The following is a 72089-nucleotide window of genomic DNA, read 5'->3' on the forward strand; positions in this document are numbered from 1 at the left end:
CCATTTTTTGAATAGGCTATGTTTTCTGCAATGCATGTTTTTGGCACCTTCGTCTAATAGAATTGTAATTTTGTGGGTTAGTCTTTGTGTCCTCTATTCTGTACCATTGGTCTACAAGTCTGTTTTGGTGCCAATACCATTTTTTATTACTATTGCTCTGTAGTATAGTTCAAGTTCTGCTAGACTGATGCCAACTGCTTCACTCTTCTTGCTAAGGATTTCTCTAGCTATTCTAAGTCTCTTATTTTTCCAGATAAATTTCATGATTACTTTTTCTATTTTTATGAGGAATACCATTAGGATTTTGATTGGAATTGCATTAAATCTGTATAGTGTTTTTGGTAGTATGGTTATTTTGATATTAATTCTGCCTATCCAAGAGCAAAGTAGATATTTCCATATTCTAAGGTCTTCCTTGATTTCTCTATTTAGGGTTCTGTAGTTTTCATTGTATAGATCTTTCACCTCTTTTGTTAAGTTGATTCCCAAGTATCTTTTTTTTTTGAGGTTATTGTGAATGGGGTAGTTTTCCTCATTTTCTTCTCAGAGGATTTGTCACTGATATACAGAAATGCCTTTGATATATGGGTGTGGATTTTATATCCTGCTACTTTTCTGAATTCATTTACTAATTCTAGAAATTTTCTGGTGGAGCTTTTTGCATCTTCTAGGTATAGAATCATATTATCAGCAAATAGTGCCAATTTGAGTTTTTATTTTCCTATGTGTATCCCTTTAATTTCTTTCATCTGTCTAATTGCTCTGGCCAGTATTTCAAGAACTATGTTAAATAGAAGTGGAGAAAGAAAACAACCCTGTCTTGTTCCAGTTTTTAGAGGGAATGCCTTCAATTTTCTCCATTTAGAATGATGTTGGCCTGGGGCTTAGCGTAGATAGCCTTTATGATGTCAAGATATGCTCCTGTTATCTCTAGTTTTCCTGGTGTTTTGAACATAAAGGAGGTGTATTTTTTTAATTTTTTTTCCTGCATCTCTTGAGATAATCCTATGATTTTTATTTTTAAGTCTATTGATGTGATGAATTACATTTATTGATTTTCGTACGTTGAAACAACCTTACATCCCTGGGATGAATCCCACTTGATCTTGGTGTATGATCTTTTTGATATGATTTTGTATTTGATCTGCCAGAATTTTACTGAGAATTTTTTCATCTATGTTCATTAGAGATATTGGTCTGAAGTTTTCTTTCTTTGATGTGTCTTTGCCTTGTTTTGGAATCAGGATGATATTGGCTTCATAGAATGAGTTTGGGAATGCTGTCTCTATTTACTGAAATAAATTGAAGACTATTGGTGTTACTTCTTCTTTAAAAGTCTTGTAGAATTTGGCTGTGTATCCATACAGTCCTGGGCTTTTCTTGGTTGGTAATAGAATTCTGATGGTGTCTTCCATTCATTACTTGATATTTGTCTGTTCAAATTTTGTATATCATCCTAGTTTATTCTGGGAAAATTGTATGACAAGAATTTGTCAATGCCTTCAAATCCTCTACTTTTTTAGAGTGTATGTTTTCAAACTTATTTCTAATTATCTTCTGTATTTCTGTATTATCTGTTGTGATATTACCTTTTTCATCACATATACTGATAATTTGAGTTTTCTCTCTCCTTCTCTTCATTAGCATGGCTAAAGGGTTGTCAATTTTATTTATTTTTTCAAAGAACCAAATTTTTGTTTTGTCATTTTTTTAAGTTGTTTCTTTTGCATTGATTTCATTGAATTCAGCTCTAATTTTGGTTATTTCTTGTCTTCTACTGCTTTTGGTGTTGATTTGTTCTTCTTTTTATAGGGCTTTGAGATGTAGTGTGAGTTCATTCATTTGTTGACTTTTTCTTCTTTTAAGGAATGAACTCCATGCAATGAACTTTACTCTTAGTATTGCTTTCATAGTTTCCCAGAGATTTCAATATGTTATGTCTATGTTCTCATTTACCACTAGGAATTTTTCCATTTCCTCCTTGATATCTTCTGTAACCCATTGTTCATTCAGTAGCATATTGTATAATCTCCAGGTGTTGAAGTAATTTTTACTTTTTTATTTTGAAATTGATTTTCAATTATTATCTGATAAAATATAGGGTATTGTCTCTACTCTTTTGTATTTGCTAAGAGTTGCTTTGTGGCTTTATGGTCTATTTTAGAGAAGGATGCATGTGCTGCTGAGAAGAAGGTGTATCCACTTGATGCTAGTTGAAGTATTCTCTATATGTCAGTTAAGTCAAAGTTATTAATTGTATTATTGAGATCTCTAGTTTTTTTTTAATTCAATTTTTGTTTGGAAGATCTATCCAGGTGTGAGAGTAGTGTGCTAAGTCATCCAAGATTATTGTGTTTTGGTCAATTTGACTCTTGAACTAGACAAAAGAGTGATGGACATAGCTGCTCCATTGTTGGTGGAATATATATTTATGATTGTGGGGAATATATATTTATGATTTTTATGGCTTGTTGGTATGGTTTCCCTGAGCAGTATGTAATTTTCATCTTCTTCTCTTTTGATTAACTTTGGTTTGAAGTCTACTTTATTTGATATGAGGATGGAAACCCATGCTTACTTCCACAGTCCATGTGAGTGGTATTATTTTTCCCAACCTTTCATCTTTAGTCTGTGTATATTTTTTCTATCAGATGAGTCTCCTGGAGGCAGCATATTGCTGATTTTTTAATCCAATCTGTTATCCTAAGTATTTTGATTTGTGAGTTTAAGCCATTAACATTCAGGGTATTTAATTTTTTAGCTTAGAGTCTGTGTTTAAAAATTTGCTGTTATTCTAATTGGTTTTTCCCTATTTGTAATTTGATTCTTATTTCTCATGGCTTTTAAAATTCTCTCCTTATTCTGTATGTTGGGCATTTTTATTATAATGTGCCTTGGTGTGACTCTTTTGTGATTTTGTCCACTGCAGGGTATAGTGCTTCTTTCACTCTGTGGCCTGCACGGGGATCAGTACTGTGACCACTGGACTCCTAGAGGGCTCCAAGAAGCTGATGCCCATTTGTTAGGGTTTGAATGTGGTGTCCCCTGAGAGCTAAGTTGTGAGACAATGTAAGAAGTTTCCAAGTAGACATGATTGGGTTGTAAGGGTCTTAACCAATCAGTGATTTAATCCTCTGATGAGGATTAACTGAGTGGTAACTGAAGTGGTGGGGTGTGGCTGGGGGAGGTGGGAATTAGACCATGGATTTGGTGTCTATATTTGTATGTGGAGAGTGGAGTTTCTCTCTGCCTCCCGATCACTGTGATGTGAGCTTCTTTCCCCCCGCCACACTCTCACACCATGTTTAGCCTCACCTCGGGCCCTGAGGATTGACCCTGGTCTTATATAGACTAAAATCTCTGAACTGTGAGCCCTCAAATAAACCTCTCCTCCTCTATAATTGTGTGTGGTTGAGTCCTTTAATCACAGCCAAAAAAGAAAGAAAGAAAGAAAGAAAGAAAGAAAGAAAGAAAGAAAGAAAGAAAGAAAGAAAGAAACTGACTAAAACACTATTCTTTATTATTCATAACTTTCTTTCCTGATTCCCTAATAATTCCTTTTCATAGATATAAAAAACAGAGGTGTGCTTTTTATCTTGGGTCCCTCGCCTGGGAGAACACAGATAGACATGAAGAGAAGGTGACCACCCATGTCTCCCTTTCTTCATGAAACTTAAACTTTCTCCATTAAGCTGTCTCTAGACAGTTGACTTGATTTTATTTCATAACACTTTTTATATTCTTCTACTCATGCCACAGATATTCAGAAAGGTTATACTAGAAGTGGTAATATAAATTTATAAATAAATAAAAGAGAAAACAAAGACCAGGCCACCATAAGATTGTTTTTTTTTTGTTGTTGTTGTTGTTGTTTTTGCAAGCTACATTGTTCTGAACACCCATGCCAGGTCCTGCTCTCCACATATCACGTGGGATATTTATAAGGCATGGAGGCTGCTGGCCTTGGCCCAGGTTCTGATGAACATCATGAATGAGACAGTGGTGGATGCTCTCTTATCACTCTCTGACTGTCCTTCAGTGGTCTTACCTCTGTGGCTCATCATAATCAGTGTTCCTTCCATGTGCTGGGTCCTCGGCCTCAGACAGTGTGGTCTTTACACCTACAATTATAATAGGTAAAACATACCTTAGTTACTTTTTAGAATATACATTAGTTTATCCACCAGTGGCCAAGTCAAATACTGACTTCTATTCCTGGACATTTTCCAACCTTCCATAGTCCATGGGTGTTCAAGTCAAATAACCCTGTAGACATAGTAATTAATGTTGTCTCCATTGCAGTGAAGTCCTTAACATTGCACTCTTTTACTAGCCTGTGTACACCCTGGGTCCATCCTGCTCATTTAGTTCTCCAATCTTACAGAAATTGTGGCCTAAAGAGAAGATGAACATCATTCTTGGTGGCTATAGAGAAAGGATCTTTGTACTTTGTCTATTTGTCTGTTTTAACATATTTTTTTTCTTTAAAATAGGTACAAGGTATGGTGTTAGTAGCTAAGGACAATGAAGAAAATGCCAGATCAAGAAAAGTAGACCTCATTACAACATCCCTGACAAGAACATAGGCAAAACTTCTCAACAAAATCTAGCCAAAAAATTCCACAGGACACCAAATCCAGAATAGACCATATTTATATGTATCAATCCCAGCATACAATAAGCATGTACAGAAAATCACCAACAAATCCTACAGTGGGCTAACAGAACAAAGGGAAATCATCTATCAATAGGTCGATATTGAAAATGCTGATGTACACATATAATGGAACTTAATTCATCCATTCAAGAAATAAAATAGTGATAAATGCTACAATGTGGACTTTCTTTGAAAACATCAGTCTTATTTGAATTATAAAAAATAGCACATATTTAATAATTCTAGTCATACAAAATAATCAGAACATATATATTCAAACATGGTGATTATACTTAGTGGTTTCCAAAGTAAAGATAAACAGGGACTATTGCAATGTATTAGATGGTTCATTTAAAAATTACAAATATTTGGGAACAAGAGGTAGTTGAAAGTTGTACAGTTTTGTCATGTGGTAAATAATATGGAATTGGTAACCACAAACTGTTACAAATTTAACTTCATGACACATGGATTTCATCTCAATGATAAGAAATTTTGCTGCTGAATTGCAGACAGCCTTAGATGTTTCCCACTTACAGGTTGAGGAGTGAATGAGTGTAGCCCATCACCCTCAGTGTTAACTGATCACCATAAACATCCCTAACTCACACTGAGGTTGAGGAGGGCAGAGATGAAAACACACAGTGAGCACCACCAGTTCTCTCCTCAGTGTTACAGGATTCTCAATGTGACTAAGCATAATGTCCAGCACAGAAGTTCCACTGTGCCATCCACTGTCCACGTGGGAAAATTAGCACACATTTCCTTATTGTAAGCACTACCAAGAGAACTACCAAAAGGGAAAACATCCAGCTATCCCACTTGCAGAGGAACGTGCTTGCGGCAGCCCTTCTTGAAATAATTGGCATTAAAAATATGATAACTCTTCCTCAAACTTATTTTTCTGAACTTCATGCTACCTGATCATGGTTTTATTTTGATTCCAAACTTTTGTTTTTATACCAAATTCTACACATGTATTTGCACTCCTTACAGGACAATGTATTTCTGAACACTCTAAAATTATTGAGGTCAAACAATAAAAAATAAAGCTTATTTCTTACTTTAAAAAATCCATATTTATAAAGTAATCACATTTTGTAGATCTGCAGGAACACTCTGAGGATCTATGCAAGTTAGGCCATGATTCATATATTTTATCACATCCAAAATCTGAAGTTTCATGAGACTAATCCATGAAAAAAATCAAGTCAAATTTGGAGAAGTGTTCAAGTTGTAGTTAAAGCAATAAGCAAAAATGACATAAATTAAGCTCATGTGATTAAACTACTTACTGGAGAATTTACTAAATTCTTCTGAAGAAACTAAAACAGTACATTGTTTAGTAGGAAAAAGAGAACAGAAATAAAGAAAATATATCTGTAGTTCTATGCCAGCTTCCAGATCTTGAACACATGTTTATTTTTCCATCTTATATTTGACACAAGTGTTTAGGGGAGGATAGCAAGGACCCCTGGAGTGCCTGGAAGACAGAATTGAAGAGTGAGAAGCTGCATGATTTTCCATATGGATTTGTCTCATGACCCATCACCTTCTAAATTTGTCAAATTGTATTTTTTTTTATAATTTCTATCATGGTAAACAAATTACCTAAAAATACCAATATATTTCTTCTTTCCAAAACGTCACCATGTGAAACAACTGTGGCCCTATTGGTGTCATCAGTGATGTTTGTTGACAGATTACTGCTGTAAAGAGATCTTACCTTTCAAGTGTACAGGGCAGTGCACTTGCATGACATCCCACCAGACTTCACTGTGTGTGCTAAGGAAGTGTAGAAAGGGCAGAGCCTGTTTGGAAGAGACTTCTTTGTAAACCAGTATTATACAGAAAGCCAGTTCATGTGAGTGGTCAGTCAACAAAGCCACCAGCTTCATTTGCATCTAAAAAAATACAAAGATAACTGATACAAGGTCCCAGATTAACAAATTTCCACAGACTGATCTCTAATGCTACACAAAATGGGGGAAAAAATTAAGATTATTCAACAGTTTCCAGAGAAAAGATTGCATTTGAACCTCCTCTAAAGACCAGTACAAAGTAAATGGCTAAAATTAAACCATTATGTCACAGTAGAAAAGGGCTATGTCAACAAGTTCCAGGATGTATTGTGAACAAGAACGTCACTCAGGCTTTAGCTTCAAGTTTGTGTCATGGAGAAATGGGGGACATGACAAGAAACAGATTGCAGGTAGACTGAGTAGGACCTCTTGAACTTCACCCACACTGTGCAATTAGCTGCACCCTACCTGGGTCTGGCCATCCACCATCTCCCTGGGAGACACACTTTTCCAGAGGAGCCCAGGAAGGCTCAGCAGGAAGGTCATTTTACTAAGAGTGAGTGTGTTTAACCTGTCAAGGTGCTGAGGAGGACCCAGTATGACAGAGCCCTAATGAGATTATGATGGAGGTGACCTGGGATTGAAGTGGTCTGAGCTGTTACAGAAGTGTTGAACTATGAGCAAAATCTTTCTTTAAGTGTATTTGTTCAGTATCTTTTTGTATAATCATGATATTGTGAAGAAAGAAATATAGGAATGGGGTTGTGATTCAGTGACAGAGTGCTTGCCTTGCACATGTGAGGCACTGGGTTCAATCTCAGCAACACATAAAAAGGAATAAACAAAATAAAAATATTGAAAATAAAAATAAATAAAGAAATTTAATACAAGATGTCAAGAAGAGTAAGGCAAATTAATTTTTAGACAGAGTAATCTTTAACTTCATGGTGCTGAACATGAAATAAAAACACAACAGGGTAAAAGTAGAAGTTTAGGAGAATGTCATCTGGAGGCTATGAGGACCTTACTCTGATCTGTTGAAGAAGAAAAGAGAGTCCCAATGGGAAAAGGAACTGGTGCCTCTCTGATGGTGTGTGACAATGAGACAGCACCACTCATGTCCTGGGGAGCAGCAGGGAGAGTAGGGGACTGCAGAGAAGCCAGGTGCAGTCAGGTCACCTCAGTTTACTGTAACACCAGAGCTGAGTGGAATGGGAAAGTTTGGTGGATAACTTTCCTCATGAGAATTTTTTTTCATGTTCATGAGAATAAATACTCCAACATTATGAATCATTTATTACATAAAACAATTTTTAAAAATTTTTATTTGAATTATCTATGTAGAAAAAAATGAGAAAATACTTTGGACAGTAACATTAATGAAATAAAATGAAGGTGACTAAAATGGAGAACAAAAGAAATGCATGGTGACCCACATGGTCATGGAGAAGAGGAGGTAGGCCACTCTAGAAGTGCTCTGCGGGGAGTCTCAGGAAGTCAGGGAGGCCTGATGGGGAGGTTAAGACAAGTTCTGCAGGTCACACTCAGTCCCTTGGCTGCAGACCTCCACACCTGCACTGGGAGGTACACTCTGCTCAGAAATGAGTAAACAAATAAGAAAACCAAGAGTGATCTTCCTCTGCAGGGAAAACTACTGAAAAGTACAAAAAAAAAAACATGTTGGACATAAATGTGTAAACTAACTGTATTATTTTTTAAATATATATTCAGTTATCGATGAACATTAATATTTTATTTATTTATTTTTTTATTTATGTACATGATAAGAATCGATCCCAGTGACTCACACATGCTATTCAAGTGCTCTACCACTGAGCTATAGACCCAGGACCAAGTATTTGTATTAATCATATTTTGGCTTTCTATCTCTTGTCTCTTTATCTTCACAGACAACCAGAATTTCCACTAAATGACCAATGCCACCATGGTTACTGAATTTCTCCCACTGGGCTCTCCTGATACCTGTAATCTGAGTTTCATTTATTTAACGGTATTCCCACTGACCAACCTGGGTACCTTGTTAGGGAAACTATTTACATCACTGTCCCCAATGCCTGTATCAACTCTCTCAGTGGCAATAGGGATATTTCAATGACTGGTTGTGCAACCCAGATCTTCTTCGTAATTTTTTGTACATGTGTTGAACTTCTGTTTCTCTCCATCTTGGCCTGGGACCGCTATGTAGCCATGTGCCAGCCCCTCCAATACCCCCTCATCATGAACCCTCAGTTTTGCGTCTGCATGACCCTGGCTTCCCTGCTCAGTGGTCTGCTGTATGCAGGTGTGCACTCAGGGAACACATTCAGGCTGTCCTTCTGCCAGTCAAATGTGGTCCACCAGTTCTTCTGTGAAATCTCCTCTCTGCTGAGGCTCTCCTGCTCTGACACTACCAGCAACATGGTCCTTCTTGTCTCTGCTGTGGCAGTTGGTGGTGGTTGCTTTACTCTTATTGCCATGTCATATTTTCACATATTTTCTGTTGTGTTGAAATTTCCCATAGAAGGTCAGGAAGGGCTGCTCCACCTGCACCCCTCATATCCTCGTGGTTTCAGTTTTCCTCAGTCCTATCATGTGCATCTACAGATGGCTTTCAGTGACCTCTGACAGTCCAAGACACTCGTCTCTGCCTTTTACACCATAGTTTCTCTCTTCTTGAATCACCTTACATGAACAATCCAGTACAAATAGGTAAAGGAAACTGTGAGAAAAGTGATGCAAAGATAGTTATTCTCAGGGAAATGATAAAGATACTTTTCAGCATTATCCTCATTTCACTGAGTGGAGTTAAATGAGGTGAAATACTTTTTTTTAATATGGGCTTCACATGTTACCCTGCCTACCCTATTATCTCCTTACTAGAATCTCAGTTATTTTATAGCATATTTTCTTTGTTATTTACCATGGATCCTTCATAAAAGCTTAATTTTATCAATCCATTTTAATATATAAATATGATCCAATATATTTTCTAAAATAATTTCTGGTGATATATATTAAAGTTTTATCAGGTACTGTCACAGAGAAAATCTTTACAAATAAAACATGAAGATAATGTACAGTTACATAATATGCTGTCAAACTGTGATACAAAATTGTGTCAATTTTTGAAAATATATGAAAATCAAATCGTTAAGGCTTTATAATAATAAAATGTAGAGAGAATCACAATGATACTTTTCTCCATTTAACATATACAGAGAAAGGAAGATACTCCTTTGACATGAAGAAAAGAGAGAGCAAAGGTTACATCCATCATGAACCCACAGCACAATCCATCCACTGTGGAAGAGCACCTTGGGCTCCTCTGGCTGTTATGGCTGGCAATCTTTTATTAAGTCTATGAGTGGTCTAGTTTGGGGGACACAAACTTGGGGCTGAGTTGCAGGTCAGCTTTCTAAGGGTTTTCCTCCAACACATGGTACTTCTGTAAAAACTATGATAATGAGTCATAACTGATCACTATGAAAAAGTGGCCAAGAATTGTCTGGCCTCACTGTATGACCTGTGTAAACTTGAAAATTTCTCTCAGTTTTTTTTTTTTTTTTTTGATTTTGTAAAGTAAACCTCTAGGAGCATTTCTGGCCATCTTTTTGGTTGTTGCTGTTGTTGTATTTATCAGGACTGAACCAAGGCTGCATCCCTAAACCTTTTTTTCTGTTTTTGTTGTGGGACAAATTATATATGCTTTGACCAGACAAACTCCATTTTACCCTGAGACTCCATTGCATACGAGAAATGCTTCTCACATGAGAAAACCCTGCATATATAATCCACTTTCTGCCAAGCACACCCTGTATGGCAACATATAAGGCTAAAAAATGTTTCAATTATTCTTTCTCAGTGTATTATTAGGAACTACATGTGTAAGTTGTTCTCATTTTAATTCCTATTTTTCTTGGGCTGCTTACTGTACTCTGACTGGGTAATTCTGACCCACTCCCCATGTTACTATGGTTTTGACTTACTGGTAGCTTGTAGTTTGGGGCTATAAAAATGTACCCTACCTTCTGCAAAAGGTTGAAGGATGCAGAGCCCACTATCTATTTGCCATTCCTACCCTCCATCTAATAAACATAATGTCCTACTTCAAGACTCACCCAGTGATTTATTTCTAATGTACCACATTGTATCACAGAAAATAGGGTCTTGCTAAGTTGCTTAGCGACTCCAGGAGTTTCTGAGGCTGGCTTCAAACCTGTGATCACTGTTCATCAGCCTCCTTATGTGTGGGATTGCAGGTGTGCCCAGTTTGTGGCAGCTCAAAATCTCACATGCGTTATTTCTCTCCAAACATTTTAGTGTCCGCATTGGCATGTGCTTGTTCATTGTTAATTATGACTGACATAGGCTCAATATCAAGTTACCTAGGAGTACTGCTATAACAAAATGAAGAAAAAATATTTACACAAAAAACAGCATATTCAATTGCAAAATCTAAACAATCAATTTTGTTCACCAATACACTAATAGGAAAATGGGGAGAAAAATAAAAATGTATTTATTACCTAGGAAAATATGAAAGCCTAATTATCAATTATTAATAAAGGCATTTCTTAAATTTTCAGACCAGGGGATATTTGCAGTAGAACCAATGAGCACCTCAGGGCTGCCTGATGCGGTAGGCTTGACTTGCTCTGACATGATCCACCACAGTTGCTGCTCCACCCAAACTATGTTCATGGCTTTTGGTTCTCACTGCTCCAATGTTTCCTGCTAGAGCAAAGGACCTTTGGAGAACCCCAGATAAATTCTGCAAACTTCATCTTTACATGCATTTCCTCTTCAATAATTCCTTAGTGAATCTAAATTTATGAGTTATTCATGAGTTGAGGTGGCCACATAAATGAAGTTTAAATTTCAGAGATAAATTTCTTTGGAAAGAAATTGAATTTCAACCACCAGTCTTATTGAGAGGTGTCCTTTGGGGTACATTTTTGGATATTTCACTTATATTTTATTTGATAGACCTTGATTCAAAGGAGATGAAGAAAGAAATACTGATATAAAGACTTCATTATAACTCACATTGTGTGTCAAATAATGAAAAGCCCTGTCAGTTGGTGTGGTATGGAACATATGCAGAATTTGGCAAAAAATTACTTTGTATATTGTCATGAGCCTAGGAATATATTTTTATAGTAATATCAATTATGTCAAAGATACATTTTGGATAGCCAGCTTTTCTGAAATATTAGGTCTCTTTAGATATCCAGTTTTCATGAAATATTAGGTTTACTCTTATAAGGAAACAATATTTAAGAGTACTTGTTAGAGCCTTTTGTGAGAATATGTCCTGCTACCTGCATAGACATTAATTCAGATACCAGACAGGGATTACCAGAGATTTTTAAAAAACACACAAAAACCTTTACAGAGAATGCCAGAATCAGGTGGGACATTCATCTCTGATTGAGATTAGTGACCTAGAGCTGGTTCAGCACATTTATTTTATAGGTTTTGTCACCAAAAGGTTATTTGTGGGAAAGTTTCAACAAAGCAGACAGGTGTGAAGCTCCCACCACAAACAAGACATTGTGGTTCTTGTTATCTTTCTGTGCACAGACTCCCCTATCCTTGGGAGATATTATCTCAGTTTCAAGGTTCAGACTGATAACTCTGAGCCTTTGCCCTGATTTTTCACAGGCCAGGTGTCACCATCACAACTGGGGATGTTTCAACTGTGTATTTGCTCAGGGGGTTCCCAATGCAGCAGCACACCACAACCATGAGGCAATCACAAACCTGATGCACATCACCATCACCCAAGGTTATCTCTCTCAGTGTCTGTGGGATGAAAGCTACAAAAGACAAAAACTTAGCCCAGTACATAGATAGAAGTATGATGAAAGTTTAGCAATCAACAAGGCAATGTAGTAACTTATTCTATAGAGACTTTTAAGATAATATTCATGACTGAGAATATTATGCCAGAACCATCAGATTTTTCCCAGCTTCATAAAGCTTTTAGGATATCTATGTTGAATGCTTTTGGAATACTATATCAACTGCAAGAATACAGTTGTTTGTATCAGTAGAGTTAAAAGCCAGATTTGATCAGAGTTTTAAAGAGATAATTTAAAAATCTGGGTCCAAAGAATGAGTGGTTATAAACAGACTGCAGGCCCTAAGGAGTGGCTAAGTATTTCATACCTCTTCAATAGGAAAGGAGCTGAGAGCATCTAATAAATTTGTAGGACCATACCTATTGCACACTCAAGGATATAGAAAGGAAAATTCCCTTGAGAAGTGTCTTGTGGCCATCCTGCTTGCACAGAGGGCACAGGAAGTTGTTTTACCATGCTAAGCATGAATACATTAAGAAACCAGCATTGTACTAATTTTGGGGACCCATCTATGTTGTAAGGTGGCATCAGACTTTAGCATCATATACATTGTGCCATCTCTGCAGGAATGTAGAGTGCTCAAATTAATGTGTCATGATGCCTTCCACCATCAATTCAAAGAAAGGCTTGGTAGCCCAAGTGAACTGTAGCATAGTGTGAGGCCCTGAAGCTCCCCAGGGTGAATAGGTGAAGCTGTGAATGTGAAGCCAAAGTTGGCACAGAATCCCAAGAAATTAATAGTTACCAATAGCATAAACTCTCTGCCAAGGAAAGGCAGAGAGAGCCCCAGCCCCTGTATTCTGCAACTGGCAAGGCCAAAGGGCAGGAATTACCCAGTCTTTTGGAAATATTGTCTTCACAGTCAAGAGTCCTAGCTGCTACATGAGGAATTTTAGATGGAGTTGTTTTCTCAGCTGGTTTTATATTTTCTCTACACCATCCATTCTTTCCACAGCCCTACTAAATCCTTTTGGAATAAGAAGGCTTATGTTCTACAGTGGATATTGATGCATGTAACTTGCTTTTGATTTTCATGGGGGCTCACAACGAAGATTTTACCTTCAATTTTAGGTAAGATTTTTGTCTCAAACTTTAAGATAAAGCTGGAATTTATTAGACTATCAGACACTTGGAGATGGACTAAATTCAGTCTGCATTGTGAAATGGACATGAGTTTTGGAGATCTGGGGTTGAAACATTATGAATGGGATGTGAAGTGTGTCAAAAAGTTCCTGAATTGAGGCAGGAATTTTTATTCTTTTATTCTTTCTTTTTTTATTTGCATTCCTGAGTGTTTTTATCAGAGATATAAAACCTTGTTTTCACACAAGAATTTTTTTGAATCAAATGGGGTATAATATTTCATTTTTCCAAGTGTACAGGTTGCAGAATCACATTGGTTATACAGACATGTATATACATTCAGCAATACTAGTGTTTATTTTATTCTGCTGCCCTTCCTATCAGGCAGGAATTTTCAAAGGTAGAATGGTTGGATTATGAGAGCTGCAACCTAATCAATCCACCTTAATTTGAATGAACTGACTGGGTCTTTGCTTTAGGCATTTTGGGACATTGCTGGAGGAGGTGGCCCATTGAGATTAATCCCTGATAGCTTTCCTCTAACTCTAACTCTAACCCTAACCCTGACCCTCTTTCCCATTCCCTATCTTTGCCTACTTGGAGCCATATTCTGAGCATCTTCCCTCTGCTGTGGTGGTCCTCAGTGTGCCCTCACCATGGGCACAAAATCATGAAATTTGATGAAAATAGAATAAACCTCTGAACACCTGAGACAATATGATTTCCCAAATCTAAGTTGGTTTTTGTTTATTGTGCATGTTTTTTTTAAACCACGTATTTTGGTCACAGCCATGCATATCTGACACAGTTATTCATCATAATCAAATAGAGTGCAGAGTGTATACCAGAGATGACCAAATGGCCAAAATGATGATAAACAATAAATCAGCCACATTATATTACCAGACTAAGGAGAAATAAGTCTACAGATGGATGTGCTGATTTAAAGGTCTGTGGAATATACATGTAATAGAATGACATTCATCCTAAGGAATGAACATATGATGCCTGTACAAGGTGGATTGATTTTGAAAAAGTTAGAGTAAGTCAAGTCAGAACGTATATTGAATGATTTTACTTATATGAAATTTTAAAAATATATAATTTCAAAGGTACAAAATATACTTAGAGTTTTCTAGTCTCTGAAAGACCGTGTGTAACAGATTAGATGGTTCATTTGAAGTAATAAAAGTATCTGGAAACAAGTTTAGTTGGATGTTCTACAACTTGGTAATGTAGTAAATATCACTACATTTATAAGCATGAACTGTCACAAAGGGTAAACTTTTTGTCATGTGAATTTCATGTCAATGATAAGAAATTTTTCTGCTGAACTGCAGATAGTGTGAGATGTTTCTGACTTACAAGTGAGAGTTGAAAACACACAGGGAGAACCATCAATTTTTTTCAGTGTTACTCACTTCTCAGTAATGACTTACTGTCATGTGTAGCAGAGCAGTTCCACTGTCCATGCTGGCACGTGGCCAGGTCCTCTCTCCTGGGCTCTGGAGGTGCTGCTGCCTGGTGGTATGCTCAGGCCTCCTGTTGACTCTGCAGGCTGATCTCTGGGCTCCTGGGGGCCCAGCTCACACTGGCCAGGCACCAGGTTCACATAAAGCAGAGGTGACTGAGCTCCCCACATCCTACATGGCACTAGGCTGACTGGACAGATTCACCCTGGCTGCAGACACCATTGATGGGAGAAGAAAGGGAAAACATGGTTCTGTTCCATGTTGACAACATGTGACACTCAGGAGTAAGTAATAAGCAGTTAGAATTTAAATGCATCTGAGCTTCACTTTTATTCTGTTCAGAAAATTACAGTGTCATCCAAAGAGTCAGCTAGAACAGGAAAAGGATTCTAAATTCTGAGAAGAACACAGAAAGCATGGAGTGTCCTTAAAACTGCACTAGTTTGGGGGGTGATTGCTACTGCTGCAATAAAAAGACAGGGACCTTGGGGAGGTCTGCACTGTGTATGCTAGTATAGTGTGTGAAAAATTTGTATGTTGATTCTGGATAGTTTAAAATTCTTTTCTTCAGATTACTATTACTTATAATATACTTGTAAAATTCACAAAATTCCAGAGAAAAATAAACACATTCACATTAACAAAACAAGAACAAAATGCAAAATATGGTATTGGATATGTAGGTAGATAGGAATGTTTTTATACAACTGATAAACATGCACATATGTCAATAACTGTGGGAAATAAGATATTTAATGTAGAATAGAATTTTCATTGGAATATTTTGAACATTAATCTCACCCCTTTCTTTTGATCTCAAATACATTTTTTCGCTTTTTCAGTTTGATACTTTTAGTTTTTTGGGTTTCAGGAATTGAACCCAGGGGTGCTTAACCACTGAGTCACATCGCAGCACCTTTGATTATTTATTCTGAGATACAGTCTTGACAAGTTGGGAGGCTAGCTTTGAATTTACCATCCTCCTCTCTCAGCCTCCTCAGCTGCTGGATTACAAGCATGTGTCACTGTGCCCAAATGTTCAATTGTATTCTTAACATTTTACTGAATATGTATTAAGTATGACTATAAGGATGTGTGTGTCTAGTAGTACCAATATAAGTATCAAGTTGTGCATCATTTTGGAAGTATATTTTGATGTTCAGATTATATGTACCTCAGCATTCCTCAATGGTTTACAAAGACACTAATCAATTTCCTAACATGGGAAATGTATTTTAGAAATAATTAATTCTTGGATCTTTCAAACCAAATAATTTTTAGCAGTTTTGAAATGATCTATTTATCATATATTTAATTATTTAAAACACTATCAAGATAATTGCAAAAAATAAAAAAACTCCTGGCTTTTCATTTCCAGAGAAACCACCTGGGCAGTTCCACTTTATGTTCCTGGAGTTGAAATATGCTAGCTTTTCCTCACACACACTGTCCTGACTCACTTCTACCAACCCTTTCTGTTATTTATACCTTCATCTTATTTGCTTTAAGAGGGAATTTTCTATAGGTATTTTTTGCCCCTTAAATGAGGATGTCATACTGAATCATACTAAAATTGTAAGGCCAGTCTATGTGATTTAAAGCCATATTTTTATTTTAAAAATCCAGGTTCAAAAAGTCACCATATCTTTAGAATCTACTGAAATTGTGTCAGGGCCTATGTCAAAATAGGTGGTGCTTTGAACATTTATCTTATTGTATTTATAAATGACTTTATATCAATTCTCCATAATTGGAAGCTTCCTAATATTGACTAGCATATGAAAAAAGCAAGTTGAATTGAGAAGAAGTTATCAAACTATAACAAAATCACACAAGGAAAAGAGGAAATGAAGTAAGTTCATATAATTCAAACTAGTTGTGGAGAATTTTCTAAGTTCTATTGGAGAAAGAAAAGCAGGAGGTGGTTTTGTGTTAAAAACTATAGTAAAGAAAGAGCACAAGGGACATATCACAGTTGATGGAGTGCTGGCCTTGCATGCACCAGACTCTGGGTTCAACACTCAGCTCCACATACACAAAAAATTAAAACATTTTTAAAAAGAAAGAAAATGTCTCTATAGTTCTATGCAACTTTTAGATTTAAACCCATGTTTATATCCCATCTGTATAAGATAGGATGTTTTGGGGTGGTCAACAAAAACTCCTGGAGATCCCAGAATCCAGGATAAAAGGTAAAAAACCTGGTAGATTTCTATAGAGAAACCTGATTAGTCTCATATCACTTTCAAAATTTTTCATGTTTATTTGACTTTTTACATATGTACCACTTTATTTTTCCTTCACAGTACTCACATTATGTTTTAAAGATGATAAATTACTTCTTTTAGTAAAACCCAGCATCTAGAGCAGATTTTGCCATGTTATGAATCATTAATAAATAATTGTGGAAAGATTACCTAATTTGAAAAGATCTTATGCTCACAAGCAAGGGTGAGTTATTTCAAAAGAAGGTATGCTGTATTTCTTATAGATGTGAAGAAAGGGCTTCACCAATTTAGGAATTACTCATTTTTAAATATGTCAAATAAAATATTAGTACATGTTAGCAGATAGATTATTATGCTACATTGCATTTTTTATTAACTATTATGCATGAAGTCATGCACTTGCTACTAAGAGAATAAAAACATTGAGCAATACATGGCCAAAAATCAAGGAATTTGCAACAGTAATTTGGGGGATAAATGCATCCTGATTTACTGAAAGGTAGAATAACATGTCGATTTCTAACATTACAGATAAACAGAAGAATAATTAGAAGCTATGAAGAGGGTTTCTAAGGAAAAGTTGCATTTGAGCTTCCTTTAAAGCTCAGTATGTAGTAATGGAAAAAGGGAATCATTATGTCACAGTAGAAAAGGGCCTCTGACAGCAAGTTGTAGGGCATGCTGTGAACAAGGGGATCACTGAGGTGTGAGATTCAGGATGTGTCAGTGAGAAATGGGGAATAGGGCTAGCAAGAGATTGCAGCTAGACTGAGTAGGGGTCCTTGAAATTAACTGTGAAATTAACACCAACCTACCTGTGTCTGGGCACACACCCTTGATGCTGGAGGACACAAATTTAAAGTAAAGGCCAGACAAACTCATGATGAAGATCGCTTTTCTAAGTGTGAGTGTGGTTAACCTGGCAAAGTGCTGAGGTGGACCCAGGTTTTCAGAGGGCTGAAGAAATGACAATTTTGGTGATTTGGGATTGAACCAGTCTGAGATGCTTCAGAAGTGCTATAAGTATGAGCAAAATCTTCCTTTTAGGGTAGACAGCCAGGATCACTTTGTTTAATCATGACATTTGGAGAAAAGAATTAAAATGGAAGTATCAACAAGAAAATGATAAATTATTGTCTAGACAAAGGAGTCTCCAACTTCATGGTTCTGAACACAGAGTAAAAACACATTAAGGCAAAAAATAAAAGTTTAAAAGAATGTCATCTGGGCTAGAATCTGGAGCTTTAAACACTTCACACTGATCTGTTGGAGAGAAAAAGAGTCCCAGTGGGAAAAGGAACATATTCCTATCTGAGATTCTGTGGCCTGCATGCAGTATCACTCCATCCTGAGGAGCAGCAGGGAGACTGGGGGATGGCAGGAGAGTCCAGGTCCAGTCCAGTCAGATCCCCTCATTTTACCACAGCACTGGACCTGCAGCCTGGTATGGAAAAGTCTGAATTCTTGAGAGGCTTTCCTCATGAGTAAAATTTTTTCATGTTCATGGAGATAAATACTCCTATATTATGAATAGTTTCCTATTTTAAAATATTTGAAAATTAATTACAATTGGAATTATTAGTAACACTTTGAATTATTTAGTGTGGAAAAATGGCAAAATAATGTTGAAATTATATTCATGGAAGAGAGTGAAGGTAACTATATTATAGATCATTTAAAAAAAAACACATTGTCACATGCTCTGCATGGAGTTTCAGTAAGTGAGGGGATGCCTGATGAGGACCTGAGGACAAGCCCTGCAGGTCACACCCAGACCCTGTGCTGCAGACCTACACACCTGAACTGGTGTGGAGGTGCACTCTGCTCAGAAATGAGTAAACATTTGAGAAAAACAAGAGTGACTTTCCTCTCCATGGAAAGCAACTGCAAAATACAAGTAAACATGGTGTATATGAATATATAAAGTAATTGCATTAACTCTGTTTTCTTTCCACTTTTATCTCTTTATCATCCCAGTCAACCTGAATTTTCAATAAATGGATAATTCCACCATGGTAACTGAATTTCTCCTCCTGGGCTCTCCTGATGGCTGGGATCTGAGTTTTCTCTATTTCACAGTATTCCCAATGACCTACTTGGGTACCTTGTTAGGGAACCTTCTCATTGTCACTGTCACCACTGCTGACCACAGCCTGCACACACCCATGTACTTCTTCCTCAGGAATCTGTCCATCTTGGATATGTGCTTCATTTCCATCACTGTCCCCAATGCGTGTGTCAACTCTCTCATTGGCAACAGGGCCATTTCAGTGGCTGGTTGTGCAACCCAGATCTTCCTGGTCATTTTTTGTGCAAGTGTTGAACTTCTGTTTCTCACCATCATGGCCTGGGACCGCTATGTGGCCATCTGCCAGCCCCTCCAGTACCCCCTCATCATGAACCCTCAATTTTGTGTCTGCATGACCCTGGCTTCATTGCTCAGTGGTCTGCTGTATGCAGGTGTGCACACAGGGAACACATTTCGGCTGTCCTTCTGCCAGTCAAATGTGGTCCATCAGTTCTTCTGTGATGTCCCCTCTCTGCTGAGGCTCTCCTGCTCTGACACCACCAGCAACAAGGTCCTTATTCTTGTCTCTGCTGTGGTCATTTGTGGTGGTTGCTTCCTCCTTATTGTCGTGTCATATTTTCGCATATTTTCTGCTGTGCTGAAATTTCCCACCAGAGCCCCAGGGAAGGCCTTCTCCACCTGCACCCCTCACATCCTTGTGGTGTCCGTCTTCCTCAGTTCCATCACAGGTGTGTACTTGAGGTCCTCAGCAACCTCTGACACATTCGAGGACATGGTTCTCTCTGCCTTTTACACCATGGTTCCTCCCTTCCTGAATCCTCTCCTGTACAGTCTCAGGAACAAACAGGTAAAGGAAGCTGTGAGGAGAGTAATGAGAAGACAATTGTTCTCAGGGAAATGATAAAGATGCTTTTCAGTACTATTCTTATTTCACTGTTTGAGGTTCTTAATTAGAGATCATGCTCTTCATAGCTGGGCTTCAGAAATCATACTGCTTACTCTAATGTCACCTTATTGGGTCCTAGGTACTTCAACTTGTAAAATAATTTTTGTTTTATTTTTTTGCCATCATTTATATTTATTCTTCATAAAATGTGTAATGTTAGCAAATGCATCTTTAATTAATGAGTATAATTCAAGTTGTGTGCTATAATCATTTGAGATTATATCTGTTTATGATTCACCAAATTCTTTGTAGTTCTTCTATCAAGTAAAGTCACAGATGCAAACCTTACAAATCAATCATGAGAACAACTTGATATCATTTGATCATATTTTGTGATCTTATTTAGTGATGTGTGAAATAAATCTGGAAGGTCTCTGGTACACAATTGTGCCAATTTAAATACATTGGAAATACACAAAAATCAAATCCTAAAGAAGTTATAACCAAAAGTGTAGAGTGAATCATAGTAACATTTCTCTCCTTCTGGAACATAGAAAAATAGGATAGTCCTTGTCCATGAAGTAAACAGAGGGCCATGGTTACCAACCCCTGTGTCCTGACAGTCAAATCCATCCCCTGGGGAAGCCACATTGCCTTCCTAGGCCATGTTGGCTGCCAGTCTTTTTATGTCCATGATTGACCCAGAGATGGGGACCAAAACCTGGGGCTAAGTTGCAAGTGAGCATTCAGATGGTTGTCTCCCTCATGTAACTTAATGTAATATTTAAGACATCTGTCATGTCTTATAAAAATGAAATAACAGACAATAATAATCTGACCTAAGAGTCTCCCCTATGTCAACTGTAAGTATGTAATGTAAGCCCGTATCTGCACCTGTCCTTTAATGCCTTTTGCAGGCTTTCATCCTCTCACACAGGTTATCTATTTTCATATTTCGGTGGCCTAACTGGTATGTGTTTTGCTACTTATTATTTGCAACTCACATATTATCACTGTCAATGTATCTAGAAATTTTAATATAACAAAATAAGAAAAATAAAAGAGTTCATACATATTGCAGGCAATGCATCAAACTTCAAATTCTGAGAACAGTTTTTTCTTTACCAGTTCACTAATAAGAAAATAATGGACAAAATATAAATGTACATATTACCTAGGAAAACACAGAAGTCTAAATATAGGTGATTCATGAATAACAGCATCTCTTAATGTTTGCAGACAAGGGAATACTTGTAGTGGGAATCAATGAACACCCAGATAATCAGCAGGAAGCCTTGACCTGCTGTCACATGATCCAACCAAAACACAGGCTCTATCTACTGTGTCCATGAGGACTGGGTCTCACTGCTACAATATCCTTGCTACAGCAGAATGACATTCAGAACACCACAGATGAATTCTGCGACCTCCAACTTTTCATGCATTTCCTCGCCACCTATAACCATGAATCCTAATGAGTGGCATTCAAAATGTTGCATGAATTAAGGTGACAAGCAAATTAAGTTTAACTTTAATATATAAAGTTGGAAAAAAGTAAATAGCATACACCAGTCCTATTGAGAGACATCCATCTTGGTGAAAGTCATTAGATTTTTAACTTGTGTTTTAAGATGTTTTATACCCAAAAAGCTTGGTTGCAGAGGAGATGTAAATAACTAAATATTGGTACAAAGGCTATATAAAATCCCATATCTGATTTCAAACTATTCAAAGCCCTGAAGATAACTTCCTGAGGACAAAAAAAGGAGAACATCAGTTAAAAATAGATAATAGCAGCAGCTAATTATTAACATATTTCTTTCACACATAAAATAAGGCATTGTTTTAATCTATTTTCTGTGGTTATTCTCTGGGATTACAAAATTGTTCAGAATACATTAAAGAAGATGAAAATATGAAATATTATTTTGTGCTCAAATTCAGTCTAATGTTCTGAAAAGGGACCATGACATGAAATATGAATTCCAATTTCAGTATCTGCACATCATATTTCAACCTAGTTACGTTAATTTTAACAGAATAAAACATTTGTATGTACATATCTAAATCTGTATCAGAGTTTTCTCAGATATATTAAACAGCTTATACCTTATTGCTTCATTTAATACCTAGGTTAAATCTGATATTAAAATAATCAATGTTAATGAAAAGATTTTCACTTTTAAATTAATCTTTTAAAAAAATCATTTCTCTCTCATATACATGGTCTGTGAATCAAAAACAAAAACATAGCATTTCTCAGGGCAAATCCTTTAAAATTCTTTTAGTTCACTGTCAATAGCCTTGCATCACTATGCATTAAATATGGATGGACATAAATGATTCATTATCAATTTACTACTTCTTAAGAAACATGCTGTCTTACCTCACAAGTCAGCAGGTAGTCACATGTGATCATGTTATTTATTAAATTATCTGCATCAAGAGACAATATCACCTTTACAGACATGGATATAGAAGAAGTTCCTAACCATGTGATTTAGTGGAGTCTACCATTAAATGATTTAAAATAGAATGATAAGTAATGTCATTGTGACTTGGTGAAATTGGCCATGTGAAGGCTCAGACTGGAGATGAAGGAGGCACAGGTACTGAGTTTGGAGTCTTGGGTGCAAGGGGGAAGTCTCAGCAGCATGTCTTGATGAGCCAGTTCCTAGGAGTAGACTGACAACTGATGAGCTCACAATGGGCCTCAACTTACTGGATCTAATGAGTTTCCTTAGAAAATGCTCAAGTTACTCTGGTTTTTTGATTCTGATTTTTTTCTTTCTTTCTTTAAATATGTATTTATTTATTTATTTATTTATTTTAATTGTAGTTGCACTCAACACCTTTATTTATATGTGGCCCTGTGGATCGAAACCAGGGCCTCCGCTCATGCTAGATGAGCACTCTTCCACTGAGCCCCAGCCCCAGACCTTTGATTCTGCTTTCTCAGTAAGAACTTACAGGACCCCATGGATTGTTAATGCATCTGGTGATGCAAAGCTGGAGTGTAGAATATACCCAGGGATGGAAGGGACCAATTAGATGTGCCCCAGTATTGGCTGAATCATCTGTGCAGATCGATAATTACATCAAGATCAATTCAAAGTTTTAGATGTTCTTCTAATTTTTGTAATTTTATGGATGCAAACATAGTTGTTCAACATTTTAAAGATCAGAGATTCACACCAAAAGCATAGAAGTAGAATCAGAGTCTGTGGTGCATCTCTACCTGGTCCAGCAGCCAATCATGCTTGCTTCAAAGACAGAAAAGTTCCTTTCTAATGTACCAACAAAAAATGGATTTCCTATGAGGAAAATTGCTTCTACTTTGATTTCAAGATACTGGTTCCAATGCAATGGCACAAAAGGCCACAGACTTCTGTAGGACATAAGATTCTCATTAAGACAGGATGTTCTTCAATCTTAGGAATCCTGTGTCATGTCCAGATTTCCTCTGTCAAACTAACATGTGTCCAGCTGAGTCTACTCATCAGGGTGAATATTTTATGGTGTTTGGGTCATCAGTAGCACTTTTCCCCAATTTAGCAAGCCTTATTTAAACTTGGAATTGTATAGGATCTAGGATAAAAGGTGGGGTGCAGAAATTCCTTTCAGAAATCAAATTGTTGATTTTTAAACTGGAAGTGAGCTTTTCTCCACCCTTAGTCACATCTCTTATGATAACAGTGGAAAATGCAGACAGTATCAGTCCTGGATGTTTTAAGAGTTGATGTGAATGTAAGAAGCAATCCCTGCAAACAACCCTGTCTGGCCTAGGAGCAGGAAGCAACATCTTCTCAGTGGCTGGGACCACATACCAGTCCCTGTGGATATGCAAATAATTTATTTTTGGTAAAATACCTCTTTGGAATTGTCTATTAGCACAGTGTGGGCCTCACTTCTCCGCACTGGTGTATAACTAGGTGGAGAGACCTCAAGAAGAAAGATCAGCAAACTGAACTAAAGATAAGCAGTAAACTCCAACTAATGAGGTTACTGTGAGTTTCCCAGATGGAAGATTTGAATTTTGTACACTGACATCCACAGTCCTTCCCTAAGCTCCATTTTTGTGAAAATCTGGAGAAATGTTTCTATCCTGTGACTCACGCTGGCTTCATGAAAAAAGGTTTGAGTTGTGAGAAAATGCTGGGAAGTTATAAATTAAAGAGACAAGACTCTAATTACCTTTAAAACCAGCTCCAGGATGGCTCCTCCCAGCTCCAGCCTCAAGCCATCGAACGTGGTAATGAGGTTTACTGAAGAGGCTAGTGAGAGAGAGAACATGCCAGGTAGTGGATTTTTATTGGGGAACAAGAAATTCTAGGGAAAATTCTATCGAATTAAGATTAAAGGGGGAAGCATCCTAAAATCAGGGGTGATGATTGGGTCTTCAGGGCAGTTGCCAGACATGCCTCTGCATGGACTAGCCCTCAGACCTGGAGAAGGGTGGGGAAAGCTCTGACACAGCTATGTCTAAGTGCCCCTCACCCAGCCAGAGAGCTAACTCAAATCAAGTGCAAGGATAGCCTCCCACAATGCCAAAGTCTACAAAAGGCCCACATCTTATTTCAGCAGTCACACTCCATTCTGGCTTTTACTTACTGGGCCTCATGGATTTTTGGTCCCTTCCACTTGGGGTATTTTCATCTAAAATGCTATCTCATGTTTGAATGGAGTCAGTTAGGAAAATAAATAAATCACCACCAAATCTTAGTAACAAGGTGTCTTGGTGGTACTCAAAGAGAAATATGGACAAGCACAACATTGGCTTGACAGTTTTAGGCAGATCCTGAGTCAAATCAAATCACATGTGTCTTTTTCATGGAAAAAGTAGGAACATTAAGAACAAGATGACAAGAATGACAAGAAAGAAGAGCTCTAGTTGGTAAAAACACTGTAATGCATCCAGAGTCTTAAACAGGAGGGCAGCAAAGCAAAGAACTCAGACACGAGAAAGAGCACTCAGCCAAGGAACTGTGATGGGCAACTTCAGCTGGACAGGGGCTGCCTGGTGTCCCAGGAACCTGAGAAGGTTTCCCTCTGCATGACAGTGAACACTGGCTCTGCAATGTCCTTTACAGAGTCCAGATTTAATTCTCCTCCTTGGCAGCCTGTAGTCATTTCCAGGATGACTGCTTAGTTTTAAGTCTGAAGGAGGAGTCCACAGGGCACACTGTCAGGATCTCACTGACAGGCTAGCTAACCACAGTTGATGAAGGCTCTTTTCAAATGGATGCAAAGTCCATGTTTCTCTGCAGCCTCTTCTAAAACTGTATAGTGTCTTACCTGTGGGGAGCATTTGTCATTGGCAACAGGTTTAAAACCATCATATCTGAGCTCCTTAATGTCTAATAGCCATTCACTCTAAGAGCCATTCACTCTCTTCTTTTTGGTGCTAACTATGAGCAAGCAAAATAAATAAATAAATAAATAAGTGTCATCTTGAACAGTGATGTGGGAGACTCCCTGGGAGGATCCCCTGATCCACTTTCCATGTCACTTCAGGAAACACATGGCCAAGCTCACAGTCACAGCAGAAGTACCATCCACCTTGTGTCTTCATATACCTGGGTGGCAGCCTCACAGGGAAGCTGTGTCAATGAACCCACCTTCACTCACAGGCTGCACCCAACAAACTCTGACCTCAGAAACACTGCCTTGTGTTAGGTTGGTTCCTGCTGTCCTTGTGTCAGTATCCACCCATCAGTACCAACTCACAAGTATCCATGGAACCATAAAACCCCAGAGTCCCAGCTTTCCAGCACATTCCTCAACTGAGCGAGGGTGAAAACCATAACTCCCAGTGATTTATTAGAAAAAGCCATTGAAGTCCTGCTAAAGCTGCACAGGAACTGTTAAGTGTTGGTAGCCATCTGGGAAAGATCTACAGTCTTCTACCAGAGTGACTGTGAACCAAGAAAAATAAAATAATGAGAACTTTTTGGGCTCTCTGACATGGGCAGTTGATTTTCCCCAGTATGATTTAGTACAGGCTACTGGAAGCACACTTCTTTCACCAGGTAAGTCCAAAAACACACCCTCAGTGTCCTAATCAGGTACATATCCACATTTTAGCCTTACATCATGATTTTTAGCAGAGACTTTGACAACCTGCACCATCTCCAGGAGTAACAATGGGTCGATTGTGCAATACTGATTGGACAAACCAAGCAAGAAGCAGAAACTGCTCTTGGCTGGCTTGCAATAATTTGTGTGTCAGAAAATGGATAATAACAATAAAAGCTCAGGGGTCTCACATGTCAAGAAAACAGCTGAAATATCGTGGTCTGGGTCATGAGATTTGCCCTCTTATGTGAAGTATGAGTCATTCTATCTTGTCTCTTCTACAACTGAAAAGAGTCACGCTGGATAGAGAACTTCTCTGAATTTTCAAGACATCCTACTAGTTGCATGGGTGTGCTACTTCAGCCCATTGACCAGGTGGCCATGAAGCCTCTGACTCTCAGTGGGAAAGAGAAGAAGAGATGGCTCTGTGGCAAGTCCAACCTGGCATGCAAACTTCTCAGTCACTTGAGCCCTAGGCTCCAGCAGAGCCAGACATGTCTGAAGTGACAGTGGCTTCCAGTGACATGCTCAGAGCATTTGGTAGGTCCCTATAGGTTATGCACAATTCAGACACTTTAGATTTTGTAGCAGATTTTTGCCATATTCTGTGAATACATTTCTTTATTTTAATAGGTATATATTAATTAATTTAAAATAGAGCTTTGTAGAGATAAAAAGCACTACAGGAAACCAGCATGAAGAAATGCATGCTGAGCAGCAAAGGAGGAGTCCTGGAATGAGAAAAGGCATCTTAAGTTCATGCATCTGCCACAGGCCAGGGGAGAAGAACTACAACCTCTGTTCAGACCAGTAATGTGCAAATCGAAGGTATCTGTGGGAAGTTATGAAACAGGCATGAAAGCATCTTCTTGAAACTTCTACTCAGCAAGGAAGACTTCAGGACAAGCAGGTGAGATAGCGCAAGAGCATGCATCCAACAGAATAGGAAGAAGAGAAATTGTCATTGTCATTGTCTGTTACATAGAATTCACATGTGCATGTGCAAGGATACACACAGAAATAATAATTGCAAAATTGATAGCATATTTGAAATAAAATTTTATTTTATTTACTCTGGATTGGGGTGGTGTGATATCTTTTAACCACTATTGTCAGTCACATGTATCCCTGGTGCAGAAAGAAAAATATAGATGAAGACCTTCATCATCTTTAGATCTGCATCATAAGTAAACATAATGTTTGCATTGCTTAAGTTTAGGAAGATAAATTTAATATACAGCATCTGCTTTTTATCTCCAATATTTTACAAGGAGAAATTTTTCAAAATTATAGTTGTATACAAGAGTAACTCTATTGATCAATATAGACTTTAGATATTTTAAAGAATATGAAAAAAGAATTATAGTTGAAGAAAATATGCTTTCTCCTTACTAATCATTTCCTCTCTAGTGTCAACTTCTGGTGCCACTCATTGGCATCATCAGTTTTGCCCATTCTGGCCAGCAGCTGGCCTCATGATGCGTGGTCCAAGACATCTCCTTTCTATCTTCTTTCCCTAAAAATCTGAAAAATTTCCTCTAAATAATCTATAATAAATTACATTTATAACACATTGCATAATGCTCATTCATTTTGAAGCAATCCATTTCATGACACCAATATGAAACTTTGATTTTGCATGCAGCTCAACACTGATTTTGATATAGACTATCATGTTAATTTGAAGTCTACTCATGAAAAGTCAGATGAAAAAATAGACACTTGATCTTTTGATTTGTTATACTAACATCTTTCCCCATGTTGCAAAAATTTCTCTTAAATGACTGGAATTTCATTTGCTTTTTGGAAATCATTTTTAATATTAATGCATGCTATAATTTAACTACCTATACAATGTCTAGCATATAAAGATTGAAGTGAATATGTTAATCTAAGAAAATTAAATAGATAAATGCTTTTAACTTCAAATTTAATTTTGACTCATTTTGATTTTTATTTTTTAGTTGAGATGTAGTGTCTGTATGTGTTAGACAGAACACCATGTTAATGTGATACCCCTGTCAAATGTGTGATGATCAAAGCTGAGCAACCTCCTTAGACCTTGGCCTTCCTGTGTGCTGGGCATGTCATCCTCCTCTTCTCCAGTCCTTCTGAGACCTCACCCCACCTGCTCTCTCCAGTACCTTCCAACTGCCCTACAGCAGGGCCAGTGCCCAGTTCCCTCCTCTCCCTGGCTGGGTGGCCACCCTGACACTTCTTTATGTCCTCACTTCCCCTGCCCTCCATGTCTTTAATGACACCATCCCATTATCTTCTTCCTTCAGACCTGCTTTTCATCTTTCACAAATGAGTGAGAGTATGCAGAGCAGGAATAAAATAACAGCCAACTTAGAGATTGTGAAAAAGAGAAATTTTTAGATGATTATATCCCTAAAATTTATGTTTTGCAGAAACCAAAAAGATTTAAAAACTATAGGATAGTTTGAGGGATGTCTCCCATAGCTAAGCTTTCCTAGAAATTTTGTTGAAACTGAGCTGTGTTGTCATATGAAAGCAAGTGGGGACTGCAAGGAGAGCAGGATTTGAAAATCATCTGTTTGTGAATTAAGTTTTATTAAAAGGGTTTGGAAGAAACACATTGTATTAAGTTTTTGTTAAGGTCAGGGGAAGGTGTTTGCTGCCTGAGCCTGTCCTATAGCACACATCTGGGAAATGGCATGGAGACACATATGACCTGAAAACAAATGGCTTCAATAAAGCAAAGTTAATCAGGAAATGGTTAATGATCATTGTGGAATAGGAGATAAAAGGAAGTACCTTTCTCCTATAGGGATAGTGTAAACACTCTGGGTTTGCATTGATTGTCAGGCAGAAGAACATGCACACTTGCTAGTGTTACAGTAGTGAAAATAATGTCTTCATATATTTCTACATTAATCAGTCATAACTTTTGTGCTTAACTTGAATGTGCTAACACATAGATATTTTTCATCTTTAGATAGCCATTAGTTTTAATTCTCTTTTTGTTACTAGATTCAAATTTTAAGCAATTAAGGAATTATATCTGTCAATTAATTCATTGTGGTGTTTATTTTGTTAAGCAGACCATGTTAACATCACATAATACACATTCTGCATCACTGTCATTTTATAAATAATGATGAGCATGTGTATCCTGAATTCAAATGATTTATAATTTATTTGCCTAGAAAATTTGAAAAAAAGCAGGAGACCTATCCCGGAATATTCTCAAACTTGCATCAACCAAGGTCTTGCAACCCACTGACAAGCATGGGTAGCTGCTCCTTTCCATGGCAAAGCGCACACCCTGACGGTGAACAGAAGAGGGCGCAATCACTTGGCATTGGCCTCGACATTCTTTTTTTTTTTTTTTCTTTTAAAGTACTATTCTTTTTATTTGTTTTTGTTTGTTTGGTTTTAGTTTTATTGATTTTATTTTTTTAAGTACAAATACAAAATTTTGAATGCATTACGTTTCTTATTACACTTATAGAGTACAATTTTTCATATCTTTGTATACAGAGTATGTTCATGCCAATTCAGGCCTTTATACATGTACCTTTTTTTTTGGCATTACAATTCTTAATACACATATATACCACAGTTTTTCAGATCTCTGTTTATGTATAAAGTATTTTGCCACCCAAATCGAGTCTTCATATTTGAACCTTGGTTAATGATGTCCATCACATTGCACCACCCTTGCTAATCCCCTGTCCCATCCCTTTCCCTCCGACCCCTCTTCAATATCTAGAGTTTATCTATTCCTCCCATGCTCTCCCTCCCTACCCACTATGAGTCAGCCTCCTTATATCACATAAAATACGTATAATGTTTAAATAAACGTCAATATATTTATTTTCTTGAATACTTATTTATGCTAAAAAACATTCAAAATCCTTGCTTTTATCTTTGTAAAATGTATACAGTATGTTATTTATCAATATTTACTCTATTGTGCAATTGCCCATCAGAACTTCTTATGCCAAACTGTAATTTAGTATTAAATTATCAATATTTCCTAGCCCTCCCAATACTCTCCCTAATCCCTAGTAACCACCATTCTACTCTCAATTTCTATGTGGTCAACTTTTTTAGTTGACACATATAAGTGAGATCTTGTGGTACTTGTCTTACTAAGCTTGGATTATTTCACTTAACAAAGTTAATTATGTCAAAATTAATTTAATATTATATATAAGTAAAATGATTAAAACTATTATTGAATCTATAGTTTAATTCAGGTTGTTGCAAATAACAGGACTTCGTTCATTTTTGCAGATAAAAAACATCCTGTTGTGAATATGTACAACATATTTTTTAATCACATGTCACTTGGTAGACACTTAGTTTATTTCTATTTCTTGGCCATGGTGAATAGTGCTGCAATAAACAGGATGTGCCAATGTTTCTTTGACACACTGATTTCATTTGGGGTATACATCCAGTAGTAGAATTGCTACAGTATTGTAGTTCTATTTTCAATTTTTTGAGGAAACACCATACTGTTTTCCATAATGTATACCCTAATTTATATTCTTACCCACAGTTTATCTTACTCATGATAAAACCCCCTTTATTGGAGTGAGATGGTATCTCACTGTGGTTTTAAATTGCATTTCTTTGATAGTCATATTCAGCATGTTTTTATATACTTGTTGATCTTTTGTATGTCTTTTTTTGAGAAATATCTATTAACTTTTTACCATTTTTATTCAGAATATTATTTATTTATTTATTTGCAGTTATTATTTGAACTCTTTGTATTTGCTGGAATTTAACTATCTGTCATGCATACAGTTTGCAGATATTGACTCCCATTCAACAGGATGTCCCTTTACTCGGTTAATTATTTATTTTTGGTATACAGAAGACCTTTATTTTGTCATAATCCTATTTGTCTACTTTTGCCTTCATTTTCTAGGCTTTAGGGAGTTTATTTTTAAAAAAAATCCTTGCCCATTTCAAAGTCCTGGAGCATTTCCACTCTGTTTTCTTCTAGCAGTTTTAATCTTTTGGGCTTTGATCCATTTGAGTTAATTATTATAACTGGTGAGATATGGAGTACAATTTTCATTCTTCTGTCTATCTACCCAATTTTCCCAGTATTATTTGTTATTTATTTTCAATAAATTTATTTTTCAGACTCTTTTTTCTTCATTTCATTTTTTTCTTTTGTGTTGTTAAGGATCAAATCAAGGGTCTTTCACCTCCTAAGCAAGAACTCTGCAATTTGCCTATGAAATTCTGAGCAAAAAGAATAAAGCAAGAGGATTTATATTATATTACCTGATTTTGAAACATACTACAAGACTATAATGACCCAAATATTATGGTACTGGAATAAAAGCAGACATGTGAACAAGTGAAATAGAATAGAGAGCCAAGAAATAAATCCCTGTATTTTCAATCAACAAATTTTTAAAAAGACAACAAGAACTTGGTGGAGGGAAAAAAATTGTCTTCAATAAATGGTATGGAGAAAATGGGATATCCATAAATAGAAGAAGAGACCACAGTTCTCATCATATACAAAAGTCAATTCAAACTAGATCAATTATTTAAATATAAAATCCAAAATGATGAAACTTTTAGAAGAACACAGAGGGGGATAACTTCAGGACATTGGTCCAGGTGAAGATAGTTTGGGGTATAACCCTAAAAGCACAGGCAATAAATTGACAAATGCAATTACATCAAACTGAAATGCTTCTGTTCACTGATAATCAAGATTTAAGAGAAAACATACAGGTTAGGAAAAAATATTTGCAAACTCTTCATCCAATGATATTAATATTCAGAATATATAGTTTAAAAACTCAACAATTATGACAACAATCCCTCAAAAATATACACATTTAATTTAAAAATTGGAAAATAATCTGAAAATATATTATTCAAAGAAGATATACAAATAACCAATAGGTACATAAAATAAACTCAAGATCACTTATAACCAGAGAAATGTAAATCATAAGATAGTGTCATCCCACCTGTGAGAATGACTACTATAAAAAATAGGCAACATATACCTTATATACAGAGATTTGATAAATCGAGGTATAAAGGTGTATTAAGAATTGCAATGCAAAAAATTATGAATGTAATGCACTCCTCTATTGTGATGTATGTAAGAAATAATAAAAAAATTAAAAAATTAAAATATGCAAATTCTGGCAAAGACTAAGAGAATGGGAAATTCTTATATATTTTTTATGATATTGCAGTTTGAATTGTCAGTGTTTGCCAAAGGTCATATGCTAAAGTCTTTGTTCCCAGTCCATTGAACTATAATGTGATGGTAGGACCTTTAAGAGTAGGGCTCAAGTAGAATATAGGTATGTTATCAGAGTGCCATTGAAGGGGTCTCTTCTCTCTCTCTCTATCTCTCTCTCTCTCTCTCTCTCTCTCTCTCTCTCTCTCTCTCTCTCCTTCCCAGCTACCATGAGGTGAGCAGTTCTCTCTGTCAAATCCTCCTGAGCTGCCATAATCCCAGTTTTTCTTGGTGATGGAAAGCTGAAAAATGCAGTTAGGTACATAAATTTAACCAGGAACTGAACCCAAGGACACTTAATCACTGAGCCACATCCCCAGACCTTTTAATCTCTTATTTTGACACAGGGTCTCGATAAATTACCTATGGCCTCACTAAATTGCTGAAGCTAGCTTAGAATTTGCAATCCTCCTACTTCAGCTTCCCAAACCGCTGGGATTATAGGCACGTTTTACTGCACCTGGCTTCATTTAAAGTTTAAACTAAAAAACTGGGATTTTCTCACCTCCACTCCATCCTAAAAATCCATATCTTCAGGACTGTTATAGACGGCAGCAATAGGAGAATTGACGTTTTGTCATCTATATATATCATATGCTAGAACTTGTGAGATGAAAGATAATTCTTTCAGGGGTTTCTCTTGATGTCACATCTAGGCCAGGCCTCTCCAATAGGAATATAATGTAAGCCATGGTTGAAATTTCAAATTTGTAGGAGACACACTAAGTCTTTGAAATCCTGTGTGCATTTTGTACATACAGCATATCTCAATTCGGACTAGCCACATTTCAAATATGCTTGTGTTTGAAATATTGTGCAACACAGTTCTAGGCTACAGCCACTGTTCTAGATATGTGCTGGTGCAATGATTCATGATGATCTCTGAAACTCCCATCCAACATTGAAGAAAATGGGCTAGTCATAGTGTTTTCAGATTGGGGACCATCAAAGTCCAAGCTATATATAAATCACCCACATTTCCAGATCGGGAAAACAGATACTAGTATAGCTATTCAGATTTGAAATAATCATTGTAGGGAATCTTTCAGGACTCCAACTATCTGAGTTATATTTTTAGAGAAGAAAAATCGTTATGAGAAGTCCAATGTTTTCCTCTTTTAGTTTCTGAGGGATCCCTGAGTCTGTATACTTATAGCCTACACAGCACAGAGAAGATACTATGATCCCCCAGACTATTATCAGAGGGTACTACATGCATCTCTTCTAGTATTAAACCCCCACGTTTAAAGGTTAATGTTCATCTCTAGCCTAGATAGAAAACCCAAGCCCAAGGGAGAGGCGGCATAGTTCATTGTAACCTATTTAGACTCTTCTCCTGTTTCGGAGATCAGAGGTTTTCATGTAGGGAAATGGAGGGGACAAAGATGGGAAACAGGTGGATCACTAACTTGATTTAATCAAACTTTCCTCTATTCTTCCTTTCCATACTTGTGGATCAATGCTTCTATGGTTAAAGCCCAAGATGTAAGAAATTTCTTCTCCACATTTCTCTGATTCCTCCCTTTGGTCATTGCCAGTATCACATCTAATGCACAAAAGGTATGGAATTAAGGCCCTGGGTGCCTTCACTCCTATTTGGTTTCTGGGGTTTCTCAATAAGCTTCAGGGGCCTGTTTCTGGGCCCTCTGTCCCAAACCTTCTAAGCCCCTCACCCAGGAGTCTGTGGCACAGTGTTCACTCTCATCACAGGCTTAACTCTTCCACCAAGAATGGCGATAACCACTAAGACACAATGAGGCTTAATGGTAAACTGCTGGTAATTCACTGGAGGTAGGGAGGGAGCTACTGATGGGAGTGGAAATTTTGAAGGACATTACAAGGTTGTTACGGGTCAAGTACTGTGACAGCAGATGAGAGGTTTGAAGTGTGAGATACCTTTGGGGAATCCATTTCTTTGAGAGGAAGAATGAGAAAGCAGTGTTTGGCAGAGAGAACCCCCAAATTGCTGTACAGATTTGACAAGTCTTGAGGAGTCAAATAGAGAACTCTGAAGGAAATATTGCTTGTTAGAGTTGCCCTGTATGGGCCAAAATGGTCAGTTCATTATATTTCTACTTCCCTGCATGCAAACTGATCCAGGGAGGGCATAGCCCTGCATGAAGCAGTTCTGCACAGCCAAGGCAGATCATGAGGGAGATGGTGTTGGAGATGGTGTTGGAGCTGACTGCCAAACACACTCCCTGCAAGTGGGCAGCAGACCCTTCCTTGAAGAGTGCTATTTATGGTGCTTCTCCTTGCTTACAGAGAGTTCTGGCCCCATTTCAAGCAATACTTGGCACCTATGTTTCCAATTGGGTGGACAAAGTACCAAGTTAGAGAATTCTGGGCCTGTGGGTCAGATAAGTAATATGAAAAGACTCTCTTTGTTGTTCGGGATCCCAGCTATTGGGACTGTTTTTTGAGAAGGGAAATAAACAAAAACAGGGCACAATGATGGAGTGCCTGACTGTGACCCTGGGCTTCAAAGCATGGCTCTTATTATGAACAAGACGGGAGAACCAGGGAAGGTAGAATTTAAGAGAAGGGACCCACACAAAACTCAGTCAAGCAGAATCACACAGAGAGGGAGGCAATGAACAGGTAAGAGACTCAGTACTGGAGATGAGCCCATAGAAGAGAAGTTCACGAGAGACGGAATTTAAGGAAGCCACACTATTGTGAGCAACAATGCTAAGGTAGGCCAATGATTCTTCCTGAGGTGTCAAGGATGTTCAGTTGAGTACTGCTTTCCATTACTTCAATATCAATAAATATGGTTTTCACTACTGTTTCATCCACTATTTCATAAAGACTTTTGCTTTTACAAATCTTTAATTAGTAGGCATGTTAGTTTTCATTAGGTAAACATGTTTCAAAAATATTTTCACACTTTGCGAGTGTTTCAATGACACAGAAATACTGTAAAATTAATGCTTTAGGGGAAAGGTGCGGATCCTGTTGCTTTACCTTAAAATAATGCCCCAAACCCTGACTTAATTTTCTAAGAGTAAAACTGGTTGTCCATTAAAAACTACAACCTATATAATATATAATATTTACAAAATATATAATAATTACAATATAATATAATTATAATTAATTACTAATAATAGTAATATAATACTTATAAGTATACTACTATACTAATATAATACTAAGTACTAATTAGTATAATAAGTAGTAGTACTTATAGTAGTACTTATTACTTATAGTATTATTATTATTATACTACTTATAGTATTATATACTACTATTAATATACTTATAAGTATTATAGTATAATAGTAGTAATTATTATTATTGTAATATACAATTATTAATATATTTTATAGTAATTTAAAAAAATCTATAAATTAAAGCAATATCAGTAGAGTAGAGGAAAGGGAACAGGGAGAGGGAGGAATGGAGGGAATGAGGAAGTACGGGGAACTGAGCAAATTATATTCTATGCTCATGTATTTACATCAAAATGAACCCAGGTCAATTTCAGAAGAGTGGACATCTTACCAACAGTTGAGTCTTTCAATCTAGGAACATAGTATATCTTTATATCTATCTATCTATTTTTTTAAAAAATCAATATCTTGTGTTTTTAATCACATACTGCATTTTAAAAAGATACTTAATATCTGATTTTTTATTAATGATTATAAATGGTGATTTATAATGCTCCATAGTGTATTGCTAGCATACAGAAATGCAATCAAGTTTTGTATTTTGATTTGCTAAATCCAGTATTTGATATAAGTGCCTTCCTAATAGATTCCTTAGGTCTACGCAGAAAATCATGTTGTCTGTGAGGGATGATACTTTTTCTTCCTTTAAAATCCGTATTCCTCTTATTTCTCTTACTTGTGTTATTGTACTACCTAGTGTCTCTAGTCCAACGTCTCTATGTGATCTATAACTTAGCAATGAAAGGAGTTAATATCGCAAAATCAAAGTAATTACTGAAAAAAATGCAATGTCTGTGACTTCACTGAATTGAAACTGATGAACTAAGTACAATATTTTCAAAACTGTTGGTAGGTAATAGAATTCATATATTTAGAAAGAGTTCTTAGAAGAAGCTGGCATGAACTAGAGTAGGCATGTAGTCTAGTAGTGAACAAGGACAAATTGAGACTCAGAAAGAGGAAAAGAGTGAGCATAAGATATGGTTCTTCTTACTCAATCTCCTTCATAGGGAGGTATAAATCCAAGAAACTAAGGAACACTGGATCTTTTCTCAGCTGGCAACTGTGTGTGAATCCTTATCTATGGTACTGGAAAGATTAAAAAAAGGAATAAAAGAAGTTGAAAACATAATGAATGGGTAAATTCTTGCCTAAACAAAATTAAAAGTAGAAATAGGATGGAATCATTATAAAATAAAAGAAGTAACAGAGGTTAGATTGATTAACTATAGTCTTTTTTTTTTTAGAAGAAGGGGGAAGAGGGAAGAGGGAAGACGGGGGCTTTGTTTCAGATAGCCTCTTATTCTCTTCAAACCTTGTAAAGGTAAGTGGGGCAACTGAGACTGATAAAACTTCCTTGCATTGTATATTGATGGGGAAAATTTTCTTGTTATGCTTATAAAGATAAAGATTGATTATGGATAAAGATTATCTAAAATATTTGGAAGCCAAATACTTCTAATGGTAAAAAATGGCAGAGTTACAGAGGAAAGCAGAGCAAAATGGTAAGAAAGAGTACAGGTAAAAAATCAGCGCCCAATAGGTCTTCAGGAATTGAAGGATTGCATGAAGCACAAGGAAATGAGTTTACACACCTGGGATCCCTACTAATTCAGATAAGAGAGAGTTCATGCTGCCTTTCTTAGACCTAGAACACATTTTCGGACTGCTGTTAATATCTAATTCAACTCAAAGAGTGGAGATACACAAAGTTTCCTCAAAAAGCTAAAAATAGAACTGACATATAATCTAACTATACCTCTCTTTGATAATTGTCCAAAAGAGTTGAAATCAGGGTACTTTTAGAGATAGTCAGGGTACTTTTAGAGATACACACATGCTCATTTAAATCATAGCACAATTCATACCAAGTTATGGAGTCATCTAGGTGTCTTTAACAGATAAGTGGATTAAAAAAAGGGTCAAAGATACACAATAAAGGTTTATTCAGTCATGAAGAAGAATGAAATTATACCATTGGAAGGACAATGGATGGAACTGAAGACCATAATTTTGAGCGAAATAGGTCAGATTTAGAAAGAAAAGTATCTCATATTTCTCTCATAGGTGGAGGCTAGAAGGAAAACTAAATCCAAGATAACAAGGGAAGCCATGAATGCAGGAGGGCATTAGAGTAGAAGAAGGGGATCAGGGAAGGGAGGAAGGAAAGATAGGAGAGGAATGGACAGTGAAATTATCAGATTTCATCTTTGTGTATATACAAATATGACACAATGAAATCCACCATTCTGTATAATTAATAAGCACCAATAGAATCTAAAAAAAATAAAAAATAATAATGATCAATTGTGCTTCTCATTTAAATTTTATTTTTAAAACAGTCATGAATTAGTCAATTGATCTTTTAGCAATTTATGAAGTGAGACATGTAGTAAAATATCACAAAAGAAATTGTCATGATTCTTAGAGGTTTATCTCTCCATTGTGAATTGTATGATTATCTCTTGGTTCTCAAAACACTAAAGTAGTAGATATTCAGTTAATGTTTATGGACCATTTTAGTTTGCAGATTTGAATAATTTTATATTCATTGGTTCATTTTACCTAACTAGCAATCCCTTAGCATTTATACCAATTTTTGAAACCAGGATAACTAAAATCTGTACAAGGTCATAAAAGTAATAAATAGCGAATCCTTAAAGTAGTAAACAGTGAATTCTAAACCTGTATCTTTCTTCATTAAGATTATGGGGGAAGGGGGGAGGAGGGTGGGGGGAAATAAATGCTTAATTACATGTCATTGCACAAAAAGTTATGTAAATTTTACAATTTTAAATTAATATTTTAATTGAAATTGTATAATTATCAATTGATAAGTATTGTCTTTATACCAATAACAAATTTGCCTCAATTTTTCTGTGTATATTCATTTATGTAAATTTTTTCAGGAAGTTTTGGATAAAATACCAAAATGCAAAAGTAAATAAAGACATTAAAATATGCCATCAGTTTAAATATCACTTTATAAATTGAATTGCTTGTCATTATGAATGTGCTTGAAAGCCAAAATATTATATATACTTTGAAGAAAATATTATGTCAGAATATGGTTATACTTAAATCTATATATTTCAGGAATGTGAACTGTTGATAGAGATTTTAGGTTTCAGATTGTCATTTAGTCCTTGGATAATTTTTTTATGGAAATAAATGAAAAAGATTGGCGATAGGAAGAATTAGCAACTAGTGAAATTCAATATTGATATATTTGTGTGTGAAGATATAGGAGTAGATGCTTTGTTTTCTGGAAAGAGATGTGCAGGATTCAAATCTTCATTCTGACATGTATTAGCTTCATGGCTGAGATCTTGCTACTAAAATTATCTCATTTCACTTCCTTTTATTGTCTCAAAATATTAAACTACTAACCAGTGAGGATTAAGACTTTCCATTTGGAGTTCCTATGGACAGCAATCTAGGTGGAAGGCTAGAAGTTAAAAACCTCTCTTGAGGCCTCGGTTCTATAAATGGCAGAGATGTAAAATAGCTTACATGTATGTAAGATGGTTTTTCATGCAAGAAATAGTTATTTGAGGTGTCTTTGCTTGATCTTATATGTAAAGATAACAGATAAAACTAAAAACAATAAAAAATAAAAACCCTGTTTGCAAGCTTCCCTCTGTGCTGCTATTCATGCTACAGTTGTTTGGTGAAACGGCAGCATCTCACTATTTTTATAGACCCTAGCCAGTAGTAAATGAATGAACTAGTCAAAGGTCATAGTGTAAAAAGATTTAGTTATACTACTTACTTGCTGAAAACCCCAGCTGGTGACATCTATTAAATCATCCCGTAAACAAAGATTCCAAGAGGGAGATGGAAGTTCGCAAGTGTTTCTTATTAAATCTCTGAGATCATGATTTTTTTTTGTGTCTCACTGGTATTCATAAACCTCAGTGACTCTAGCTCATAGCCCTGAATGTTACCAACAACCTTTTTTTTCTAAGACACACATAGGAGAATGGCTGAACAACTTCTGACTGTGGGATTTGACTGTTTTTATGAAAGGTTGCTGGGCTGTTGTAAATAAACTCATAAAATAAGACATGCTCCTCTGAGAACAAATCAAATGCTTTAAAGGAGACGGGGAAAGTGTAACTGTGAAGGGAGATTAAAAACCAATGTGTAGGGTTTGAACAAGTCAGCTTTTTGGAAGAACCTCAGAGTATCAAGGTTCTACCCTGAAAGCGGTCAGGTTCTACACTGAAGAGGAAATGATTACATTAATAATGTAGGATCTGAATATAGTAAGAGCTAAAGAAATAATGGTGAAGAAAAGGAAACACATGCAGACACTTTCTTGTCATTTAAGGTCTTTAGGAAAAGCATTGCAGGGTGATTGATCAGGAACTAAGTGTTATGCTGAACATGTAGTTACTTAAAGCAACCAAAAGGGAATGCTTTAAGGATTTTGCTCTGCCTTCATCACTGCCCAGAGGCAAACTGGTCAACTCTGAAGTTTTTACAGATTGTAGAAGTTTGTTGGCCTTTTCCATTTGCCTGCTTTCCCTTCTTCTCAATGAGTAAACCTTTCTGTAATGACATCTTCTTTATGATATTGCATGATTTCTTTAGTTTTTCCAAACTGTTGAGCTTTGCTAACACACTAAGCAGATGTCCATTTTTCTCTCATATTACATGAAACTTGTCTGAAACTGGACTTGGTTAAAATGATGGATGAATATCCAAGCTTATAAATTTTAACTTTTATAATAAACCTAAGCTTAATTCCATTTTTAGGAGGATGGAAAATGTGGAAAATCAAACAAGGGCAACATTACCTTCTTCTTTCAAAGGGAAAAAATCTCTGCGTTAGAGTACAAATTGCATAAATTGCATTCCCTCTCAACAGTATTAACAGTATATATAATATGCTGTCAATATTTATGAGTATATAAGTATATAAGTGTATATGTTATATATATGTAGAAATGTATATGCACATATATATAACATATATGTAAGGGTGTGTGTGTGTGTGTGTGTGTTTGTGTGTTTGTGTGTGTGTGTGTGTGTGTCTGTGTGTATCCATTCCACTTCCTTCATTTGAAACTATCAATTCCCACCCCACCAATGCCCCGTTGCCTGTGCAGACTACTCTGGCTATGTTCTATCTGGCCTTCCTTTTCTCCCTGTTTTTTCCACAAAAACTGTCCCAGACAGGGAACTCAGGACTTCAGTCAAAAGAACATGCACTGTTGCCTCCACCCCTTTGTTCATGCCAATTCCTCTGACTAGAAAGTTCTTTGCTCAGTTATCTCTAATTTGAGAACTCACATTGCCTTCATGATATATGTATGTGTATATATACACATACATATATCATGATGCCGTCATGATATATGTATGTGTGTATATATATATATATATATATATACACACATACATATATCATGACATATATACAAAAATGTTCATCTAATTATTACCAAAGTTATTACATAACGTTTTGCCAAATTAAAAAAGCAATACATTTTTGCATAATGTGGTATGCAGACAGAGGTAGCCCTCACCAACATAAAAGTATAGCTTTCTGGGGGTACCTAATTCTTGGGCTAGAGCATTCTTAGACTGCAACATTCTGGGAGTCAAGTAATCTGGGGATATAGAATACAGAGATTATAGGATCCTAGGGACCCACATTCTTGGAGGTATAGCATCCTGCTAGTGCAACATGTCAGGTATATTGTTGACCAAAGGATTTGGAATGTACTTCCTCATGGGTCCAAAAGAATAGAACTGAGAAAATCATACAGTGGACAGCATTCAGAAGAAAAGCCAAAATGAAAGCTGTGTAAATTCTGGAGTATAAATGTGAAAGAAATAGCAGAGAGAGATAAACTTAGTAAAATGCTGGATTAACAAATGGGGAATCAAGACAAGAATATTAGAACTAGGTCTTGGAAGAAATGTTTCTTTATAGTCTTAAGGGATTTTGTGACTCATGGTAGGCATACAAAAGTATTTTTGAATGACTGACCAACTGGGTGGCTAAATGCATACATAAGAGCATTTTTTTTTACAAACAGAGAAATTCTCTTTAATTTTCTGTGAGAACTAGATCAATGACAAGAAGACTGAGTTTGATGTAATATTGTGAGACTAAGTTTTCAATGAAGAAGAATCCTCATTGTAACAACAATCACAGGTAACAAGGTAAATATGGAGTATAATCAAGCCATCTCCTCAATATTCTGGAAAATTGGCTCATGAATTCCATAATACTTTATATTTTACAGAAGAAAAGTAGTATCAGCAGTTTCTACTTAGACTTCTAGCTTAGCAACTTGTATATTAATCCATCAATGGATTCATAATTTGAAAGGGCCATTGACAAGAGGAGGAAACCAGGTGGTAGGACCTCATTGAAGAGAGTGAGTCCTTGTGATATGCCATTAGTGACTATATCTTGTCCCTGGGTCTATGAGATGAGCAGCTTTCTTCCACCAAACATTCTCCTCCATTATGTTCTGCCTCACCATAGGCCCATAGTAATGGAGCCAGATGATTGTGGATTGAAATTTTTAAAACCATGGATCCAAATAAATCTTTTCTTCTTTAAATTGTTTCTCTCATGTGCTTTGTTTGAGTAATAAAAAGCTAACTAAAAAAACCTACATTGAGATTTCATCTCACCCCATTCAGAATGGCAATTATCAAGAATACAAATGATAATAAATGTTGGTGAAGATGTTGAGGAAAAGGTGCCCTCATACATTGCTGGTGGAAACAGAAAATTAGTGCAACTACTCTGGAAATCAATATGGAGATTATTCTCCATGCTAGGAGTGGACCCACCATATCAAAAACTAAGAATGGAACTACCACATCACCCAGCAATCCCACTTCTTGCTATCTACCAAAACATCTAAAATCGGCATACTATTGGGATACAGCCACATTAAAGTTTTTAGTATCACCATTCACAATAGCCAAAATGGAACCAGCTTAAATGATCATCAACAGACAAATGACCAAAAAAATGTGGTATACATATACAATGGAGTTTGGCTCATCCATAAAGAAGAATGAAATCATGACATTTACTGGTAAATTGATGGAACTGGAGAACATCATGCTAAGTGAAATAAGCCAGACCCAGAAAGTCAAAGGTCTAATGTTTTTCCTGTTATGCAGAAACTAGACGAAAATAAGAAAAAGAAAGATGAGAAAATGGGTTTAATGAAAATAGATGAGAGATTAGTGGAATAGAGAAGGGAATTGACAGGAAAAGAGGAGGGATGGGAAAATAGAAGAATGGTGAATGAATCTGACCAAACTTTCCTATGTACCTATATGAATATACCACAGTAAATTTCATCTCTGTGTATATCCATAATTGCCAATTTAAAAAAAAAAATATAAATAAGTAGAAAAAACAGCAGTAAAGAAAAATCAAGAGGGGGAGGAAAGAGAAGAGGGAAAGAGAAAGTACTACAGACTGATTTAGAGCAAATTATGTTCCATGTTTATATAATTATGTCAAAATGAGCCTCAATATTATATATAAGTATAATGAATAAAAATTTTGAAAACATTGACAGTGATTTGTTTAAAGATTATGCAATAAAAATAATATATTTTAAGACTATAATATTTTAATTAAATTTTTAATTAATACCTAACCATTATATATATTTATGGGGTATCTTTTGAGGTTTTGGTACATGTATATGTTATTTGAGTTTATCAAATCATAAGATAGAACAATCATTCTTCAGGAAATTCATGAGATGGAATAATTAGCTCAAGAATATTGCTAGACAAGATATAGTAATTCCTGATACGGAATATTCTACAGAATAATTTTCCTAGTTTTCTAAATAAGCCAGTCACAAAGATGGAAATGTGCTTGACTTAAAAAATGACTTGTATGTAAGAATCAGCTGCCAAACACTGTAAAGAGAAAAGTCAAAAAATTTAAATCAATAGAGAAGAATACCACATTCATTGATTTATAAACCCCAGAAGGCCTTTCTTCCCAAGTGATCCATAGATTCCAAGAAAACTCAGTTGAAAGTCTAGAAGGTCTAACTGAAAAAATTGAGAAGATTATTTTAAAATTTATATGTAAATACAAAGGAACTAAAATATTCAAAGCAATCTTGGAAAAAAAACAGTGTTGGGGGACTCTCACTTCTTTACTTCAGGTCTATAACACTTATAATATTTAGTACACAGCATTATTGACATCAGTATGGAAATGTAGATCATTAAAAGAGAATAGAGAGTTTATAAATAAACCTACATTTGTATGATGAAAATCACCAAAGGTGTTCAGTGATGAAACACCTATAAATAGCCCATTTAAATTAAAGAAACTCTCCTATCTTTACCTCATATCACCTGTAAACATTAAGTGCAAATGAATTATAGAGATAATGAGCTGCAAATATTGAAATTCTACAAAAAAGAAATAACAAAATATTTCTAATATCAGATTTCTTGATTATTAACACAGAAAAGTCCAAATTTTAATAGAAAAAAATCATTAAAGTAGACTTCATAAAAGTTAAAAGCTTTTGTTCTTCAAAAGATTTAGTCAAGAAAACAAAAAGGAAAGCCACAGAATTGGAAAATATATCTGATAACGGTCTTGTGTCTGAAAAACATAGAGAATTATTTGATGAGTTCTTTCACTGAATAGCAAAAGAAAAACAACATAATTTTTTAAAATGAGCCTAAGATGTGATTTGGCATTTCATGAAAGAAATAAGTAACTAAGCATGTGAAGAGATGTTCAAAATAACTAATCATCAGGCAGTTGAAAATTAAAACCACAATGAAATAACATTATATACCCCTTAGAACAGCTAACATTAAAAAGATTGACAGACAAGTGTTGACAAGAATGTCAAGTAATTGGAATTTTGGTATCATTGGTAGGATATAAAATACTACAGCCACTTTGGGGAAAAGTATGGCAATATCTTATAAAGCTACACTTACACTTCCATTTGACCCAGCAATTCTACTAATTATACAGATTTACCCAATAGATAATAGATGTGTATTTAAAGACTTGTACACAAAGTATTTACAGCAGTATGATTTATAATAGCCAAAACTGGAAACAACCAAAAAGTAGAACTGGCAAAGGGTAAACAAAATATGCTTTTACTGTGTCATGTTATTCAGCAATGAAACAAAGGGACATAGTAACAATAGATGAATCTCAAAACATCATCTCAAATAAAGTAAGCAAAATGCAGACAAAAGTTTTATATAATTCATTTTATACTTTAGAAATAAATAGAATATGGGTCATGCCTGTATTCCCAGCAGCTTGAGACGCTGAGGCAGGAGGATCATGAGTTTTAAGTCAGCCTCAGCAACTTAGTAAGGCCCTAGATAACTTAGCAAAACCTTGTTTCAAAATAAAAAAAAAATGAAGACAGCTTGGGATATGGCTTTGTGGTTACATGTCCCTGGGTCCAATTCTTGGTACAGAAACAAAACAAAACAACAATGACAACCAAAATGAAACAAAAACAACTAGAAAGATAATTAAAAGATAAAACTACAATACAAGAATGAGCTATGATTACTTGTGCCAGAAATCAAAGATGGGTAGTCAGTGGCAAAGGATCATGAGGAAATGTTTTTAGGTTGATGAAACTGTTATGTATCTTGATTGTAGTAAAGGTCACACAACTATACACAATGATCAAATTCCATCCAAATGTCCAGTTAAAGTTACTAAATGTTAATGTATGCAGATTATAATTTTTTAAAAAATGTTAAAACAAAACTTAAAAAACAATTTTATTCGGTAATCATGATAGGAAAAAATCACCTTAGTGAGAAAATACATGTCACACTTTTGTAGATTGAAAATATCCTCCGTGTCCTCACTGTATTGGTTCTGTGAGCAAGTAGCATTTTTGAAAATCTTTATGGGCTTCATTTTGTAGAAGAAAACATTAATCAAATATGCCATGGTTACATGATTAACTATCATTTATGTTGGGAGTATAGCATAGATACATTTTATTAGGCAGAATTTCTGTTTTCCCAATGATTGATATTATCATAATTTTTATTCTTACTATTTCAGGAATGTTTTGAAATTTAGAAATACTTTTTTTTCTGATCTGTTATGATGATACAGTATCCTTCAAATTTAAATTTAGTATTTTAGAAGTTGTTGTTTTCTTTTGGGTTTTATAATTACATTTTTAGAAAAAGTTCTATAAAGCTGAATTTGACTTATTAATAATCATGATTTTTAAGTAGAATTTATTTTGGAACAGTTTTGTATTTGAAGACAAATTTGAAGATGGTTCAGTTTCCATATTCTCTGCACCTAGAATTTCCTTTCATTAGCATCCTAACATTTTGCATCAATACATTTGGTACAAAGAACACACCAGTATTGATAGTGTTACTGTCTTTGTTTATTTCAGACTTCCTTATTTTTCACTTAAAATCTTATTATGTTCCAGAATAGCATATGATATAGCATATTTTTATCATAGCATATTTTCTCTTGATCAAACTTAAGTTAGAGTGTTTTTAGATGATGACCACAGAGGTAAAGTATTTTTATCATGTCACCTTAGGAGTGCATGCTATGACCATGATTTAGCACAATTGGTGAGACTGGAACTGATCATCTGTTTTCATCCTATGGACTAAATATACTTCAGAGGGTGTATTTCTGGACTTTGTATTCTTTTTTTGTTTGATCCATATGTCCATCCTTTCATCAATCCCATAGTGTCTTGATTATTGTATCTTTACAGTAAATTTTGAAATCAGTCTGAATAAAACAAAGACAATAACATTATCAACTGTGTGTTCTTCATAAAAAATGTATTGATGTAAAATGTTAGGATGTTAATAAAAGGAAATTCTAGGTGCAGAGAATATGGAAACTGAACCATCTTCAAATTTGTCTTCAAATCCAAAACTGTTTCAAAATGAATCCTACTTAAGAATCATGATTATTAATAAATCAAATTCAGCTTTATAGAACTTTTTCTAAAAATGTAATTATAATGCCAAAAAAGAAAACAAATGCTTCTAATATACTAAATTTAAACTTAGTGATTCTTTTTTGCCTCAAGATACTTTTCTTTCTTCTTGAAAACCTAAAAGTTCATTACAAGGAGACTGAGTTAGTCATTATTGTTACCAAAATGAGTCTTCAGAACATCTTAAAGGAGGAATGATTTATTGGGTTCATGGTTTCAGAGATTCATTCCATGGTCAGCTGAGTCCATTCCTCTGGGCCAGAGATGAGGCATAATGTTATGGCAAAGGGCATGGTGGAGAAAATCTGCTCAGCTCAAACAGCTAGGAAGCAAAAAGAGAAAAACTGAGCTCAAAAGGCAAGGGACAACATCTATAATCCCTAGGGCATTCTCTCAGTTACCCACTTCTTACACCCATGCCCCACCTTCTTACAGTTACCACAAATTAGTCCATTCAAATTATTAATCCATCAAATTGATCAATCCACTGATGAGATTACAGCTCTCATAATCTGAACATTTTTCAACCTGTATTAGCACAGGAGATTTTTTTTAGGGGGGGGGAGACACCTCATATCTAAACCATAAAAAAGATTCCTTGTAGTTTATATACTAATTGTATTATAGTCAGAGGACCTCTTATCCTAATCTATAATATGTCCTATTTCCTTTGTAACCTTGGTCTCCACTGTTTCTTTTACTAAAACAATTTAAAAAATTTTGATGTGACCCAGAATTCTACATTAACCATTTACCCTCTCCCATGCTTTGTTAATTTGTCAATATTATAAAATTCACGTTTGCTATTGTCTCATTTCACAGACTGACAAAGCAGACTGAGAGATACTAAATAAGGGGGTAGAACTGGATTTTGAACACAGAAGCTGTGATGGTTTGGATGTGAAGTGTCCCACAAAAGCTACCGTGTGAGACAATGCAAGAAAATTCAGAGGTGAAGTGATTGGGTTGTAAAAGTCTGAACCCAATCTGTGATTTACTCCCCTGATAAGGACTAATGGAGTAGTAACTGAAGTGGTAGGGTGTGGCTGGAGGAGGTGGGAATTAGGGCGTGGCTTTGGTATATATATATATATATATATATATATATATATATATATATATATATATATATATTTTTCTAACTGTAGAGTGGAGTCTCTCTCTCTCCCTCTCTCTCTCTCTGCTTCTTGGTCACCATGATGTGAGCTGCCTCCCTCTGCTGCACACTCCACAATGATGTTCAACCTCATTTGGAGTCTCGAGAAATGGAGCCAATCTTCTATACCTAAGACCTCTGAAACCGTGAGCCCTCTAATAAATTTTTCCCCCTCTACAGTTGTTCTGGTCAGATCCTTTAGACACAGCAGTGAAAAAGCTGACTGACTAAAACAGGTGTCCAGCTCCAGACTCATATCTAAATGCTACCACCCAGTGATCTCCCAGCATATATGTTCAACCTGACTGGCAATTTTACTTGAATCCCCCCTACTCTTACTGTCAATGTCATTACTGGATTGATAACAATTTATTTTCATTTTAACATGCATATAACTTTCTCTTTTGAAATAAGGAATTAATTTCTTCAGAGCATGACACATGTCTTTTCTTTTGGTCCACAGTAGCATTTAATGCACTGCTATGGAAAAATAAAGTGTTCACTAGATGCTGTTTTGAGCAAACTTGTCAGTCAGAGTGATATAATACTTACTTACTATGATTTAAAATGTAATTATGCAGTCATTAACCAAAACTAAAGCAAGGTCTGAACCACAGGAGAGAGTGGGAAGAGAAGAAGAGTGATATTTAGTTTCATAATATGTTAGTAAAATGATTAAAGTGAGTATTGTATTTTTTGTTCTTTATCAATAAATTGGGCATATGTCTTCCACTTCTGGATTTCTATTCTTCTGAGTTTAATTATCAGTTTTTAAGCAGACCTTAGGTTCCCACAATTCCCCAAGGCACGCCAGATGGCAAGTCTGAGTTCCATATGTGGTAATGTAAAGAGCCCTTTTTCTGGTTCAGGGCAGAGTGGCTTGACCTGTCACCTGTTCACTTCCTGTGCCTCATAAACCTCTAACTACTGGGAGCTTAACTAATCAAGGACACCTGAGGCTGACTCTGAAAGTTCATCACTACAAGTAAGCAGAAGTAACAGTAACACTTCTCAGAGGTTGGACCAAGTGAGTTACAAGTGGAATGTTATAGCATTCCAATTCTGGGATAATACAGGCCTGTTTTGATGGACAGCTTTTGACTGAGGATTCCTCAAGGATCTCATCAAATCTTTCTTAGACTGCAGAGAAGGCTAAGATCCGTGTACCACACCGTCCCTCCATCTCTGTCTCACTGGGGTTCAAACTTACATCACTCCCTTCCATTTTAATCTCACTGTTTCACATTTAATCCCATCTCAACATTTGCTTCTTGGAACAATTGTAAAAAATAAGAAAACTTTTATAAAACTTAAATGACCATGAAATATTTTTAATTATAATCCTTAACTTGGTTTATAAATAGACCAGCCTAGTACATGGGTCTGATTGATAAAAGGACAGCAGCTAAGTTATATCCCACTTAGGTACATCCATGAAAGAAAATAAAGAGGGAAAATTTCTCAAGGGGAGAAATTTCAAGCTCAGTATCTAGTTACTTGGGGTTTAAATGGCCTGAAATAAGAATATACAGAGATTCTTGAGCAAGAGCCAATGGCCTGTCCATCTGACAGAGACCTGGAAGAAAAGTCTGGAAGATGAGACACAAGGCAGTCTGGGTTAGAGACAGGTTCATGTCCATGTGAAAATGAACAACCAGAAAATATAGATCATGGAAGAAATAAGCAGATGCCTTTCCAGCTGACTTCTGCCCCTTCCCATCATTAGCCACACCAAAGTAGGCATTATGGTCACATGACTTGGAGACCACATTGGCTGACATCATTTTATTTGTGAGGTTCTACTGAACTGCAATGTCCAAATGTTCTGCAGCAGAAACACATACTCAGCTTCTGATGTAAAACTATCCCTTGAGCAAACCAGTCAACTGCTTGTTTGCATGTTGAATCCATCAGGACCATTTTTCCTCATGACCCAGGAACCTCCATCAATGGGGTCCTGACCTTGTTACTTGTTGAAGTTTGTCAGTAATCAGGAGCAATTGATATTTTATCAGAGTAGCGATCTTCAGTATCCTGGTCTTTCATATTGGCCCTCTCTCTAGATGTCAATGCTAAGTAGCATCTATAGGACATCCATTTATTTGGTACATATAGAAAAAATTTCTCTAATATATAGAATATATATACAAGCATCTGAGAACATTTCCCAGGAATGGAAAGCACAGCAATGAGAAAGGCACCATAGGCACTCCAGGTGCTAGTGATGGGTTAGACTCTTCATTAAAGGTTTTATAAATTGAATCTCAGTTGATCCTTAAACAATACAGGGAATCAGGTGTTTTTGCTTCTATTTTAAAGAAAAGAAAATGGCATCTTTGAAAAGTTAAAGTTACTCTACGTATGAGTGTACGAATTAGAATTCTAGCCCATATCAGTCTAAATCCATATATTTTACTTAATAATTGGATTACTTTTTAAAAAAATCAATTGTCTCCTTTAAGTATTAAGAATGTTTGGTCCAAATACCTGTTAGAAATCTCCGTGAGTGGGAAATTAAACCGATTCTTTCAAGTTTATTTGGGCCCTGTTTGACAGCTATTGATCAAAACACTTTAATCCTGAAATCACATTAAGAATTAAAATACACTTACATTAGATGAGATTTTACATTAGATGGATATAGGCAAGATATGCATAGTTTATCATTTAAAAAAGTGCAGTTCATCTAAGGTTTAGCATTTTCCAGTATAAATATATTTATATGAAATTACTGATTTTAAAAATATGTCATGCTTTGCATCCAGATTTAGTTTGCTAGCAAAAATGTATTTGTATTAGATTAACATTCCAATGGGTTCAAATATTTGCTTTAGCTTCGTGAATGCTTCTTAGTCACATTAGAAATCTGTTTTTGACATTTGCTGTTTAACAAGCCCATTATTTGGCAAGTTATTTCTTGAAAGTGACCAGTTCAAGAACTGACTCTGGCTTGAGAAGATTTTCTGAACAGATGAGGTCCTTTATATGCTCTAAAATCGGCTCAAAACTAAGCTTATATTTTATTTACAAGGTGGCAGTTAATGCCAACTGTCTAATGGGAAAATAGCTACCACCTGAAAAAAGTAGACCAAAAATCAAAGAGAAGCACCATTTTTTGTGTGTGTTGCATTAAGATACCGCTTTAATCCAAGGTTTCTCCTTTTGCTGTGGGAATGGAGGTCCATGGTTTGCCTTTAAAACTGATAAGCTGCTGAGCTGGGCTTGTGGCTCAGTGGCAGAGTGCTTGCCTTGAGCATGTGAGGAGCTGTGTTTGATCCTCAGCACCAATAAAAAATTAAGTAAACAAAGTAAAGATTGTGACCAGTACACCTAACAAACAAACAACAACAACAACAGCAATGACAACAAAAACCTGAGAAGCTCCTCATTGACCATGTATTCTTTGCAAAATCTTTTACAAGTTTACAAACCAAGTCTCTGCTCAAACACATTGGTAAATAGACAATCACACAAGTATATCACAGCAGATTAGATGATAGAAAGATGGATGGGGATTTGGTGAGTCCCTAGTGGAGGGTGACTGAGTCTCCTACCTCATGCTGTGAAAGGAAGGATCTCAAAGGAGGTGCAACATGCTGTGGGTGTGGAGGCTTCAGGAGACACACCAGTAGAGCCAGGCCTTGCACCTGAAGGATATTTTATTCACTTTCCCCACCTACTACCACTTAATATATGGTGGGCAATTTAGGCCTTGGCTCAGATCTCAGCCTCCGTCATTCTACAGACATCTCAAGCTTTTTTTTGTGCCAGGATGCAACATCTTTAACCAAGGAATGATTTCAGGAAAATAAGAAGATTTGGGGATGAAAAGAAAATTCCGGAGGACTGGCATGTGAAATAAGCAAATGCAAATGAAATGATATTAAATACACTGATAACAATTTTCTGAACATTCCTTAAGTCACTTATCCCAAATCAGGCTTGGATAAAAGATATTTTGGATAACGCACAAATCACATACTCTAGTTTCTTCCAGTTGAGAGCTGAATGCAAAGCAGTAAAGGTCTTGTTCCTTGTTCCCACAGTGTCTCTGGCCTAGATTAACGCAAGCAAATTCAAAGATCCAGGACAGATGTGGAATGATGTAAGTGGTGGACATGGAGTGGGGAGTGAGTGGGAGGACACATCAGTCAGTGTGTTTTCTGCTGGAGAGAAAAGATTTTAAGCAACTAAAATGTGAATCGGAGGGTATATTGTGGTTTGTCTCTTGCTAGGTGTACCCATGGAACTATTTTGTTTATATAGTCATACAAGATGTAGCAGAATTTTTTAAAAAGCTGGAAAATTGCTACTAATTGAGACTTTGAAAAATGATCATGATCTCAGTTAAGAATAAAGTGATGTATTAGAGTAAACCCTATTTCTCTTGATTTGTGACAATCTGGGCTATTTTTGGTAAACTATTAGTGGGTCAGACTAGGTTTCTCAGCCTAGCATCTGAAAAACAACACAATTTCAGGACTTTTATGAAGAAAAGAAGGGATGTTGAAATTACACATAGAACCAGTCTGGGATTTCAGCATTCTTTTTGCTTTTAGTAAATGGAAACAATTTTTTTCAAAGATCAGTATCTCAAAATATATGGCCTTTTGAGAAGGAGCTCTGCTGTGTCATCCATGATTTTTTAGAAGATAAAACTAGCAAAAGTTTTGGTAGTTGTGTTTGTTTTCAGACACTCTGATGAAGAATTAATTTTCATCTTTCAATAGATAATGCATGTTTATAAAAACCTTAACTAGTATCATGAAAACACTATGGGGATTGGAGTTGAAAGTTATGAACCTGGATTTTATGAATGAGTTAACTAGTTAAATATTCATTGTGCTCCTACTACATGTTCTACATCATGCCAACAAGGATGGATCAGATTAGCGATGTCTCTGAAAGTACTACAACCTGTGGATCATAAATTATTTATTGATATGAATAAATCTCATATGAGACTGTAAACATGCATAGGTATGTATTCATACACAAAATTTTGCTTTTAAAAAACTTATATAAATGGTATTTTGTATTTCTTTTTTTGCAACTTCATTTTTGTACTTATTGTCAATTTTTGTTTATTGTTTGATTATTGTAAAATATTCTCTTATGTAAGTATATAAAATTTATTTTTTTCTTTCCCAGTTGGGCAGAATTCAGGCTCCTCCACATTTTGTTGTATAAGTATCTCTTTGCCTGTGTCTTGCACTTAGGTATGTGAAAATTTCTAGAATAAAATTGATTGTTCATGGGAAAAGTGAATTTTCAATTTTAAAAAGCTAATGCCAAATTGTTTTCCAAAGAGAATAAAATTTACAGTCTCATAAGCAGCACAAGAGAAATAAAACAGCCTCTTCTTGTCTGACTTTTGTTTTGTCATGAGTGGACACTATTATTCTATAGTTGTTTTCTTCTTCTAAGTTTTATTTATGTTTAACTTATTTATTGATAATTTTAGTTTATTAAATAAATTTTAATTTGGTTTCTAATTTAAAATTAATTGATAAATTTTGTTTCTCTTAATGAATAAGATTGATTTCTTTAGTATTTTATTGCCTTGATCATCATTTTTATGTATTCTAAATACTTGTTCTTCAATTTGTGGACAAATGCTTTTTCCCAGTTTATGATTTAATTTTTCATTTTAATTTATGGTGCCCTCTCCAAACTTTATTTTTTAATTCAGTAGACTTGAATTGATAAATACCTCCCCTTTTTGTTTTGTTTTTTTTTTCTAATTTAAGAAAAATGTTGCTACTCAAATAAAAAAAAAGAAATATGTTTCTATTTCAATTTATGAAAAATATTCTCCTGTATATTCTAAAAAGCTTTAGAAATTTGGCTGTTTGGAACTTATACTATTTTTTCCCCTACATTTAATTTATATTTTTTCTTTCTGTTTATATATACATATATATCTGTTTATATATACATATATATGCATATGTATGTATGTATATGTGTATATATATATATATATATATATATATATATATATACCCTATATATGTGAGTCTATGTGTGTGCTATGTATTTGTACATATATTTGTATCTATACCTATATAAAATAACTATTGATATTACTTGAGCATTTTCCTTGTCCTAGATACATTCAAAGTTCTTAAAATTTACAATTTCATTTAATTTCTATAAAGACCAAATGATATGGGAATATAGTTATTTCATTTTACAGTTGGGAAAACTGAAGAAAATGGAGATGTTTAATAACTTGTCCAAGATCACTCAATTGTTAAGTGGTAGAGACTAAGTTCAATGTGTGGATACAAAATCTGTGCTCATTCATTACAATCCTTCCTATCAAGCTATCACAAAACATGAAATGCAATCATCAATAGCAAGAATTTACTGTACATAACACTGAATATTTTTTGATACTGGAAATTGAACCTAGATGTACTTTATGACTTATCCACATCCCCAGGATTTTAATTTTTTATTTTGAGACACACCCTAAGTTGCTTAGGGACTCACTAACAAACTGAGGTTAGTCTCAAACTTACAATCTTCCTCGAATAGCCTCCAGAGTTGCTGAGATTACAGGAATGTGCCATTACAGCCAGCTCAATTTTTCTCTATCTTAATTTTAAATGTTCATATTACTTTAAATTTTATGATATACATAAAAATTATTAAATATGTGATTAACAGATAAAGGTGCATATTGAGAGTCCTTAGCCAAATTTAATTTTATTAATGGTAGTGTGTGATCAAAAAGTTTAGGAGTTACTGCTACATCCCTAGTCCTATTATTATTATTATTTTTTTTTTTTTGAGACAAGGCCTTAATAAGTTGTTGAGGCTGGTCCGGAATTTACAATCCTCCTGCTTCAGCTTCCCAAGTAGCTAGGATTATAGGCACATGCCATTGTGCCTGGCTAATGTATAATCTTCATTTATTGTATATGATAATTCTTTGAATTTCATAAAATGATAATATTATTTTAGATGATTATTTACTACAAGGACCCATGATACATGTTGTCTATTAAAATATTTTTCATAAACAGCACCCATAATCCAGGTCATAAGTACTAACCAAAACTAAAAAAAGATTTGAAAGAGAAATTGCTCTTAAGGGGTATATTAATGAGAGGGCATAGTCAGTAGTCATTTCCAGAAAGATTAAAAAGGATGTAGCAAAAATGATAAATTTCAGATCTCACTAAGAGAAAATAAATAATTCTTAATCCAATAAAGCTGCCTCAGGAGTAACCTCTCTACAATTTGTGCATGTTATTATTCATATTGTGATGAAAAAATAAAAAAACAACAAAGAAGCTCTTTCTCATCTTTGCAGCTGGCCTACAGAGATGGTTTATGCCAAAGCCTGTAATGATTTCCTAACCTGGAAAAAAGTACTAGGGCATTCTCTTTGGCTACTGTAGCTGCTTTCATGGGCAGATAACACAGTCTTTAAGATAAGACACTAAGAAATAACAGTTTTAGAACATAATAATTGTGTATTACTTGCTTCCGTTTCTGCTATAACTAGCTCTGAGCAGTAATCTTAAAAACCCACAATAAATATTTGTAGCTTACATGCAGGAATGGATGGGCAATAGTTATTGTGACATTAGAGAAAACATTAGATTCAATGTTCTCTGTGTTTTTTGTTTGTTTGTTGTTGTTGTTTGTTTGACTTTGCTTTTCAGTACCTGGGATTTTTTTCTTGCCAATTACTTAAATTTTATTAGTGGAGGAGAGGAAGGTAGTGAGGTAGTGATGTGCAGGAATGAAAGACAGAAGAGGATCAAGGACAAATAAAAAGAAATGGTTCTTATTTCTTTTATGGCCGTAACATGAAGAGGAATGTAAACAGTTCTCTGTTCAATAAGATTTTGCCATTCCTCAAATTTACATAAAGAACATACTAGTTTGTTTTGGGGAAAGAACAGAACACAGAGGATAGAAATGAGCCTTTAAGAGTGTATTCAAGGCAGTTTGAAGACCAAGTTGAAGTAGGTATATTAATGAAAAATGTAAAAACATAGTTAAACTCAATAATATATTAAGCAGAATGAACTTGTCCGGCTTGCTTCAATCAGTTCATGCAAGTAGGTATATATCCAAAAGTCTTCCTATGTATATCAAGATTTCTATTTCTATTTTTTTAAAATAGATATCTAAGCTTTATTAATCTTTAACATGTGAGTTACACAGTTACACTCACCCCATTTGTACATCAAATAATTTCAGGGGTATTCAGAAGTACTAGGATTAACAATTCTGGGAAATTATGGAAGGATTTTATGATTTGATAATCTTCCCATGAAGATTATCATGGGTGGGCTCTATAACTGTGACTAATCAAATAGAATATAAGTGACATTTGGCCAGTTTCTGAGTCTAAGCTTTAAGATACTAGCTGGTTCTACTTCCTGGGTACATTTTTCCGTGCATTCTCTCAGGGACTCCTGAGACTCCAAGTAAGAAGCCAACTATCTCTTAACTACTGAGCCACTCCCCCAGCCTCTTTTTATTTTTTATTTTAGTCAGGATCTTCCTGAGTTGCTGAGGCTGTTTTTGAACTTGCAATCCTCCTGCCTCAGCCTCCTGAGTTGCTAGGATTATGAGCATGCACCACTGCTCCTGGTGATTTATAAAGATATTTTAACACAGAATACCCCAAACACACATGCATCTTGAAAACACTGAATCATCCTATTTTAATATTTTTTTAAAGTAAGTGACTGCTGAGAGTTATAAAATTGGCTAGGAAAGTTCATTCCTCTAATGACAATTAAAGTTATGCTATACTTTTCTAAAAATAAATGCTTTGACTAAAAATTTTAAAAGTAAGATTAAATCAATTGTGACCACATTGATACACAATAGAAACAGGAGAATTTATGTTCTATCAAATTGATTGAATTTCTCTATATTAATTTTTAGAAATGATATCATTTGTTTATTCTTTCATATATTAAAAATAACATTATTTTTGAAAAATCCACTTGAAGTGCTTAGGAAATACTAAGCATACCATGTCATCTTAGAAAATTATAGTAACAAATTCAGATTAAATGCAATTCCTATTAAAATCCCAATGAGATTCTTTATAGAGCTTGAAAATGCTACCATGAAATTCATTTGGAAAAATAAGAGAACTATAATAGCCAAAGCAATCCTTAGCAAGAAGAGTGAAGCAGGAGGCATCACAATACCAGAACTTAAACTATACTACAGAGAAACCAGCATGGTATTGGCACCAAAATAGACATGTAGACCAATGGTACAGAATAAAGACACAGAGACCAACCCACATAAATACAGTTATCTTATGCCAGAAAAAGGCACCAAAAACATACCCGGGAGAAAGGATATCCTCTTTAACAAATGGTCCTGGGAAAACTGGAAATCCATATATAACAATATGAAATCAAACCACTCTCTCTCACCATGCACAAAACTCAACTCAAAGTGGACAAAGGAACTAGAAATTAAACTAAAGACTCTGTACCTAATATGTATGTGTGTGCGTGTGTGTGTGTGTGTGTGTACAATTCATTGAAAACACTGCTCTTTCCACATTGTGTACTCATCATACCCTTGTTGAAGATAAGTTGCCCACATGTGCATGAGTTCATTATGGGCTCTTTATTCTGTTTGGTTGGTCTATATGTCTGTCCTTATGTACTATGCTGTTTTAAGTACTGTAGCTTTTTATTATGTTTAGAAATCAGGATGTTTGAGGCTTCCAAATTTGCTCTTTCTTACGGTAATTGTTGCTATTCTGAGTGTTTTTTAATTTTACATGAATATTAGAACTATTTTTTCTATTTATATGAAAAAACCTGGTATTTTTGATAGCAGTTGCATTACACCTCTAGGTCAGTTATTACAGTGTGAGCATTTACTAATATCTTAGATCCATAAACTCAGGATGTCTATCAATTCTTCAAGCTCCATCTATGTTTTATGCCACAAGACACATAGTGACATTTCACTAGTTATATTTAATATTCTATTTTATTAAGGGATGGAAATCTTACTATGTCTTTTGCTAATATTTTTGAAAGTAAAGAATTGAAAACCATCTCTTTTGCAAAAGTATTTCTTACCCACTCATAGTCACTCACCTTTTCATCACTCACACCAATATTTCAAACAAATCTTCTTTGTTGCCACAAGACCTTTGGTATTTAGGGGCCTGCACCAAGATAAGATTAAATATTGTTGTGTGCGTTTGTGTGAAAAAATGGAGGAAAGTGAATTTGAAGGGGATATTTGGACTACAGATGAGTTCTCAGGAATAATATTTTAAGAAACAGTATGTATAACTGTTGGAGTTCTATTAACTGATCCCCTTAAAATTATTAGTTATGACATTTTACTCCATGGGAAGTCTGCACACCCCAGGGAAGCACATGCTCCAGTTTCAAGAATGTTGCTAGAGAAGGTCTGAAAATGGTGATGAGTAAAGTAGGATGAAAGTCCTCAAAATAGGATTGGGTATTTTGAGAAAAATGAATAAAATATGTTATATGAAAATTGTCCCTCTTTAATTCCATTTTTAAAATGATAGAAATATGGTACAAAAATGTAGGTAAAATTTGTCTTTCTACAATGCAACAGAACTAGGATATGTTAAAACTTGTATGAGATAATTTGGTATGGATACTACCTGGCTAAATAACTGGATTATGTTTTGTTATGTCATACAAAATGCAGTATAACATTGTTTTCCCAAAGACTTTAACACTATATATAAAGAAAAATATTATGTTTCCATATGTTTCTTGTAATCCTCTTCAAGAACAAAAAAGGATATATGCATGTATGTGCATTGTTAAATGATAAGTTAGGTCATTATGAAACATTTATAGATACAAAATACAAGGTATTCTTCTAATTTATGGCATTAGTCAAAGAAACCTGGAGATCAGTGTGGAAAGACACATTTCTTAACCATTATTAGCACCTGAAGATTTGCCTAACCAACTTCTCTGGTCTGGTTCAGCCTTGACACAATAATACAGAACTGGAGAGAGCCAACCTCTCATCCCAGTGAGCATCACTTCATTTGTCACACAGCAGTGATACTGTGGGAATTACTGAATTTTTCTTACTGGTTGCTGATGGGTCACAGACTAGTAACAGATTCAGTGTGAACTTAAAGCTTGGTGATGACAGGCATGAGGGTTAGTTGGTCCTTGACACCAGGTGGGGCCTGCTGCTTTGTGACACGTGTTTCTCAGGTTTGTCCAGGCACCTCTTTTCTCTCTCCTCACTTCTCATTTAGACCACAATTCTATTCTATTTCCTTCCTCTATTCGTCTGTCATTCTGTCAATTTTCTTCTTGATTTTCTTGTAGCAGGACATTTGCATCAGAGTGGTTGCAAATGGTTAAGAACTCCGTGGAGCCCCATCAGGCCAGCAACCCTCTGGCTCAGGTTCCCCAGATTCCTGCTGCACTGTCACCAAACTGCCACCTATTCCGGCCAGCACCTTTGGTCACTGGATTATTACGTGTGCAGACACACATGCACCCTCAGCTCTTTCTGAATCACAGACTCCGTCATGCATTCTTGTGCATGATATCCATAACCGCCAAAATTTCACTGCAATTTTCCCCCAGGCTGAATTTACTCGTCTCCAAAGGAGGCATGAGAATTTTTTTTTTGAGATTTTTACTACACAGAGGAATTAGTGAGGCAGTAAAATGATTTTATTTGAAATAATAATCGAACACCAACTTGGAGGACACCAAGAAGAAATTAGAACACCACTTAACCAGCTTTACTGGAATTGATTTCAAGAATGCAAGAATGTATTGGGAGGCAGTATATTTTCTGGAAACTGAAACAGGAGGTGGGTGGGGAGGATAGGCAAGTAATGACAGCCTGAGGAACTTGAACTTTCATCATCTCCATTTTGGCATTTTCAAGCATTAACTGTCCTTGGCTAGCAAAAAGGGTCTAATAATCAAGTGTGAACTTCACACACCTAACTCCTGCAATATTTCTAGACAATGCTTGGCATTATGCTCTGCAAATGGGCTTTTAACAAGGACTCATAACGATGAAGTAATATAGAGGAACAAATTGCGGTAAGCAAAGCATGTACTTGATGTCTATGGAGGCGGCCTGTTACTGTAATGTTAGCAACACATTTGTGTCAACACTGACTGTGGTCCTGGCCACAGGCTGATTTCTGATGCCTGCTTTTTAATTATGTCAAAATAAGCCCTAATATTATATATAAATCAAACAAGCTAAAATAAAGAGTAGAAGAGAGGGATGGAGGGAGGGATGGAGGGAGGCAGGAGAGAGAGGAAGGAAGGAAGGAAGCAAAGAGAAAATAAGCCGGGTAAGTTCTGCCTGTATGCAGAGTGCTTTATTTTGTTGAACTTAACCCATCAAATTGGTTACATTAACAAAAAAAAAATATATATATATTATAATAATATTACTATTAATAATATAATAATACTATATAATAATACTATAATAATAAGTAATATACTACTAATATATACTACGAATAGTATACTTATAGTATAAGTACTTAGTATACTACTTAGTATATTAGTAAATACTTATATTAATACTATAATTATTATTATACTCTACTATTATATTACTAATAATTACTAATATTATATAATTATTAATTACTATTATAATTTTTAAATATTATATTATATATATTAGATGTAATGAAGCTGTGTCACTTGCAACAATGTGGATAGAACTGGAGGACTTTATGTAGAGTGAAATAAGCCAGACACAGAAAGACAAATACCATATGTTCTCACTTATACATGGAGGCCAAAGAGTTGATCTCACAGAAGTGGAGGGTACTGCAGTGGTTAGCTGAGTCTGGGAAAGATGTGGAAGAGAAGAAATGGAAAGAGGATGGTCCCTGGGTACAAGGGTGCTGTTGGAGGAAAGAAATACCTTTGATAACTTCTAATGCTCCATACCTAAGGAGAAAAATAAGATTGACAACAATTCATTGTATATTTCAAAATATATGTGTATTCAAAATTATTAGAGAGGATTTTCAATGTTCCCAACACAAAGTAATGACAAATGTCTGAGGTGATAGGTATGTTAGTTACTTTAATCTGATTATTACATGTTGGATTGTAGACATGTATTGAAATTTTCACTGTACCCCATACATACAAATAATTACTGTTACATTCTATTTGTGTAAGATGAATCAAAATACATTCTGCTGTCATGTACAACTAAGTACAACAACAACAATTTTTTTTAAAGAATCAAAGGAGTCACTAAGGTCAGTTTTCATTGTTTTCCGTTCTCCTCTGTCCTCCCATGAGTGAATGGGTTTGTAACAAAGTCACATTCACAGACATAAATGGAGAAGGCTTAGAATATTATCAACCCTGAGAAAAGACATACCCCATGGGAGTTTCACTTTTCATCTCAATTACATCACATTTTTGAAAAGTGAAACTCCCATGGGGTATGTCTTTTCTCAGGAATGAAAGAATTCAGCATTTATTCTGAGATTTATAAATTATATTCTTAGAAAGACACTGTAAGCATGGATATCACCCACACGTACGCACACAATTTAACTGTTAGTCAGAATCTTACTGTAAACATTAATTCTATAACATCTTTATGTTCAAGTTTCTCTGATTATGTTATCAGAAACTTAATTCAAGTTGCCATATTTCTTTTTCTGGACAATTGTAATTGTTGGTTCACTGTTAGCATAAAAAATATGTTTGACAGGATGAGCAATGAACTTTTCTAATTGTTTCAGAATTTCTGCCAAAGCCCCAAAGATGAGAACAGTAGGTAAAAGGTACTCCTTAATTCTAATATGCTGTCAGTTATCTCTATAATTTATTAGACAAACAACTCCATGACCCCATATAACCTCCAAAGAGAATTCTGTCATTTATTAGGAAAATTAAGAGAAGATGAGTGTTTCTAGTACCCAGGCACCTTCAGTATAAGGACATTTCTTTTAATTTTCAGCATTAAAAAACTGTCAGTATATTCAACCTAGCAATAATATTATATTAAACAACATCATGATTATTTTAAGCTAATTTATTTGCTTACAAGTCTCCCCTGATTCTTTCCTTTCCCTTTGTCTCTATGCTTTATCTACCACTTAGAGTGAAGGTTTTGTTGCTCTTCAAGCTTCTGCAATGTTAGGTATTTCTGTGCAGGAATTAACATGCCTTTTCAGGCTATATTCTGTAACTGCTTTTCACCCTTCCAAAACTGCTCCCACCCCTTCCAAAAATGATCTCAAGTCTTAGCCTTCTAACCATACAGGTATGTGGTGATAAAGTAACCAGTGGGGAGCAATTCCTGACATTTTAGTTCCTCTATACATGATCTATCTTTGGAATTTTAACTATAGAAACAACCAAATCAGCTTGTTTGCAAGCAAACTGTAATTTCCCAGAATTATCCCACAATTATATGGTTTTAAAAGTCAGATGAAAATGCATCTCCTCCATGCTTAATTGCATTCTTGTGGTTTTTGATTGTTTGATAACATTAGCATATTTTTCTATCCTCCATATTCCTAGCATGGATGCCATAGAAAGGCGAGGTTCCCAATTCTGCAAAAGTCACTCACCTAGGTAAAGGGAACAATTAAATACTTTAAGAATAAGAATATGCAGGGGCTGGGGTTGTAGTTCAGTGGTAGAGTGCTTTCCTCACACATGTGAGCACTGTGTTCAATCCTCAGCATCAAATATAAATAAATATATTATGTTCATCTACAACTAAAAAAAAATATAGGATGCTTATTCTTTCAGGTAACCTGAACTTTCTATCTTTTTTACAAAGCAAAAAATAACATTTCATGTCAGAATTTTTAGTATCCCAGACATCTGCAATATAAAAGGCTGTAAAATGACTATACATGTAACTTTTTTTTCCAATCATGGAATGGTACACAAATTGAATTCAAATATATCATGGAAAATATATTTTTGAAATACATCACGTTGATGAAAATCTGTTTGATGAATTGGACCACACTGAGTACATTAAAAGAGAAAAGAGAGTTTGCATTGTAAGTGTACTGTGATTACCTAAAGGTTTTACTGGAAGCATACAACACTTAAAACTTTGAAACAATTATTTTTGCTTTCCAGAAAAGTCAGCATGTGATAGTTTTAAATGCCAGAACAGGACAAGGAGGTAAAAGAAAATAAGGCACTTGAACTTTTACTGCAACAAAAATGTTGCCTGAATCACAACTTATTCAACTTAAAGTAGTTTTGAGGTAAGTTAGTATAGAATTTACCATATTCACAGTTTCAATAAATGGCTTTCTTTAAATGCCTCTCATTCCTTGAAACAATGCGCCTCAAAATCAGAACATGGGATTCCATCAATTAGATTTTATTTTTAAAGAAAGCGCTATGTATGTGATTTCTATTAATATTTTAAAATAAGATTTAAATTCTTACTTTTTAATTTTAAAGGAGTCAAACACCAAGCATAATATTTATGAACTCTTCAGCTCATACCAGGTACCAGCTAAATATTAACTAGAGATTTTAGGCAATGCGACTAATCATCAAAATAATTTATATTTAAAAGAGAGGAAATCCCTCTTTTATCAATTACTAAAGAAATTACTGAAGAAATATAGGATGAGTCAATTTTCTTACCCTGAAAAATCTGGGTAGTTAGAGACTTTAAAATTGATTGACCTGTAGGAGTTTGGTGAATACAGAATATGAAGCACTTGGGAAATTTTTTTCATAAACATGATGAGAAAACAGAAAAACCTGTTAGAATCAATTTTTTTTCACAACTCTGAAAATTAACAAAATATAGCAATCTAGATTAAATTCTTTGTCAAGAAAAGTGTCTGTATATCAACATGAAGAGTGCTCTGTGATGTTTTTATTTGTCATCATCTCATCTTGTAGTCTTAAAAACCCCTTGTCAGCAATCATAAAGAAAACTAGTGGTCTGACCCCAATGGCAAGGGATAGAAGGAGGCTGGACCTTTAATAATGACCCTTTGCTAGAGCACTGTTGTTATTTTTCCAGTTTGATGGTTCAGTTGGGAGACTCCACTTGCAAGGCTATCTTTATTGGACTTCAGCTCAAACACACCAGAGCAAAGAGCCACCTCTCTGAGGCTGTTTTTTTTAAAAAAATACAGAAAACTGCGTAACTTCATGTCTGAGGCAGTGGATAACTTTGGGGGAAAAATAGACCAGCTACTTAACTGTTAAAAAAGAGAGAATGAGATTTCCATAGTGGCTAGTGAGATTCCATAGTGGATTTGAAATGTTCTATGATACTCTTGGAACTCCAAAAGGATACAAGTATCCATGTGAAAGTGAGTTTGCTCAGAAAAGAATTGAGTGCTTCCTAGCCTCTTACCTCTCTTTGATTTTGAGGGTTTGTGCAAGCAGGAGATGAAGGCTAAGGAAGAGTTACCAACCATCTTAGCATTGAAAAGTGTTACTAGAGCACAGTGAGAACTAGAATCACAAAACAGGGGACATCCAAGAGGATTATTAACTTCCTACTAGCCAAACAGCAGAAACTCAGTAAAAGAATCTAGGTATTGGTCCAAAACCTAAAATAGAAAACCCATAGCAATAGATCTAGTTCTTGTCTTAAGGGCATTTGTCAATCAAGAGATCCCTGGAACATCAGGGACCAGAGAAATTAACCCAAACAAAACGATCATTAGTTTCAAGAGACTGAAGGCAGAATGTTGAGGGGTGATTGGTTATCAATGAACACAGAAGTTTCTTTCTTTCTTTCTTTCTTTCTTTTTGCATAAGGCAAATATTTTATACCTTGATTATAGTGTTTTTAATTGCATATTCATAAAAATTCACTTAAATTTATATTTAAAACAGGTGAATTTTATTATATGTAAATATACCTTAGTTAAATAGATTTAAAAAACAAATCCTATTGAATAATATGGTAAAGACAAACAATCCAACTAAAATGTGCAAACAAAATATTAAAGTGATTACAGAAGAGAAAACTTTATGACCCTCCATCACTCACGAAACAATTTATAGCTCTATGACTATCTTAGAATTTATTGTTCATTTATTTGTAGATAAATATATATATTTTTTCTCTCTCTTAAATAGAATTTAAACAGCAGAAGATAAATGATGTTGTATAAATAGGACCTCTCACAGAGCCTGGTGTGTTAGACACTCAAATATTTAACAAGTTATCATGCTCTTGTTAAAGCCAAATGCTAGAAACAACCCAAAACGTACAACAATATTGAATATTATTATATTAGATATAATGATAAGTAGAAATTAAAATGAATGCATTAGGTCAAAACCATGCTGCTAACTGAAAAATATCAATTTTCCAAATTGTATGTGTGGAATTGAACTAATAAGTAAAATAAAAGATAGCATCTCCTAAACACTGTAACTCAGAGTGCATTCTGAGGATTGATGTGAATTTGTGAACTGTTTACTATGATCCATGAAGAGAAACTGGGAAAGTGTTGAGATATTTTATAGGAACTTAATATTGTCATGTTATCCCACTATGCAAACCGGACTTCTCTTTTTTTAAAAAAAAAATCTTTATTTATTTATACATGGTGCTGAAGATTGAACTGAATCCTCACCTGTGTGAGGCAAGTGCTCTACCACTGAGGTATAACCCCAATCCACAGGACTTCTCTTATGAGAAGTCACATATAAAAAATATACTTCACACTCTTATGAGAGTATAGACTAGTCTATATGTGACTGAACTCACTAGTGAATTTCATGTGGGTCATGCTAATTATCAGCCATAAGTGTTAGTAGCAAAAAAAGTATAAAACAGATTGTGGAAAACACAAAATCCAAAAGCTAAAATACCTGGCTCTCTCCACAACATATAGATTGAGAAACATAGCTTCAAAGATAAATCTGTATTTTTAAAAAATATTTATTTTTTTATCTACAGTTGGACACAATACCTTTATTTTATTTATTTTTATGTGGTGCTGAGAATAGAACCCAGGGCCCCACACATGCTAGGCAAGCGCTCTACCGCTGAGCCACAGTCCCAGCGCATGAATCTGTATTTTTGATGCTTACATACATGCATGAGAATTATGAAATTGATTGGAAAAATACAAGATAAATTCATGGTTGTAGTGATATGTATGTGCTACATGGGTAGAAGAATGTGATTAGGGATTCAGAATTAATAAGGTTTTATGTTTATCTAGTGTATTTTAATCTATTTGTTGAAAGAAAGAAAAAGCATATGTAATGAGCAATTGTTAATGGTGGGTGGCAGAGGACACAGAATTTTTATATTGTTATTAATGCATTTAAATGTTTACATCAAAATAAAATCTAGTAAGAAAAAAGATACTCTTCCAAATATAACAGGAAATTCATCAGCTTTAAAGGGAAACTTTAGGCAAAGAAATGGAGTGGGATTCAATCCTAGCAACAGAAAAGTAAAGGGCTGAAAGGTAGTCATGACATGACAACATAGTGTTTCCTCATCTCCAAATGGAGAGAAAAACCAACTAGATCCCAGAAACAAAGTGGAAGAAAACAAAACAAAACAAACAAACAAAGACCTATACAAGAACTACATGGTTCAGATTTAAAACAAACCCTGATAGGATTTTAAAGTTTGACAATGTAGTGTAAGAAAAAGCGCTGGTTTTACCAGTGTGTTAGGTCTATCTTTCACACAGAACAGAGTTTAAAACATTTTATACAAAGAAAAGTTTATTCTACCATGTTACTTGGTCTGTAGTAAATATTTACATAATCATGATAAGGAAAATGCCATCTATTGGCTTTCAACTTTATATAAGTTAAACAAATATAAAACAAATATAAAAAATGGTGACCACAGAGAATGTAAATATTATTAACCTTAGCAATATTAGGGGAGAGATATAACCTGCTCTTTGTATAACTGAAATAAGACCTGGACTAGTTAACATGTAAGTTAAATCCATGATACATGGGCTCTAAGACTACCCTAACCAGAGCTCATGGTTTGAGAATCCTTACTGGCATAGTGACTATACAGTAAGTTTTGGGTACTTTTTATTATCATGAGAAAAGTCACCTCCATGCCTGAAACTCTATATCTAATACCCTGTCAAAATCTTTTTGATGAACAAATTATAGCCAACTGAAAATATTTCTCTATATTTGTGTGGAAAGGAAAAGCCACATTACTCAAGATGATAATTTTTTTTTAATGACTAGTCAATTAGTACTGGGAAAATCTAACACTGAAATAAAGCTGATAAAATAAATCAAATCATGGCATTAATATTTTGTGCAAATTTGGATGGACGTATGTTGTTGATTATTTCACTGTATATTTATATATGAGAATAAAAACTGTAGGAGATGTTTCTTGTTGATACCACATGATTCTTCATTTTTAGTTCTTAAAATTAAAATTAAATATGTTAGATATTAAATTAATTGAAGTCTATGTAGGGGAATTTAATTAACCAAATGGTAATAATCTTTTTTTAAAACATTTTTAAAATTAGTAAATTTGTAAGAAGAGTAATGCAATTAATGAATTGGGTTAAACATCCAGTAAGAGCTGGTGTTTTAATTAATATGTTTGATAAATCAAATGTCACTTATTTTAAAATGACAGTTTTGTGCAATAGCAGTCATCAAAGGACAGAAAATAATTCACATTGGTAAAGCTGATTTTGAATGAGAGGCGAGAAACAGATGTAGAGAAAAGGCAGCAGCACTAATTCTCATATAATTTGAGACATTAAAAATTATGTAAAAATTTGGAAATAAATACTACATAAAGGTGACTGAATTAGAAATAAAAACTCACGGTATTATGCAAGCCAATTTATAACAATATTTCTGACTCTGGTAATGGCAGAGTAGGTATTTGGAATTATTATCTAGGACATTGAAGACAATGGGAAAAATATGGGCTAAATACAGATGGTCTCGAGTTAGGATGGTTCAATTTACAGTTTTTGGAGTCTAAAGTGGTGTGAAAATGAATCCATATAACCAGTTTCTAACTTTCAGTATCATATTTGGTACCAATGCATGTAATTTATACATGCGATATTAAACACTGTAGGACTATTAGTGTTCTCAGCACATTTCAGATAGGCAAAGCTAGGCAATGATATTTGGTAGGTTAAGTGTATTAAATGCACTTTTTTTTACTGACAATATTTTCAACTTATGATGAGTTTGTTGGATCATAACCCCATTATCAAGTCAAGGAGCTGTATATTTAAAAGTCCACTTGAAGCAACTAAAATGCTGCCAAGGTAGAATATTTACCAGATCAGTATTTGGGAGAAGATAGATGTTATCTATTTGGAGATGTTTTCCATGTTTGCTGACTTTGTAGTGGGCAAATGCAGCACTTTTGATAGTGGTGTTTTTTTTTTTAAATGTACATATTGAAGTCCAAGTTTTCCAAGTGGAAGCCATCCCTGATGAGTTCACTGATATTTTATTGAAATCCCAAACATTGTTATATCAAAGGGGTAAAAGGGAAAAAAAAGAGAGTCTTGCAAAAACAATCTAATAATCCAGTGGAATAGAGAGCTCAGAAACAGATCAAGGGCTATAAGGATATTTGATTTGTGGAAAAGGAACTACAAAGGATTAGTTTTCTTAACAAATGGTACCAGGGACATTTGATATTCATGTGGAAAAAACAAATCAAATTTAATTCCCTACATCATGTCATACACAAAAATAAGTTCCAGAGGATTTTAAATCTAAACACTAAAGGGGAATCCATTAAAATCCTGAATTATAGTGTGAAACATTATTTTCATGAACACCTAGCAAAAAAATAAAAAAACACAACACTTTTCTTAAAACATACAAGAACTATTATTAGTGAACAAGATAAATTTGGCTATATTAAAATGAAAATCTGCCAATCAAGAGTTGTAAGTAAAAACTCAGGCTGTAGAGTTGGAGAAGATCCTTGCAACACAGATATCACACACAACATCACATTTGGTACCTTTGAAGTGGACCCTGAGTAAAGGATCAAGGATCGAATGCAAATAGTTATTTGGTTCAGGTAATTCTAGGATGCACCAATAAGGTTAGGAGGAAGTGAACTTGAGAAGAAAAGAAAGGCAATTCAGAGTGCACTGATGAGCAGGTTATTACTGTTTTACTCTTCGATATTACCAATCTTTCATTTGAGTCTGTACAGCTTACAAAGTAATAAGGCTGAGTGGGATTGGCAGAATGGACAACTTGCATATTTCAGAATTGTACCAATTCATTTCTACATAATGCAAGCCAACATAAAACAGATCAGAGAAATTTTCAACAGGAAGAAAATAAAAAGGGAAAGAATAAAGCAAATCAGTGGTAATGGGTGAAAATACGATGGTTGATGGGTCAAAATAAAAGCCCTGAAAGATGATGTTTAATCCCCTTCCTTAAATTCACTTTTTAATAATTAACTACAAATATACCTGGCAACTACTAGGAGTGAGATTACTGTCAGGCCTCAATCAATTGTAATCTTCATCTCTGGATTTTACCTAATTACTATTATAAAATGTTTGTTGTGAATGTTGGAAGTTGGAGCTTTCTACAATATTGAATAGATGTACTCAGAAGCCTGAGAACTGCAATTGAGGGTAAATGTTTACTGCTACCCAGACTTATTTTCTGCCATCTCTGAAGTTCCTAACTTGGTTTTATTTACATAAAATCAGATATCATGAAAAATATTACAATAGGTATTTAAAATATTGTGCATTAGAGAGCCATTAATAGCCAGATAAGAACACATAGTGATGTAAAAAAAGGAGGCTTTCCCGTAATGTGCTGTTACAAACATGCAGTCAAATAGCTTGTGAGGCTACTGAGTCTACTTATTTCCTTTTGAAACTCTCATATAAGGCCCCAGCAACTCAAGGCTTATGCACAGAATGCGCCCATGGGCATACGATGCTCTGTCCTGTGACTCAGTCTCAGAACTTGGTATGTGTTTGGTAATGGGCACAGTGACACTCTCACTAACTCTTGCAAATGGGTCTGTCTTGTGAATTATCCAGTGATTCTCAACCCATCGAAAAAGCTTTATAAAATAAATTGTTAGATAATTTGGTTGTTTTGGTTTGATCTGCCATTGTTTAAGTGCCCTAAGGAACCTAACGTTCTACAGACACCAGGGCTGAAAATAGTGTGATGAATAAGTTTTAAGTGACTCATATGTGTCTATCATTGACCAATTATAAGAAACTACTTCTTATGTGCTTGGGCACAGTGAATATTAGTTAAAGGACAATGAGTCTACTGCAATGTTTAACTGTTCCAAAATAAATTTCCTGAGGGACTTGTGAGCCCCAGTGGGAGCAACATGGCAATCTAACTTTATTGTGAAATAATAGCCCATTAATTAAGAACTGAAGCACAAATCAGTGTACCCAACCATTTCCAAGCAAAACATATTGAGTGAATCAGTAGCCTAGCTTATCCAAAATGCAACACTTGTTTTTAAAAGACTTTCCTTTTAAAAAGCTGTCAGGAAGTCAAGGCACGATCTATGTGCAGCATGCAGTGGGAGACACATCAGGATGTCTGATTCTCAAGTCCACATCTGGCCACAGACAGACCCTGACTCTGGAAAGCTGTTTATCCCTGATAAGCTTTAGCTTCTAATAGGGGTTTTGTTGTACTGTACGATTTTAAAGATCCATCCATCTCTCAAATTCTATTGAGGTATGGCATATGAAATTGCCATGTTTACCAGTAACAGCTATGACATGTGGTTTAAACTAAGTAATCTAAAATTGAGAAGATTTATGAGTTCTCGAGAATTCTCTTGTAAGACTTTTTGATATGAATATGTTGATTTATGACTACAAATAATTTTAAAATATGTGATGGAGAATTTGGTATGTTCAGTACAATATGGTTATTTTAAGGGGAGAAAAAGTAATAAATAAACATGTTGTTTAGCTGTCTTCATCAAAAATTATTCATACCACACAAATTATGTATTACAGCCCTTGGCACATGTGAGGCACTCAGATGTACACATAGACTAGGTCTCATATTAAATAGATGTTTTTTTCCACTTATTACTTACTTTAGAAATTTTATTTTATTGTTATATTTTAAAATGCAAAGAAACATTTTCAAGTGAATATAGAATTTCTCCTGAGTGGATTTAAAGATGAATATGTATTAATGAAATTCTGTCAACCTATAGCTATTTACTTAGGAGTGCATCAGAGTGGATAAAGTGATTTGAATGAATCTATGGCTTCTACCCACTTAAAACTACGCTTTTCCATCAGATTAAGAATGTCAGTTTTCTTCTGGAAATTTGTTTTAGAAATATATGTTCCTGAAGGCTAAATAAAGGGAATTCATTTAGTTCCTAAATTCTTGCTTTATTTTAGTTGTGAAAGTAGGTGGGTGGTAAGGGTATTACTTTGAACCAAACTTAGCCTGAAAATCAAGGTAATTTATGCCTATTCTGCTTGAGCAATGAAGATTGAAACTACTTAACTCCTCTCAATCCCCAAACAAAACAAAATAAAACAAAACAAAAAAGTATTTGTGTTACCGGAGAATTCTTTGAATCCTTATATCAAAATCTACCTTGCTATTTCCAGCAGTCCAGAAAAACCATTCAGTTCTTAACCTAGTTCTAAACAAACCCTTCCTTTCACCCCTCCCCCACTGAAAGACCTACCTTATAATATAAAATTTCTGATTATTAATACATTTCATTCTTGCAGGACACCATCAAAACATTACTGAGGTGATACTGTCCATTACAACAGTCAGCAAAACACCATGCTTTGTCTTTCTAACAAGTGAGGTTAGAAATATCTTCAGAGCTGGCATTTATACTTCTTCCCAAATTTCTAGCATGGCTAAGATGATATGTTGAATACTTCTGGCATCAATTTGAAAAGCCTTACTCAAGAAAGACCACTGTAGCTCGACCGCAGCTTGCATATGGGTAGGACAGACAAGAACAACTGAGGTGCTTGCAAAGGTTACTCAGATCAGATGGACAGAATGAGAGAGGCCTTGTCAAGTAGACCTTTAAGCTGGACAATGAAGCAAAGGAACAAGTCATACATCAAAAAAGACAGGAAAAGCTTTTCAAGTAGAGAGAACAATGGAAAGAAGAGAGCTTGGATCATTCAGAGCATAAAGGAATTCAGCCTGGCTGAAGTATCAAGAGAATGGAGTAGAGAGAGATGTGCATATATTGACATATATTTTAAAGATAAGATTGATAGGGGTAGATGAGAGGAATGAGGGAGTAATTAGGACTTACTCACTGTGGAACATGCCTGTCACCAAGTAGAACTGAAAGGAATAAACAACCATCATTACCTGAATCCAACACATTCCTGCCGGATTCTCTCTCTACTTATCTCTGATCAAACTCACC

General features: G+C 35.1%; 1 protein-coding gene across 1 annotated transcript; it reads left to right on the plus strand.

Moving 5' to 3' along the window:
- The first annotated feature begins 19103 nt into the window (after window positions 1-19103).
- Window positions 19104-20036, plus strand: LOC144367239 (olfactory receptor 14C36-like). The gene has a single exon (XM_078022867.1). It carries the CDS (start codon window positions 19104-19106, stop codon window positions 20034-20036), a length of 933 nt encoding a protein of 310 aa, XP_077878993.1.
- The last annotated feature ends 52053 nt before the right edge of the window (window positions 20037-72089 follow it).

Source organism: Ictidomys tridecemlineatus, chromosome 1, assembly GCF_052094955.1.
Source record: "Ictidomys tridecemlineatus isolate mIctTri1 chromosome 1, mIctTri1.hap1, whole genome shotgun sequence".
In the NCBI taxonomy this organism is placed as follows: domain Eukaryota; kingdom Metazoa; phylum Chordata; class Mammalia; order Rodentia; family Sciuridae; genus Ictidomys; species Ictidomys tridecemlineatus.

Coding starts and splice junctions, on each gene's coding strand:
- LOC144367239 (XM_078022867.1), top strand. CDS start 19,104: ATGGATAATTCCACCATGGTAACTGAATTTCTCCTCCTGGGCTCTCCT.